Here is a 72,089-nt window from a genome sequence, read left to right as displayed (position 1 = left end):
GGGATTAGATCTCTGGGGAGGACGAGATCTCTGGGGGGGATTATATCTCTGGGGGGATTAGATCTCTCTGGGGGATTAGATCTCTCTAGGGGATTAGAGCAATGGGGGATTAGATCTCGGGGGTGGGGGTTATACCTCAGTGGGAATTAGATCTCTGGGGGATCAGGACTATGGGTGGGTTTAGATCTCTCTGGGGATTAGATCTCTCTGGGGGGGATTGGATCTCTAGGGGGATTAGATCTCTCTGGGGGATTAGATCTCTGGGGGATTAGATCTCTGGAGCAGGATTAGATCTCAGGGGATGGGATTAGATCTCTGGGGATGGGATTAGATCTTTGGGGGATTAGATCTTTGGGGGATTAGATCTCTGGGTGGGTTTAGATCTCTCTGGGAGATTAGATCTCTCTGGGGTGGATTCGATCTCTGGGTATGTTTAGATCTCTCTGGGGGATTCGATCTATCTGGGATGGATTGGAGCTCTGGGGGATTAGATCTCTCTGGGGTGATTAGATCTCTGGGGGATTAGATCTCTTGAGCAGGAATAGATCTCTGGGGATGGGATTAGATCTCTGGGGGTTTATATCTTTGGGGGTTAGATCTCTGTGGGGATTAGATCACTCTGGGTGATTAGCTATCTGGGGATTAGATCGTTGGGGGATTAGATCTCTGGGGTGATTAGATCTATCTAGAGGGGATTAGATCTCTGGGGTGATTAGATCTATCAGGGATTAAATCTATGGGGGATTAGATCTCTCTCGGAGGGATTAGATCTCTGGGCGGTTAGATCTATGGAGGATTAGATCTCTCTGGGTGCGTTTAGATCTCTGGGGAAGAACTAGATCTCTGTGGAAGGACTAGATCTCTGGGGATGGGATTAGATCTTTGGGGGATTCGATCTTTGGGGGATTCGATCTATAGGTGGGATTAGATCTCTCTGGGGTGGATTAGATTTCTGGGGATTGGATCTCCGGGGATTAGATCTCTGGGTGGGTTTAGATCTCTCTGGGGGGATTAGATCTCTCTGGGGTGGATTAGATCTCTGGGGGATTAGATCTCTGGGGGATTAGATCTCTCTGGGTGGTATTAGATATCTGGGGGATTAGATCTCTGGGGATGGGATTAGATCTCTGTGCGATTAGATCTCTGGGGTGTGTTTAGATCTCTGAGGGATTATCTCTCTCTGGGGGATTAGATCTATGGGGATTAGATCTATGGGGATTAGATCTATGGGGATTAGATCATTTGGAGGATTAGATCTATGGGGGGGAATTAGATCTCTGGGGGGATTAGATCTCTGGGGGATTAGATCTCTGGGGATTAGATCTTTTGGGGGATTAGATCTCTCTGGGGGTTAGATCTCTGGGGATTCGATCTCTGGGGGATTAGATCTTAGGGGGTGGGGTTAGATCTCTGGGGGACTAGATCTTTGGGGTGTGATTAGATCTCTGGGGGATTAGATCTTTGGGGGATTAGATCTCTCTGACGTTAGATCTCTGGGGTGGGCTTAGATCTCTGGGGGCTTAGATCTCTGGGGGCTTAGATCTCTGGGGGCTTAGATCTCTGGGGGCTTAGATCTCTGGGGGCTTAGATCTCTGGGGGCTTAGATCTCTGGGGGCTTAGATCTCTGGGGGCTTAGATCTCTGGGGGCTTAGATCTCTGGGGGCTTAGATCTCTGGGGGCTTAGATCTCTGGGGGCTTAGATCTCTGGGGGCTTAGATCTCTGGGGGGTTAGATCTCTGGGGGGTTAGATCTCTGGCGGGTAAGATCTCTCTGGGTGGGATTAGATCTATCTGGATGGGATTATATATCTGGGGGACTAGATCTCTGGGGGATTACATCTCTGGGGTGGGGGTTAGATCTCTCAGGGGATTAGATCTCAGGGGGATTTGATCTCTAGGGGGGATTGGATCTTTGGGGGATTAGATCTCTGGGTGGGTTTAGATCTCTCTGGGGGGATTAGATCTCTCTGGGGTGGATTGGATCTCGGGGGATTAGATCTCTCTGGGGATTAGATCTCTCTGCGTGGGATTAGATATCTCTGGGGATTAGCTCTCTCTGGGGGATTAGATCTATGGGGATTAGATCTATGGGGATTAGATCTTTTGGAGGATTAGATCTATGGGGGGGAATTAGATCTCTGGGGATTAGATCTCTGGGGATTAGATCTCTATGGGGGTTAGATCTCTGGGGATTAGATCCATGGAGAGATTCGATCTCTGGGGGATTAGATCTTAGGGGGTGGGGTTAGATCTCTGGGGGGACTAGATCTTTGGGGTGTGATTAGATCTCTGGGGGATTAAATCTTTGGGGGATTAGATCTCTCTGGGGTTAGATCTCTGAGGTGGGGTTAGATCTCTGGTGGATTAGATGTCTCTGTGGGACTAGATCTCTTAGTTGGGATTATATATCTGGGGATTAGATCTTTGGGGGAGTGGACCTCTCTGGGGGATTAGATCTCTGGGGGATTAGATCTTTCAGAGGGATTAGATCGCTGGGGGGTTAGATCTCTGGGGGATTAGATATTTCGGGGGTTAGATCACTCTGGGGGATTATGTCACTCTGGGGGATTATGTCACTCTGGGGGATTAGATCATTGGGGGAATTAGATCTCAAGGGGGATTAGATCTCTGGGGGGATTAAATCTTTGGGGGATTAGATCTCTCTCGGAGGGATTAGATCTATTGGGGGTTAGATCTATTGGGGGTTAGATTTCTGGGGGGATTAGATCTTTCAGGGGATTAGATCTCAGGGGGATTAGATCTCTCTGGGTGGGATTAGATCTATCTGGATGGGATTAGATATCTGGGGGACTAGATCTCTGGGGGATTACATCTCTGGGGTGGGGGTTAGATCTCTCAGGGGATTAGATCTCAGGGGGACTTGATCTCTAGGGGGGATTGGATCTTTGGGGGATTAGATCTCTGGGTGGGTTTAGATCTCTCTGGGGGGATTAGATCTCTCTGGGGTGGATTGGATCTCTGGGGGGATTAGATCTCTCTGGGGATTAGATCTCTCTGGGTGGGATTAGATATCTCTGGGGATTAGCTCTCTCTGGGGGATTAGATCTATGGGGATTAGATCTATGGGGATTAGATCTTTTGGAGGATTAGATCTATGTGGGGGAATTAGATCTCTGGGGGGATTAGATCTCTGGGGATTAGATCTCTGGGGATTAGATCTCTGGGGATTAGATCTCTGGGGATTAGATCTCTATGGGGGTTAGATCTCTGGGGATTAGATCCATGGAGAGATTCGATCTCTGGGGGATTAGATCTTAGGGGGTGGGGTTAGATCTCTGGGGGGACTAGATCTTTGGGGTGTGATTAGATCTCTGGGGGATTAGATATCTCTGTGGTTAGATCTCTGGGGTGGGGTTAGATCTCTGGTGGATTAGATGTCTCTGTGGGACTAGATCTCTTAGTTGGGATTATATATCTGGGGATTAGATCTTTGGGGGAGTGGATCTCTCTGGGGGATTAGATCTCTGGGGGATTAGATCTTTCAGAGGGATTAGATCGCTGGGGGGTTAGATCTCTGGGGGATTAGATATTTCGGGGGTTAGATCACTCTGGGGGATTATGTCACTCTGGGGGATTATGTCACTCTGGGGGATTAGATCTATGGGGGAATTAGATCTCAAGGGGGATTAGATCTCTGGGGGGATTAAATCTTTGGGGGATTAGATCTCTCTCGGAGGGATTAGATCTATTGGGGGTTAGATCTATTGGGGGTTAGATCTATTGGGGGTTAGATTTCTGGGGGGATTAGATCTTTGGAGGATTAGATCTTTGGGGTATTAGATCTATGGGGGCATTAGATCTATCTGGGGCTCAGATCTCTCGGGGATTAGATATCTCGGGGATTAGATCTCTCGGGGATTAGATCTCTGGAGGATTAGATCTCTCGGACGGATTAGATCTCTGGGGGGTTAGATCTATGGGGGATTATATTTCTCTGGGTGGGATTAGATATCTGAGGGATTAGATCTCTGTGTAGGGATTAGATCTCTGGGGGGATTATATCTCTGTGGGATTAGATCTCTGGGGGGATTATATCTCTGGGGGAATGGATCTCTCTGGGGGATTAGATCTCTGGGGATTAGATCTTTTGGGGGATTAGATCTCAGAGGGATTGGATATATCTGGGTGGGATTAGATCTCTCTGGGGGATTATATCTCTCTGGGGGGATTAGATCTATGGGGGACTAGATCTCTGGGGGTTTAGGTCTCTCTGGGGGACTAGATCTCTGGGGGGGGTTAGATCTCGTGGGTTGGGGTTAGATCTCTCAGGGGATTAGATCTCAGGGGGATTTGATCTCTAGGGGGGTTGGATCTTTGGGGGATTAGATCTCTGGGTGGGTTTAGATATCTCTGGGGGGATTAGATCTCTCTGGGGTGGATTGGATCTCTCTGGGGGGATTAGATCTCTCTGGGTGGGATTAGATCTCTCTGGGGGATTAGATCTCTCTGGGGGATTAGATGCATGGGGGAATAGATCTATCTGGGGGATTAGATCTCTGGGGGATTTGGTCTATGGGGGGTGGTTAGATGTCGCGGGGTAGATATCCCGGGGGATTAGATCTCTCGGGGATTAGATCTCTCGGGGATTAGATCTCAGGGGGGATTAGATCTCTGGGAGGGTTAGATCTCTGGGGAGCAAGATCTCTGGGAGGATTATATCTCTGTGGGATTAGATCTCTGGGGAGGATGAGATCTCTGGGGAGGGAATTAGATCTCTGGGGGGGATTAGATCTCTGGGGGGATTATATCTCTGGGGGGATTAGATCTCTCTGGGGGATTAGATCTCTCTAGGGGATTAGGTCAATGGGGGATTAGATCTCGGGGTGGGGGTTATACCTCAGTGGGGATTAGATCTCTGGGGGATCAGGACTATGGGTGGGTTTAGATCTCTCTGGGGATTAGATCTCTCTGGGGTGGATTGGATCTCTCTGGGGGATTAGATCTCTCTGGGGGATTAGATCTCTGGAGCAGGATTAGATCTCAGGGGATGGGATTAGATCTCTGGGGATGGGATTAGATCTTTGGGGGATTAGATCTTTGGGGGATTAGATCTCTGGGTGGGTTTAGATCTATCTGGGAGATTAGATCTCTCTGGGGTGGATTCGATCTCTGGGTAGGTTTAGATCTCTCTGGGGGATTCGATCTATCTGGGATGGATTGGAGCTCTGGGGGATTAGATCTATCTGGGGTGATTAGATCTCTGTGGGGATTAGATCTCTGGGGGTATTAGATCTCTCTGGGTGGGATTAGATATCTGGGGATTAGATCTCTGAGGGGGGATTAGATATGTGGGGGATTAGATCTCTGGAGCAGGACTAGATCTCTGGGGATGGGATTAGATCTCTGGGGGAATAAATCTCTGGGGGTGGGGTTAATCTCTGGGGGATTCAATCTATCTGGGATGGATTGGAGCTCTGGGGGATTAGATCTCTCTGGGGTGATTAGATCTCTGTGGGGATTAGATCTCTGGGGGATTAGATCTCTGGAGCAGGAATAGATCTCTGGGGATGGGATTAGATCTCTGGGGGGTTATATCTTTGGGGGTTAGATCTCTGTGGGGATTAGATCACTCTGGGTGATTAGCTATCTGGGGATTAGATCGTTGGGGGATTAGATCTCTGGGGTGATTAGATCTATCTAGAGGGGATTAGATCTCTGGGGTGATTAGATCTATCAGGGATTAAATCTATGGGGGATTAGATCTCTCTCGGAGGGATTAGATCTCTGGGCGGTTAGATCTATGGGGGATTAGATCTCTCTGGGTGGGATTAGATATCTGAGGGATTAGATCTCTGTGTGTGGATTAGATCTTTGGGGGGATTAGGTCTCTGGGGAAGAACTAGATCTCTGTGGAAGGACTAGATCTCTGGGGATGGGATTAGATCTCTGGGGGATTCGATCTTTGGGGGATTCGATCTATAGGTGGGATTAGATCTCTCTGGGGTGGATTAGATTTCTGGGAATTAGATCTACGGGGATTAGATCTCTGGGTGGGTTTAGATCTCTCTGGGGGGATTAGATCTCTCTGGGGTGGATTAGATATCTGGAGGATTAGATCTCTCTGGGTGGTATTAGATATCTGGGGGATTATATCTCTGGGGAGGACTAGATCTCTGGGGATGGGATTAGATCTCTGTGCGATTAGATCTCTGGGGTGTGTTTAGATCTCTGAGGGATTATCTCTCTCTGGGGATTAGATCTATGGGGAGTAGATCTATGGGGATTAGATCATTTGGAGGATTAGATCTCTGGGGGAATTAGATCTCTGGGGGGATTATATCTCTGGGGGATTAGATCTCTGGGGATTAGATCTTTTGGGGGATTAGATCTCTCTGGGGGTTAGATCTCTGGGGATTAGATCCATGGAGAGATTCGATCTCTGGGGGATTAGATCTTAGGGGGTGGGGTTAGATCTCTGGGGGACTAGATCTTTGGGGTGTGATTAGATCTCTGGGGGATTAGATCTTTGGGGGATTAGATCTCTCTGACGTTAGATCTCTGGGGGATTAGATCTCTGGGGGATTAGATCTCTGGGGGCTTAGATCTCTGGGGGGGTTAGATCTCTGGCGGGTAAGATCTCAAGGAAGATTAGATCTCTGGGTTATTAGATCTCTGGGGAGGACTAGATCTCTGGGGTGGGATTAGATCTCTGGGGATTAGATCTTTGGGATGGATTGGATCTCTGGTGGTTAGATATCTCTGGGGGGGTTCGATCTCTCCTGAGGTGTATTAGATCTCTGGGGGATTAGATCTCTCTGGGGATTAGATCCATGGGGGGATTAGATCTCTGGGGGATTAGACCTCTCTGAGTGGGGTTAGACCTATCTGGGGGATTAGATCACTGGGGGATTAGATCTATGTGGGATTAGATCTCTGTGGGATTAGATCTCCGGGGGATTCGATCTCCGGTGGGATTAGATCTCGGGGAGGTGGGTTAGAATTCTCAGGGGGCATTAGATCTCAGGGGGATTAGATCTCTCTGGGTGGGATTAGATCTATCTGGGTGGGATTAGATATCTGGGGGACTAGATCTCTGGGGGATTACATCTCTGGGGTGGGGGTTAGATCTCTCAGGGGATTAGATTTCAGGGGGATTTGATCTCTTTGGGGGATTAGATCTCTGGGTGGGTTTAGATCTCTCTGGGGGGATTAGATCTCTCTGGGGTGGATTGGATCTCTGGGGGGATTAGATCTCTCTGGGTGGGATTAGATATCTCTGGGGGATTACCTCTCTCTGGGGGATTAGATCTATGGGGATTAGATCTTTTGGAGGATTAGATCTATGGGGGGGAATTAGATCTCTGGGGTGATTATATCTCTGGGGATTAGATCTCTGGGGATTAGATCTTTTGGGGGATTAGATCTCTATGGGGGTTAGATCTCTGGGGATTAGATCCATGGAGAGATTCGATCTCTGGGGGATTAGATCTTAGGGGGTGGGGTTAGATCTCTGGGGGGACTAGATCTTTGGGGTGTGATTAGATCTCTGGGGGATTAGATCTCTCTGGGGTTAGATCTCTGGGGTGGGGTTAGATCTCTGGGGGATTAGATGTCTCTGTGGGACTAGATCTCTTGGGTGGGATTATATATCTGGGGATTAGATCTTTGGGGGAGTGGATCTCTCTGGGGGTTAGATCTCTGGGGGATTAGATCTCTGGGGGATTAGATCTCTGGGGGGATTAAATCTTTGGGGGATTAGATCTCTCTCGGAGGGATTAGATCTATTGGGGGTTAGATCTATTGGGGGTTAGATTTCTGGGGGGATTAGATCTTTGGGGGATTAGATCTTTGGAGGATTAGATCTTTGGGGTATTAGATCTGTGGGGGCATTAGATCTATCTGGGGGTCAGATCTCTCGGGGATTAGATCTCTCGGGGATTAGATCTCTGGAGGATTAGATCTCTCAGAGGGATTAGATCTCTGGGGGGTTAGATCTATGGGGGATTATATTTCTCTGGGTGGGATTAGATATCTGAGGGATTAGATCTCTGTGTGGGGATTAGATCTCTGGGGGGATTAGGTCTCTGGGGAAGAACTAGATCTCTGTGGAAGGACTAGATCTCTGGGGATGGGATTAGATCTCTGGGGGATTAGATCTTTGGGGATTAGATCTCTGGGTGGGTTTAGATCTCTCTGGGGGGATTATATCTCTCTGGGGTGGATTAGATATCTGGAGGATTAGATCTCTCTGGAGGATTAGATCTCTCTGGGTGGTATTAGATATCTGGGGGATTAGATCTCTGGGGAGGACTAGATCTCTGGGGGTGGGATTAGATATCTGAGTGATTATCTCTCTCTGGGGGATTAGATCTATGGGGATTAGATCTATGGGGATTAGATCTTTTGGAGGATTAGATCTATGGGGGGAATTAGATCTCTGGGGGATTATATCTCTGGAGCAGGATTAGATCTCAGGGGATGGGATTAGATCTCAGGGGATGGGATTTGATCTCTGGGGATGGGATTAGATCTTTGGGGGATTAGATCTTTGGGGGATTAGATCTCTGGGTGGGTTTAGATCTCTCTGGGAGATTAGATCTCTCTGGGGTGGATTCGATCTCTGGGTAGGTTTAGATCTCTCTGGGGGATTCGATCTATCTGGGATGGATTGGAGCTCTGGGGGGTTAGATCTATCTGGGGTGATTAGATCTCTGTGGGGATTAGATCTCTGGGGGTATTAGATCTCTCTGGGTGGGATTAGATATCTGTGGATTAGATCTCTGAGGGGGGATTAGATCTCTGGGGGATTAGATCTCGTGAGCAGGACTAGATCTCTGGGGATGGGATTAGATCTCTGGGGGATTAAATCTCTGGGGGTGGGGTTAGATCTCTGGGGGATTAGATCTCTGGAGCAGGATTAGATCTCTGGAGCAGGATTAGATCTCTGGGGATGGGATTAGATCTCTGGGGATGGGATTAGATCTTTGGGGGATTAGATCTTTGGGGGATTAGATCTCTGGGTGGGTTTAGATCTCTCTGGGAGATTAGATCTCTCTGGGGTGGATTCGATCTCTGGGTAGGTTTAGATCTCTCTGGGGGATTCGATCTATCTGGGATGGATTGGAGCTCTGGGGGATTACATCTATCTGGGGGGATTAGATCTCTGTGGGGATTAGATCGCTGGGGGGGATTAGATCTCTCTGGGTGGGATTAGATATCTGGGGATTAGATCTCTGAGGGGGGATTAGATCTCTGGGGGATTAGATCTCTGGAGCAGGCATAGATCTCTGGGGATGGGATTAGATCTCTGGATAATTAAATCTCTGGGGGTGGGGTTAGATCTCTGGGGGATTAGATCTCTCTGGGGGATTTGATCTATCTGGGATGGATTGGAGCTCTGGGGGATTAGATCTCTCTGGGGTGATTAGATCTCTGTGGAGATTAGATCTCTGGGGGGATTAGATCTCTCTGGGTGGGATTAGATATCGGGGGATTAGATCTCTGGGGGATTAGATCTCTGGAGCAGGACTAGATCTCTGGGGATGGGATTAGATCTCTGGGAGATTAAATCTTTGGGAGGGATTAGATCGCTTGCGGGTTAGATCTTTGGGTGATTAGATCTCTCTGGGGACTAGATCTCTGGGGTGGGATTAGATCGCTGGGGGATTAGATCTTTGGGAGGGATTAGATCACTTGCGCGTTAGATCTCTGGGGATTTATATCTTTGTGGGTTAGATCTATGTGGGGATTAGATCACTCTGGGTGATTAGCTATCTGGGGATTAGATCGTTGGGGGATTAGATCTCTGGGGTGATTAGATCTATCTAGAGGGGATTAGATCTCTGGGGTGATTAGATCTATCAGGGATTAAATCTATGGGGGATTAGATCTCTGGGGTGATTAGATCTATCTAGAGGGGATTAGATCTATCAGGGATTAAATCTATGGGGGATTAGATCTCTCTCGGAGGGATTAGATATCTGAGGGATTAGATCTATGTGTGGGGATTAGATCTCTGGGGGGATTAGATCTCTGGGGGGATTAGGTCTCTGGGGAAGAACTAGATCTCTGTGGAAAGACTAGATCTCTGGGGATGGGATTAGATCTCTGGGGGATTAGATCTCTGGGGGATTAGATCTTTGGGGGATTCGATCTATAGGTGGGATTAGATCTCTCTGAGGTGGATTAGATTTCTGGGGATTAGATCTCCGGGGATTAGATCTCTGGGTGGGTTTAGATCTCTCTGGGGGGATTAGATCTCTCTGGGGTGGATTAGATATCTGGAGGATTAGATTTCTCTGGGGGATTAGATCTCTGGGGGATTAGATCTCTCTGGGTGGTATTAGATATCTGGGGGATTAGATCTCTGGGGAGGACTAGATCTCTGGGGATGGGATTAGATCTATGTGTGATTAGATCTCTGGGGTGTGTTTAGATCTCTGAGGGATTACCTCTCTCTGGGGGATTAGATCTATGGGGATTAGATCTATGGGGATTAGATATTTTGGAGGATTAGATCTATGGGGGGGAATTAGATCTCTGGGGGGATTATATCTCTGGGGGATTAGATCTCTGGGGATTAGTTCTTTTGGGGGATTAGATCTCTATGGGGGTTAGATCTCTGGGGATTAGATCCATGGAGAGATTCGATCTCTCTGGGATTAGATCTTGGGGGGTTGGGTTAGATCTCTGGGGGACTAGATCTTTGGGGTGTGATTAGATATCTGGGGGATTAGATCTTTGGGGGATTAGATCTCTCTGGGGTTAGATCTCTGGGGTGGGGTTAGATCTCTGGGGGATTAGATGTCTCTGTGGGACTAGATCTCTTGGGTGGGATTATATATCTGGGGATTAGATCTTTGGGGGAGTGGATCTCTCTGGGGGATTAGATCTCTGGGGGATTAGATCTTTCAGAGGGATTAGATCGCTGGGGGGTTAGATCTCTGGGGGATTAGATATTTCGGGGGTTAGATCACTCTGGGAGATTATGTCACTCTGGGAGATTATGTCACTCTGGGGGATTAGATCTCAAGGGGGATTAGATCTCTGGGGGGATTAAATCTTTGGGGGATTAGATCTCTCTCGGAGGGATTAGATCTCTGGGGGGGTTAGATCTATTGGGGGTTAGATTTCTGGGGGGATTAGATCTTTGGAGGATTAGATCTTTGGGGTATTAGATCTATGGGGGCATTAGATCTATCTGGGGGGTCAGATCTCTCAGGGATTAGATCTCTCGGGGATTAGATCTCTGGAGGATTAGATCTCTCTCGGAGGGATTAGATCTCTGAGGGGTTAGATCTATGGGGGATTAGATTTCTCTGGGTGGGATTAGATATCTGAGGGATTAGATCTCTGTGTGGGGATTAGATCTCTCTGGGGTGGATTAGATATCTGGATGATTAGATCTCTCTGGGGGATTAGATCTCTGGGGGATTAGATCTCTCTGGGTGGTATTAGATATCTGGGGGATTAGATCTCTGGGGAGGACTAGATCTCTGGGGATGGGATTAGATCTCTGTGGGATTAGATCTCTGGGGTGTGTTTAGATATCTGAGTGATTATCTCTCTCTGGGGGATTAGATCTATGGGGATTAGATCTATGGGGATTAGATCTTTTGGAGGATTAGATCTATGGGGGGAATTATATCTCTGGGGGATTATATCTCTGGGGGATTAGATCTCTGGAGCAGGATTAGATCTCAGGGGATGGGTTTAGATCTCTGGAGATGGGATTAGATCTTTGGGGGATTAGATCTTTGGGGGATTAGATCTTTGGGGGATTAGATCTCTGGGTGGGATTAGATCTCTGGGTGGGATTAGATCTCTCTGGGGGATTAGATCTCTCTGGGGGATTAGATGCATGGGGGAATAGATCTATCTGGGGGATTAGTTCTCTGGGGGATTAGGTCTATAGGGGGGTTAGATGTAGCGGGGTAGATCTCCCGGGGGATTAGATCTCTGGGAGGGTTAGATCTCTGGGGAGTAAGATCTCTGGGAGGATTATATCTCTGTGGGATTAGATCTCTGGGGGGGATTATATCTCTGGGGGGATTATATCTCTGGGGGGATTAGATCTCTCTGGGGGAATTAGATCTCTCTAGGGGATTAGGTCAATGGGGGATTAGATCTCGGGGGTGGGGGTTATACCTCTCAGTGGGGATTAGATCTCTGGGGGATCAGGACTATGGGTGGGTTTAGATCTCTCTGGGGGATTAGATCTCTCTGGGGTGGATTGGATCTCTAGGGGGATTCGATCTCTCTGGGGAGATTAGATCTCTGGAGATTAGATCTCTGGAGCAGGATTAGATCTCAGGCGATGGGATTAGATCTCTGGGGATGGGATTAGATCTTTGGGGATTAGATCTTTGGGGGATTAGATCTATGGGTGGGTTTAGATCTCTCTGGGGTGGATTCGATCTCTGGGTAGGTTTAGATCTCTCTGGGCGATTCGATCTATCTGGGATGGATTGGAGCTCTGGGGGATTAGATCTATCTGGGATGATTAGATCTCTGTGGGGATTAGATCACTGGGGGTATTAGATCTCTCTGGGTGGGATTAGATATCTGGGGATCAGATCTCTGAGGGGGGATTAGATCTATGGGGGATTAGATCTCTGGAGCAGGACTAGATCTCTGGGTATGGGATTAGATCTCTGGGGATGGGATTAGATCTCTGGGAGGATTAGATCTCTGGGGGGATTAGATCTCTCTGGTTGGGATTAGATATCTGGGGATTAGATCTCTGAGGGGGGATTAGATCTCTGGGGGATTAGATCTCTGGAGCAGGACTAGATCTCTGGGGATGGGATTAGATCTCTGGGAGATTAAATCTTTGGGAGGGATTAGATCGCTTGGGGGTTAGATCTTTGGGTGATTAGATCTCTCTGGGGACTAGATCTCTAGGGTGGGATTAGATCTCTGGGGGATTAGATCTCTGGGGGATTAGATCATTGGGGGAATTAGATCTCAAGGGGGATTAGATCTCTGGGGGATTAAATATTTGGGGGATTAGATCTCTCTCGGAGAGATTAGATCTCTGGGGGGTTAGATCTATTGGGGGTTAGCTTTCTGGGGGGATTAGATCTTAGGGGGATTAGATCTATGGGGGTATTAGATCTCTGGGGGTATTAGATCTCTCTGGGTGGGATTAGATATCTGGGGATCAGATCTCTGAGGGGGGATTAGATCTCTGGGGGATTAGATCTCTGGAGCAGGACTAGATCTCTGGGGATGGGATTAGATCTTTGGGGGATTCGATCTTTGGGGGATTCGATCTATAGGTGGGATTAGATCTCTCTGGGGTGGATTAGATTTCTGGGGATTGGATCTCCGGGGATTAGATCTCTGGGTGGGTTTAGATCTCTCTGGGGGGATTAGATCTCTCTGGGGTGGATTAGATCTCTGGGGGATTAGATCTCTGGGGGATTAGATCTCTCTGGGTGGTATTAGATCTCTCTGGGTGGTATTAGATATCTGGGGGATTAGATCTCTGGGGAGGACTAGATCTCTGGGGATGGGATTAGATCTCTGTGCGATTAGATCTCTGGGGTGTGTTTAGATCTCTGAGGGATTATCTCTCTCTGGGGGATTAGATCTATGGGGATTAGATCTATGGGGATTAGATCTATGGGGATTAGATCATTTGGAGGATTAGATCTATGGGGGGGAATTAGATCTCTGGGGGGATTAGATCTCTGGGGGATTAGATCTCTGGGGATTAGATCTTTTGGGGGATTAGATCTCTCTGGGGGTTAGATCTCTGGGGATTCGATCTCTGGGGGATTAGATCTTAGGGGGTGGGGTTAGATCTCTGGGGGACTAGATCTTTGGGGTGTGATTAGATCTCTGGGGGATTAGATCTTTGGGGGATTAGATCTCTCTGACGTTAGATCTCTGGGGTGGGCTTAGATCTCTGGGGGCTTAGATCTCTGGGGGCTTAGATCTCTGGGGGCTTAGATCTCTGGGGGCTTATATCTCTGGGGGCTTAGATCTCTGGGGGCTTAGATCTCTGGGGGCTTAGATCTCTGGGGGCTTAGATCTCTGGGGGCTTAGATCTCTGGGGGGTTAGATCTCTGGCGGGTAAGATCTCTAGGAAGATTAGATCTCTGGGTTATTAGATCTCTGGGGAGGACTAAATCTCTGGGGAGGACTAGATCTCTGGGGTGGGATTAGATCTCTGGGGATTAGATCTTTGGGATGGATTGGATCTCTGGGGGTTAGATATCTCTGGGGGGGTTAGATCTCTCCTGAGGTGTATTAGATCTCTGGGGGATTAGATCTCTCTGGGGATTAGATCTCTGGGGGATTAGAACTCCGGGGGATTCGAACTCCGGTGGGATTAGATCTCTGGGAGGTGGTTTAGAATTCTCAGGGGGCATTAGATCTCTGGGGGATTAGATCTCTGGGGGATTAGATCTTTCAGGGGATTAGATCTCAGGGGGATTAGATCTCTCTGGGTGGGATTAGATCTATCTGGATGGGATTAGATATCTGGGGGACTAGATCTCTGGGGGATTACATCTCTGGGGTGGGGGTTAGATCTCTCAGGGGATTAGATCTCAGGGGGATTTGATCTCTAGGGGGGATTGGATCTTTGGGGGATTAGATCTCTGGGTGGGTTTAGATCTCTCTGGGGGGATTAGATCTCTCTGGGGTGGATTGGATCTCGGGGGATTAGATCTCTCTGGGGATTAGATCTCTCTGCGTGGGATTAGATATCTCTGGGGATTAGCTCTCTCTGGGGGATTAGATCTATGGGGATTAGATCTATGGGGATTAGATCTTTTGGAGGATTAGATCTATGGGGGGGAATTAGATCTCTGGGGGGATTAGATCTCTGGGGATTAGATCTCTGGGGATTAGATCTCTATGGGGGTTAGATCTCTGGGGATTAGATCCATGGAGAGATTCGATCTCTGGGGGATTAGATCTTAGGGGGTGGGGTTAGATCTCTGGGGGGACTAGATCTTTGGGGTGTGATTAGATCTCTGGGGGATTAAATCTTTGGGGGATTAGATCTCTCTGGGGTTAGATCTCTGAGGTGGGGTTAGATCTCTGGTGGATTAGATGTCTCTGTGGGACTAGATCTCTTAGTTGGGATTATATATCTGGGGATTAGATCTTTGGGGGAGTGGACCTCTCTGGGGGATTAGATCTCTGGGGGATTAGATCTTTCAGAGGGATTAGATCGCTGGGGGGTTAGATCTCTGGGGGATTAGATATTTCGGGGGTTAGATCACTCTGGGGGATTATGTCACTCTGGGGGATTATGTCACTCTGGGGGATTAGATCATTGGGGGAATTAGATCTCAAGGGGGATTAGATCTCTGGGGGGATTAAATCTTTGGGGGATTAGATCTCTCTCGGGGGGTTAGATCTATTGGGGGTTAGATTTCTGGGGGGATTAGATCTTTCAGGGGATTAGATCTCAGGGGGATTAGATCTCTCTGGGTGGGATTAGATCTATCTGGATGGGATTAGATATCTGGGGGACTAGATCTCTGGGGGATTACATCTCTGGGGTGGGGGTTAGATCTCTCAGGGGATTAGATCTCAGGGGGATTTGATCTCTAGGGGGGGATTGGATCTTTGGGGGATTAGATCTCTGGGTGGGTTTAGATCTCTCTGGGGGGATTAGATCTCTCTGGGGTGGATTGGATCTCTGGGGGGATTAGATCTCTCTGGGGATTAGATCTCTCTGGGTGGGATTAGATATCTCTGGGGATTAGCTCTCTCTGGGGGATTAGATCTATGGGGATTAGATCTATGGGGATTAGATCTTTTGGAGGATTAGATCTATGTGGGGGAATTAGATCTCTGGGGGGATTAGATCTCTGGGGATTAGATCTCTGGGGATTAGATCTCTGGGGATTAGATCTCTATGGGGGTTAGATCTCTGGGGATTAGATCCATGGAGAGATTCGATCTCTGGGGGATTAGATCTTAGGGGGTGGGGTTAGATCTCTGGGGGGACTAGATCTTTGGGGTGTGATTAGATCTCTGGGGGATTAGATATCTCTGGGGTTAGATCTCTGGGGTGGGGTTAGATCTCTGGTGGATTAGATGTCTCTGTGGGACTAGATCTCTTAGTTGGGATTATATATCTGGGGATTAGATCTTTGGGGGAGTGGATCTCTCTGGGGGATTAGATCTCTGGGGGATTAGATCTTTCAGAGGGATTAAATCGCTGGGGGGTTAGATCTCTGGGGGATTAGATATTTCAGGGGTTAGATCACTCTGGGGGATTATGTCACTCTGGGGGATTATGTCACTCTGGGGGATTAGATCTATGGGGGAATTAGATCTCAAGGGGGATTAGATCTCTGGGGGGATTAAATCTTTGGGGGATTAGATCTCTCTCGGAGGGATTAGATCTATTGGGGGTTAGATCTATTGGGGGTTAGATCTATTGGGGGTTAGATTTCTGGGGGGATTAGATCTTTGGAGGATTAGATCTTTGGGGTATTAGATCTATGGGGGCATTAGATCTATCTGGGGGTCAGATCTCTCGGGGATTAGATATCTCGGGGATTAGATCTCTCGGGGATTAGATCTCTCGGGGATTAGATCTCTGGAGGATTAGATCTCTCGGACGGATTAGATCTCTGGGGGGTTAGATCTATGGGGGATTATATTTCTCTGGGTGGGATTAGATATCTGAGGGATTAGATCTCTGTGTAGGGATTAGATCTCTGGGGGGATTATATCTCTGTGGGATTAGATCTCTGGGGGGATTATATCTCTGGGGGAATGGATCTCTCTGGGGGATGAGATCTCTGGGGATTAGATCTTTTGGGGGATTAGATCTCAGAGGGATTGGATATATCTGGGTGGGATTAGATCTCTCTGGGGGATTATATCTCTCTGGGGGGATTAGATCTATGGGGGACTAGATCTCTGGGGGTTTAGGTCTCTCTGGGGGACTAGATCTCTGGGGGGGGGTTAGATCTCGTGGGTTGGGGTTAGATCTCTCAGGGGATTAGATCTCAGGGGGATTTGATCTCTAGGGGGGTTGGATCTTTGGGGGATTAGATCTCTGGGTGGGTTTAGATATCTCTGGGGGGATTAGATCTCTCTGGGGTGGATTGGATCTCTCTGGGGGGATTAGATCTCTCTGGGTGGGATTAGATATCTCTGGGGGATTAGATCTCTCTGGGGGATTAGATGCATGGGGGAATAGATCTATCTGGGGGATTAGATCTCTGGGGGATTTGGTCTATGGGGGGTGGTTAGATGTCGCGGGGTAGATATCCCGGGGGATTAGATCTCTCGGGGATTAGATCTCTCGGGGATTAGATCTCAGGGGGGATTAGATCTCTGGGAGGGTTAGATCTCTGGGGAGCAAGATCTCTGGGAGGATTATATCTCTGTGGGATTAGATCTCTGGGGAGGACGAGATCTCTGGGGAGGGAATTAGATCTCTGGGGGGGATTAGATCTCTGGGGGGATTATATCTCTGGGGGGATTAGATCTCTCTGGGGGATTAGATCTCTCTAGGGGATTAGGTCAATGGGGGATTAGATCTCGGGGTGGGGGTTATACCTCAGTGGGGATTAGATCTCTGGGGGATCAGGACTAGATCTCAGGGGATGGGATTAGATCTCTGGGGATGGGATTAGATCTTTGGGGGATTAGATCTTTGGGGGATTAGATCTCTGGGGGGATTAGATCTCTCTGGGGTGGATTCGATCTCTGGGTAGGTTTAGATCTCTCTGGGGGATTCGATCTATCTGGGATGGATTGGAGCTCTGGGGGATTAGATCTATCTGGGGTGATTAGATCTCTGTGGGGATTAGATCTCTGGGGGTATTAGATCTCTCTGGGTGGGATTAGATATCTGGGGATTAGATCTCTGAGGGGGGATTAGATATGTGGGGGATTAGATCTCTGGAGCAGGACTAGATCTCTGGGGATGGGATTAGATCTCTGGGGGAATAAATCTCTGGGGGTGGGGTTAATCTCTGGGGGATTCAATCGATCTGGGATGGATTGGAGCTCTGGGGGATTAGATCTCTCTGGGGTGATTAGATCTCTGTGGGGATTAGATCTCTGGGGGATTAGATCTCTGGAGCAGGAATAGATCTCTGGGGATGGGATTAGATCTCTGGGGGGTTATATCTTTGGGGGTTAGATCTCTGTGGGGATTAGATCACTCTGGGTGATTAGCTATCTGGGGATTAGATCGTTGGGGGATTAGATCTCTGGGGTGATTAGATCTATCTAGAGGGGATTAGATCTCTGGGGTGATTAGATCTATCAGGGATTAAATCTATGGGGGATTAGATCTCTCTCGGAGGGATTAGATCTCTGGGCGGTTAGATCTATGGGGGATTAGATCTCTCTGGGTGGGATTAGATATCTGAGGGATTAGATCTCTGTGTGTGGATTAGATCTTTGGGGGGATTAGGTCTCTGGGGAAGAACTAGATCTCTGTGGAAGGACTAGATCTCTGGGGATGGGATTAGATCTCTGGGGGATTCGATCTTTGGGGGATTCGATCTATAGGTGGGATTAGATCTCTCTGGGGTGGATTAGATTTCTGGGAATTAGATCTACGGGGATTAGATCTCTGGGTGGGTTTAGATCTCTCTGGGGGGATTAGATCTCTCTGGGGTGGATTAGATATCTGGAGGATTAGATCTCTCTGGGTGGTATTAGATATCTGGGGGATTATATCTCTGGGGAGGACTAGATCTCTGGGGATGGGATTAGATCTCTGTGCGATTAGATCTCTGGGGTGTGTTTAGATCTCTGAGGGATTATCTCTCTCTGGGGATTAGATCTATGGGGAGTAGATCTATGGGGATTAGATCATTTGGAGGATTAGATCTCTGGGGGAATTAGATCTCTGGGGGGATTATATCTCTGGGGGATTAGATCTCTGGGGATTAGATCTTTTGGGGGATTAGATCTCTCTGGGGGTTAGATCTCTGGGGATTAGATCCATGGAGAGATTCGATCTCTGGGGGATTAGATCTTAGGGGGTGGGGTTAGATCTCTGGGGGACTAGATCTTTGGGGTGTGATTAGATCTCTGGGGGATTAGATCTTTGGGGGATTAGATCTCTCTGACGTTAGATCTCTGGGGGATTAGATCTCTGGGGGATTAGATCTCTGGGGGCTTAGATCTCTGGGGGGGTTAGATCTCTGGCGGGTAAGATCTCAAGGAAGATTAGATCTCTGGGTTATTAGATCTCTGGGGAGGACTAGATCTCTGGGGTGGGATTAGATCTCTGGGGATTAGATCTTTGGGATGGATTGGATCTCTGGTGGTTAGATATCTCTGGGGGGGTTCGATCTCTCCTGAGGTGTATTAGATCTCTGGGGGATTAGATCTCTCTGGGGATTAGATCCATGGGGGGATTAGATCTCTGGGGGATTAGACGTCTCTGAGTGGGGTTAGACCTATCTGGGGGATTAGATCACTGGGGGATTAGATCTATGTGGGATTAGATCTATGTGGGATTAGATCTCTGTGGGATTAGATCTCCGGGGGATTCGATCTCCGGTGGGATTAGATCTCGGGGAGGTGGGTTAGAATTCTCAGGGGGCATTAGATCTCAGGGGGATTAGATCTCTCTGGGTGGGATTAGATCTATCTGGGTGGGATTAGATATCTGGGGGACTAGATCTCTGGGGGATTACATCTCTGGGGTGGGGGTTAGATCTCTCAGGGGATTAGATTTCAGGGGGATTTGATCTCTAGGGGGGATTGGATCTTTGGGGGATTAGATCTCTGGGTGGGTTTAGATCTCTCTGGGGGGATTAGATCTCTCTGGGGTGGATTGGATCTCTGGGGGGATTAGATCTCTCTGGGTGGGATTAGATATCTCTGGGGGATTACCTCTCTCTGGGGGATTAGATCTATGGGGATTAGATCTTTTGGAGGATTAGATCTATGGGGGGGAATTAGATCTCTGGGGTGATTATATCTCTGGGGATTAGATCTCTGGGGATTAGATCTTTTGGGGGATTAGATCTCTATGGGGGTTAGATCTCTGGGGATTAGATCCATGGAGAGATTCGATCTCTGGGGGATTAGATCTTAGGGGGTGGGGTTAGATCTCTGGGGGGACTAGATCTTTGGGGTGTGATTAGATCTCTGGGGGATTAGATCTCTCTGGGGTTAGATCTCTGGGGTGGGGTTAGATCTCTGGGGGATTAGATGTCTCTGTGGGACTAGATCTCTTGGGTGGGATTATATATCTGGGGATTAGATCTTTGGGGGAGTGGATCTCTCTGGGGGTTAGATCTCTGGGGGATTAGATCTCTGGGGGATTAGATCTCTGGGGGGATTAAATCTTTGGGGGATTAGATCTCTCTCGGAGGGATTAGATCTATTGGGGGTTAGATCTATTGGGGGTTAGATTTCTGGGGGGATTAGATCTTTGGGGGATTAGATCTTTGGAGGATTAGATCTTTGGGGTATTAGATCTGTGGGGGCATTAGATCTATCTGGGGGTCAGATCTCTCGGGGATTAGATCTCTCGGGGATTAGATCTCTGGAGGATTAGATCTCTCAGAGGGATTAGATCTCTGGGGGGTTAGATCTATGGGGGATTATATTTCTCTGGGTGGGATTAGATATCTGAGGGATTAGATCTCTGTGTGGGGATTAGATCTCTGGGGGGATTAGGTCTCTGGGGAAGAACTAGATCTCTGTGGAAGGACTAGATCTCTGGGGATGGGATTAGATCTCTGGGGGATTAGATCTTTGGGGATTAGATCTCTGGGTGGGTTTAGATCTCTCTGGGGGGATTATATCTCTCTGGGGTGGATTAGATATCTGGAGGATTAGATCTCTCTGGAGGATTAGATCTCTCTGGGTGGTATTAGATATCTGGGGGATTAGATCTCTGGGGAGGACTAGATCTCTGGGGGTGGGATTAGATATCTGAGTGATTATCTCTCTCTGGGGGATTAGATCTATGGGGATTAGATCTATGGGGATTAGATCTTTTGGAGGATTAGATCTATGGGGGGAATTAGATCTCTGGGGGATTATATCTCTGGAGCAGGATTAGATCTCAGGGGATGGGATTTGATCTCTGGGGATGGGATTAGATCTTTGGGGGATTAGATCTTTGGGGGATTAGATCTCTGGGTGGGTTTAGATCTCTCTGGGAGATTAGATCTCTCTGGGGTGGATTCGATCTCTGGGTAGGTTTAGATCTCTCTGGGGGATTCGATCTATCTGGGATGGATTGGAGCTCTGGGGGGTTAGATCTATCTGGGGTGATTAGATCTCTGTGGGGATTAGATCTCTGGGGGTATTAGATCTCTCTGGGTGGGATTAGATATCTGGGGATTAGATCTCTGAGGGGGGATTAGATCTCTGGGGGATTAGATCTCGTGAGCAGGACTAGATCTCTGGGGATGGGATTAGATCTCTGGGGGATTAAATCTCTGGGGGTGGGGTTAGATCTCTGGGGGATTAGATCTCTGGAGCAGGATTAGATCTCTGGAGCAGGATTAGATCTCTGGGGATGGGATTAGATCTCTGGGGATGGGATTAGATCTCTGGGGATGGGATTAGATCTTTGGGGGATTAGATCTTTGGGGGATTAGATCTCTGGGTGGGTTTAGATCTCTCTGGGAGATTAGATCTCTCTGGGGTGGATTCGATCTCTGGGTAGGTTTAGATCTCTCTGGGGGATTCGATCTATCTGGGATGGATTGGAGCTCTGGGGGATTACATCTATCTGGGGGGATTAGATCTCTGTGGGGATTAGATCGCTGGGGGGGATTAGATCTCTCTGGGTGGGATTAGATATCTGGGGATTAGATCTCTGAGGGGGGATTAGATCTCTGGGGGATTAGATCTCTGGAGCAGGCATAGATCTCTGGGGATGGGATTAGATCTCTGGATAATTAAATCTCTGGGGGTGGGGTTAGATCTCTGGGGGATTAGATCTCTCTGGGGGATTTGATCTATCTGGGATGGATTGGAGCTCTGGGGGATTAGATCTCTCTGGGGTGATTAGATCTCTGTGGAGATTAGATCTCTGGGGGGATTAGATCTCTCTGGGTGGGATTAGATATCGGGGGATTAGATCTCTGGAGGATTAGATCTCTGGAGCAGGACTAGATCTCTGGGGATGGGATTAGATCTCTGGGAGATTAAATCTTTGGGAGGGATTAGATCGCTTGCGGGTTAGATCTTTGGGTGATTAGATCTCTCTGGGGACTAGATCTCTGGGGTGGGATTAGATCGCTGGGGGATTAGATCTTTGGGAGGGATTAGATCACTTGCGCGTTAGATCTCTGGGGATTTATATCTTTGTGGGTTAGATCTATGTGGGGATTAGATCACTCTGGGTGATTAGCTATCTGGGGATTAGATCGTTGGGGGATTAGATCTCTGGGGTGATTAGATCTATCTAGAGGGGATTAGATCTCTGGGGTGATTAGATCTATCAGGGATTAAATCTATGGGGGATTAGATCTCTGGGGTGATTAGATCTATCTAGAGGGGATTAGATCTATCAGGGATTAAATCTATGGGGGATTAGATCTCTCTCGGAGGGATTAGATATCTGAGGGATTAGATCTATGTGTGGGGATTAGATCTCTGGGGGGATTAGATCTCTGGGGGGATTAGGTCTCTGGGGAAGAACTAGATCTCTGTGGAAAGACTAGATCTCTGGGGATGGGATTAGATCTCTGGGGGATTAGATCTCTGGGGGATTAGATCTTTGGGGGATTCGATCTATAGGTGGGATTAGATCTCTCTGAGGTGGATTAGATTTCTGGGGATTAGATCTCCGGGGATTAGATCTCTGGGTGGGTTTAGATCTCTCTGGGGGGATTAGATCTCTCTGGGGTGGATTAGATATCTGGAGGATTAGATTTCTCTGGGGGATTAGATCTCTGGGGGATTAGATCTCTCTGGGTGGTATTAGATATCTGGGGGATTAGATCTCTGGGGAGGACTAGATCTCTGGGGATGGGATTAGATCTATGTGTGATTAGATCTCTGGGGTGTGTTTAGATCTCTGAGGGATTACCTCTCTCTGGGGGATTAGATCTATGGGGATTAGATCTATGGGGATTAGATATTTTGGAGGATTAGATCTATGGGGGGGAATTAGATCTCTGGGGGGATTATATCTCTGGGGGATTAGATCTCTGGGGATTAGTTCTTTTGGGGGATTAGATCTCTATGGGGGTTAGATCTCTGGGGATTAGATCCATGGAGAGATTCGATCTCTCTGGGATTAGATCTTGGGGGGTTGGGTTAGATCTCTGGGGGACTAGATCTTTGGGGTGTGATTAGATATCTGGGGGATTAGATCTTTGGGGGATTAGATCTCTCTGGGGTTAGATCTCTGGGGTGGGGTTAGATCTCTGGGGGATTAGATGTCTCTGTGGGACTAGATCTCTTGGGTGGGATTATATATCTGGGGATTAGATCTTTGGGGGAGTGGATCTCTCTGGGGGATTAGATCTCTGGGGGATTAGATCTTTCAGAGGGATTAGATCGCTGGGGGGTTAGATCTCTGGGGGATTAGATATTTCGGGGGTTAGATCACTCTGGGAGATTATGTCACTCTGGGAGATTATGTCACTCTGGGGGATTAGATCTCAAGGGGGATTAGATCTCTGGGGGGATTAAATCTTTGGGGGATTAGATCTCTCTCGGAGGGATTAGATCTCTGAGGGGGTTAGATCTATTGGGGGTTAGATTTCTGGGGGGATTAGATCTTTGGAGGATTAGATCTTTGGGGTATTAGATCTATGGGGGCATTAGATCTATCTGGGGGGTCAGATCTCTCAGGGATTAGATCTCTCGGGGATTAGATCTCTGGAGGATTAGATCTCTCTCGGAGGGATTAGATCTCTGAGGGGTTAGATCTATGGGGGATTAGATTTCTCTGGGTGGGATTAGATATCTGAGGGATTAGATCTCTGTGTGGGGATTAGATCTCTCTGGGGTGGATTAGATATCTGGATGATTAGATCTCTCTGGGGGATTAGATCTCTGGGGGATTAGATCTCTCTGGGTGGTATTAGATATCTGGGGGATTAGATCTCTGGGGAGGACTAGATCTCTGGGGATGGGATTAGATCTCTGTGGGATTAGATCTCTGGGGTGTGTTTAGATATCTGAGTGATTATCTCTCTCTGGGGGATTAGATCTATGGGGATTAGATCTATGGGGATTAGATCTTTTGGAGGATTAGATCTATGGGGGGAATTATATCTCTGGGGGATTATATCTCTGGGGGATTAGATCTCTGGAGCAGGATTAGATCTCAGGGGATGGGTTTAGATCTCTGGAGATGGGATTAGATCTTTGGGGGATTAGATCTTTGGGGGATTAGATCTCTGGGTGGGATTAGATCTCTGGGTGGGATTAGATCTCTCTGGGGGATTAGATCTCTCTGGGGGATTAGATGCATGGGGGAATAGATCTATCTGGGGGATTAGTTCTCTGGGGGATTAGGTCTATAGGGGGGTTAGATGTCGCGGGGTAGATCTCCCGGGGGATTAGATCTCTGGGAGGGTTAGATCTCTGGGGAGTAAGATCTCTGGGAGGATTATATCTCTGTGGGATTATATCTCTGGGGGGATTATATCTCTGGGGGGATTAGATCTCTCTGGGGGAATTAGATCTCTCTAGGGGATTAGGTCAATGGGGGATTAGATCTCGGGGGTGGGGGTTATACCTCTCAGTGGGGATTAGATCTCTGGGGGATCAGGACTATGGGTGGGTTTAGATCTCTCTGGGGGATTAGATCTCTCTGGGGTGGATTGGATCTCTAGGGGGATTCGATCTCTCTGGGGAGATTAGATCTCTGGAGATTAGATCTCTGGAGCAGGATTAGATCTCAGGCGATGGGATTAGATCTCTGGGGATGGGATTAGATCTTTGGGGGATTAGATCTTTGGGGGATTAGATCTATGGGTGGGTTTAGATCTCTCTGGGGTGGATTAGATCTCTGGGTAGGTTTAGATCTCTCTGGGCGATTCGATCTATCTGGGATGGATTGGAGCTCTGGGGGATTAGATCTATCTGGGATGATTAGATCTCTGTGGGGATTAGATCACTGGGGGTATTAGATCTCTCTGGGTGGGATTAGATATCTGGGGATCAGATCTCTGAGGGGGGATTAGATCTATGGGGGATTAGATCTCTGGAGCAGGACTAGATCTCTGGGTATGGGATTAGATCTCTGGGGATGGGATTAGATCTCTGGGAGGATTAGATCTCTGGGGGGATTAGATCTCTCTGGTTGGGATTAGATATCTGGGGATTAGATCTCTGAGGGGGGATTAGATCTCTGGGGGATTAGATCTCTGGAGCAGGACTAGATCTCTGGGGATGGGATTAGATCTCTGGGAGATTAAATCTTTGGGAGGGATTAGATCGCTTGGGGGTTAGATCTTTGGGTGATTAGATCTCTCTGGGGACTAGATCTCATGGGGGGGATTAGATCTCTGGGGGATTAGATCTCTGGGGGATTAGATCATTGGGGGAATTAGATCTCAAGGGGGATTAGATCTCTGGGGGATTAAATATTTGGGGGATTAGATCTCTCTCGGAGAGATTAGATCTCTGGGGGGTTAGATCTATTGGGGGTTAGCTTTCTGGGGGGATTAGATCTTAGGGGGATTAGATCTATGGGGGTATTAGATCTCTGGGGGTATTAGATCTCTCTGGGTGGGATTAGATATCTGGGGATCAGATCTCTGAGGGGGGATTAGATCTCTGGGGGATTAGATCTCTGGAGCAGGACTAGATCTCTGGGGATGGGATTAGATCTCTGGGGATGGGATTAGATCTCTCTGGGGGATTCAATCTATCTGGGATGGATTGGAGCTCTGGGGGATTAGATCTCTCTGGGGGGATTAGATCTCTGGGGGGATTAGATCTCTGGGGGGATTAGATCTCTGGGGGGATTAGATCTCTCTGGGTGGGATTAGATATCTGGGGATTAGTTCTCTGAGGGGAGATTAGATCTCTGGAGCAGGACTAGATCTCTGGGGATGGGATTAGATCTCTGGGGGATTAAATCTCTGGGGGTGGGGTTAGATCTCTCTGGGGGATTTGATCTATCTGGGATGGATTGGAGCTCTGGGGGATTAGATCTCTCTGGGGTGATTAGATCTATGTGGGGATTAGATCTCTGGGGGTATTAGATCTCTCTGGGTGGGATTAGATATATGGGGATCAGATCTCTGAGGGGGGATTAGATCTCTGGGGGACTAGATCTCTGGAGCAGGACTAGATCTCTGGGGATGGGATTAGATCTCTGGGGATGGGATTAGATCTCTGGGGGGATTAGATCTCTGGGGGGATTAGATCTCTCTCAGAGGGATTAGTCTCTGGGGGGTTAGATCTATTGGGGGTTAGCTTTCTGGGGGGATTAGATCTTGGGGGGATTAGATCTATGGGGGTATTAGATCTCTGGGGGTATTAGATCTCTCTGGGTGGGATTATATATCTGGGGATCAGATCTCTGAGGGGGGATTAGATCTCTGGGGGATTAGATCTCTGGAGCAGGACTAGATCTCTGGGGATGGGATTAGATCTCTGGGGATGGGATTAGATCTCTGGGGGTGGGGTTAGATCTCTCTGGGTGATTCGATCTATCTGGGATGGATTGGAGCTCTGGGGAATTAGATCTCTCTGGGGTGATTAGATCTCTGGGGGGATTAGATCTCTGGGGGGATTAGATCTCTCTGGGAGATTAGATCTCTCAGGGATTAGATCTCTCATGGATTAGATCTCTGGAGGATTAGATCTCTCTCGGAGGGATTAGATCTCTGTGGGATTAGATCTATCTGGAGGGATTAGTTCTCTTCGCGGATTAAATCTCTGGGGGATTAGATCTCACTCGTAGGAATTAGATATCTGGGGGATTAGATCTCTGGGGATTAGATCTATCTGGGGGGTTAGTTCTCTCTGGGGGATTAGATCCATGGGGAGATTCAATCTCTGGGGGATTGGATCTCTGGGGGTGGGGTTAGATCTCTGGGGGATTAGATCTCTCTGTGGGATTAGATCTCTGGGGAATTAGATCTTTGGGGGGTTAGATCTCTCGGGGATTAGATTCCTGGGGGTGGGGTTAGATCTCTGGGGGATTAGATGTCTCTGGGGGACTAGATCTCTGGGTTGGGATTAGATCTCTGGGGATTAGATCTTTGCGGGGATTAGATCTCTTGGGGGTTAGATCTCTGGGAGATTAGATATTTTGGAGGGATTAGATCACTGGAGGGTTAGATCTCTGGGGGATTAAATCTCTCTGGGTGGGATTAGATCTTTCTGGGGGGATTAGATCTCTGGGGGATTAGATCTCTGGGGGATTAGATATCTGGAGGGTTAGATCTCTGGGGAGGACTAGATCTCTGGGGAGGACTAGATCTCTGGGGAGGACTAGATCTCTGGGGAGGACTAGACCCCTGGGCTGGGATTAGTTCTCTGGGGATTAGATCTTTGGGATGGATTAGATCTCTGGGGGTTAGATATCTCTGGGGGGTTAGATCTCTCCTGAGGTGTATTAGATCTCTGGGGGGATTAGATCTCTCTGGGGGGTTAGATCTCTCCTGAGGTGTATTAGATCTCTGGGGGGATTAGATCTCTCTGGGGGGTTAGATATCTCCTGAGGTAGATTAGATCTCTGTGGGGATTAGATCTCTGTGGGGATTAGATCTCTGTGGGGATTAGACCTATCTGGGGGGATTAGATCTCTGGGGGATTAGATCTCTGGGGGATTAGATCTCTGGGGGATTAGATCTCTGGGGGATTAGATCCCTGGGGGATTAGATCTCTGGGGGATTAGAACTCTGTGGGATTAGATCTCCGGGGGATTCGATCTCTGGTGGGATTAGATCTCGGGGAGGTGGGTTAGAATTCTCACGGGGCAGTAGATCTCTGGGGGGATTAGATCTCTGGGGGGATTAGATCTTTCAGGGGATTAGATCTCAGGGCGATTAGATCTCTGGGGGGATTAGATCTATCTGGGGGATTAGATCTCGGGGGGGATTAGATCTATCTGGGGGATTAGATCTCTGGGGGATTACATCTCTGGGGTGGGGGTTAGATCTCTCGCGGGATTAGATCTATGGGGATTAGATCTCAGAGGGATTGGATATCTCTGGGTGGGATTAGATCTCTCTGGGGGATTATATCTCTCTGGGGGGATTAGATCTATGGAGGACTAGATCTCTGGGGGATTAGGTCTCTCTGGGGGACTAGATCTCTGGGGGGATTAGATCTCGTGGGTGGGGGTTAGATCTCTCAGGGGGATTAGATCTCTAGGGGGATTAGATCTCTGGGGGGATTGGATCTTTTGGGGATTAGATCTCTGGTGTGTTTAGATCTCTCTGGGGGGATTAGATCTCTCTGGGGTGGATTGGATCTCTGGGGGGATTAGATCTCTCTGGGGGATTAGATCTCTCTGGGGGATTAGATCTCTCTGGGGGATTAGATGCATAGGGGAATAGATCTATCTGGGGGATTAGATCTCTGGGGGATTTGGTCTATGGGGGGGTTAGATGTCGCGGGGTAGATCTCCCGGGGGGATTAGATCTCTCGGGGGATTCAATCTCTCAGGGGGGATTAGATCTCAGGGGGGATTAGATCTCAGGGGGGATTAGATCTCAGGGGGGATTAGATCTCTGGGAGGGTTAGATCTCTGGGGAGATTATATCTCTGTGGGATTAGATCTCTGTGGAGGACTAGATCTCTGGGGGATTAGGTCTCTCTGGGGGACTAGATCTCTGGGGGGATTAGATCTCGTGGGTGGGGGTTAGATCTCTCAGGGGGATTAGATCTCTGGGGGGATTGGATCTTTTGGGGATTAGATCTCTGGTGTGTTTAGATATCTCTGGGGGGATTAGATCTCTCTGGGGGATTAGATATCTCTGGGGGATTAGATCTCTCTGGGGGATTAGATGCATGGGGGAATAGATCTATCTGGGGGATTAGATCTCTGGGGGATTTGGTCTATGGGGGGGTTAGATGTAGCGGGGTAGATCTCTCAGGGGGGATTAGATCTCTCAGGGGGGATTAGATCTCTGGGAGGGTTAGATCTCTGGGGAGTAAGATCTCTGGGAGGATTATATCTCTGTGGGATTAGATCTCTGGGGAGGACTAGATCTCTGGGGGGATTATATCTCTCTGGGGGGATTATATCTCTCTGGGGGGATTATATCTCTCTGGGGAATTAGATCTCTGGGGATTAGATCTCTGGGGATGGGATTAGATCTTTGTGGAATTAGATCTTTGGGGGATTAGATCTCTGGGTGGGTTTAGATCTCTCTGGGAGATTAGATCTCTCTGGGGTAGATTCGATCTCTGGGTAGGTTTAGATCTCTCTGGGGGATTCGATCTATCTGGGATGGATTGGAGCTCTGGGGGATTAGATCTATCTGGGGTGATTAGATCTCTGGAGCAGGACTAGATCTCTGGGGATGGGATTAGATCTCTGGGGGATTAAATCTCTGGGGGTGGGGTTAGATCTCTCTGGGGGATTAGATCTCTCTGGGGGATTAGATCTCTCTGGGGGATTCGATCTATCTGGGATGGATTGGAGCTCTGGGGGATTAGATCTCTCTGGGGTGATTATATCTCTGTGGGGATTAGATCTCTCTGGGGGGATTAGATCTCTGGGGGGGATTATATCTCTGGGGGATTAGATCTCTCTGGGGGATTAGATCTCTCTGGAGGGTTAGTTCTCTCTGGGGGATTAGATCTATGGGGGATTAGATCCATGGGGAGATTCAATCTCTGGGGGTGGGGTTAGATCTCTGGGGGATTAGATCTCTCTGGGGTATTAGATCTATCTGTGGGATTAGATCTCTGGGGAATTCGATCTTTGGGGGGTTAGATCTCTCGGGGATTAGATCTATGTGGGTGGGATTAGATCTCTGGGGGATTAGATCTCTGGAGCAGGACTAGATATCTGGGGATGGGATTAGATCTCTGGGGGATTAGATCTTTGGGAGGGATTAGATCACTTGGGGGTTAGATCTCTGGGGATTTATATCTTTGGGGGTTAGATCTATGTGGGGATTAGATCACTCTGGGTGATTAGCTATCTGGGGATTAGATCGTTGGGGGATTAGATCTCTGGGGTGATTAGATCTATCTAGAGGGGATTAGATCTCTGGGGTGATTAGATCTATCAGGGATTAAATCTATGGGGGATTAGATCTCTCTCGGAGGGATTAGATCTCTGGGGGGTTAGATCTCCGGGGATTAGATCTCTGGGTGGGTTTAGATCTCTCTGGGGGATTAGATCTCTGGGGGATTAGATCTTTCAGAGGGATTAGATCGCTGGGGGGTTAGATCTCTGGGGGATTAGATATTTCGGGGGTTAGATCACTCTGGGGATTAGATCACTCTGGGGGATTATGTCACTCTGGGGGATTAGATCATTGGGGGAATTAGATCTCAAGGGGGATTAGATCTCTGGGGGATTAAATCTTTGGGGGATTAGATCTCTCTCGGAGGGATTAGATCTCTGGGGGGTTAGATCTATTCGGGTTAGATTTCTTTGGGGATTAGATCTTTGGGGATTAGATCTTTGGAGGATTAGATCTTTGGGGCATTAGATCTATGGGGGCATTAGATCTATCTGGGGGATTAGATATCTCAGGGATTAGATATCTCGGGGATTAGATCTCTGGAGGATTAGATCTCTCTCGGAGGGATTAGATCTGGGGGTTAGATCTCTGGGGGATTAGATCTCTGGGGGATTAGATTTCTCTGGGTGGGATTAGATATCTGAGGGATTAGATCTATGTGTGGGGATTAGATCTCTGGGGGGATTAGGTCTCTGGGGAAGAACTAGATCTCTGTGGAAGGACTAGATCTCTGGGGATGGGATTAGATCTCTGGGGGATTAGATCTTTGGGGGATTCGATCTATAGGTGGGATTAGATCTCTCAGGGGTGGATTAGATTTCTGGGGATTAGATCTCCGGGGATTAGATCTCTGGGTGGGTTTAGATCTCTCTGGGGGGATTAGATCTCTCTGGGGTGGATTAGATATCTGGAGGATTAGATCTCTCTGGGGGATTAGATCTCTGTGGTGGGGTTAGATCTCTGAGGGATTAGATGTCCCTGTGGGACTAGATCTCTTGGGTGGGATTATATATCTGGGGATTAGATCTTTGGGGGAATGGATCTCTCTGGGGGATTAGATCTCTCTGGGGTGGATTAGATATCTGGAGGATTGGATCTCTCTGGGGGATTAGATCTCTGGGGGATTAGATCTGTCTGGGTGGTATTATATATCTGGGGGATTAGATCTCTGGGGAGGACTAGATCTCTGGGGATGGGATTAGATCTCTGTGGGATTAGATCTCTGGGGTGTGTTTAGATCTCTGAGGGATTATCTCTTTCTGGGGATTAGATCTATGGGGATTAGATCTATGGGGATTGGATCTTTTGGAGGATTAGATCTATGGGGGGAATTAGATCTCTGGGGGATTAGATCTCTGGGGATTAGATCTTTTTGGGGGATTAGATCTCTCTGGGGTTAGATCTCTGGGGATTAGATCCATGGAGAGATTCGATCTCTGGGGGATTAGATCTTAGGAAGTGGGATTAGATCTCTGGGGGACTAGATCTCTTGGGTGTGATTATATATCTGGGGATTAGATCTTTGGGGGAGTGGATCTCTCTGGGGGTTAGATCTCTGGGGGATTAGATCTCTGGAGGATTAGATCTCTCTCGGAGGGATTAGATCTCTGGGGGTTAGATCTATGTGGGATTAGATCTCTGGGGGGATTTGATCTATCTGGAGGGATTAGATCTCTGTGGGGATTAGTTCTCTTTGTGGATTAAATCTCTGGGGGATTAGATCTCACTCGTAGGAATTCGATATCTGGGGGATTAGATCTCTGGGGGATTAGATCTCTGGGGGATTAGATCTCTCTGGGGGGTTAGTTCTCTCTGGGGGATTAGATCTATGGGGGATTAGATCCATGGGGAGATTCAATCTCTGGGGGATTAGATCTCTGGGGGTGGGGTTAGATCTCTCTGGGATATTAGATCTATCTGTGGGATTAGATCTCTGGGGAATTAGATCTTTGGGGGGTTAGATCTCTCGGGGATTTGATCCCTGGGGGTGGGGTTAGATCTCTGGGGGACTAGATCTCTGGGTTGGGATTAGATCTCTGGGGATTAGATCTTTGTGGGGATTAGATCTCTTGGGGTTTAGATCTCTGGGGGATTAGATCTTACGGAGGGATTAGATCGCTGGGGGGTTAGATCTCTGGGTGGGATTAAATCTCTCTGGGTGGGATTAGATCTATCTGGGGGGATTCGATCTCTGGGGGATTAGATCTCTGGGGGATTAGATGTCTGGAGGATTAGATCTATGGGGGAATAGATCTCTCTGGGGGCTTAGATCTCTGGGGGCTTAGATCTCTGGTGGGTAAGATCTCTAGGAAGATTAGATCTCTGGGTTATTAGATCTCTGGGGAGGACTAGGTCTCTGAGGAGGACTAGATCTCTGGGGATTAGATCTTTGGGATGGATTAGATCTCTGGGGGGTTAGATATCTCTGGGAGGTTAGATCTCTCCTGAGGTGTATTAGATCTCTCTGGGGATTAGATCTCTCTGGGGATTAGATCTCTGAGTGGGATTAGATCTCTGAGTGGGATTAGACCTATCTGGGGGATTAGATCTCTGGGGGATTAGATCTCTGTGGGATTAGATCTCCGGGGGATTCGATCTCCGGTGGGATTAGATCTCGGGGAGGTGGGTTAGAATTCTCACGGGGCATTAGATCTCTGGGGATTAGATCTTTTGTGGGATTAGATCTCTCTGGGGGATTATATCTCTCTGGGGGGATTAGATCTATGGGGGACTAGATCTCTGGGGGATTCGGTCTTTCTGGGGGACTAGATCTCTGGGGGGTTAGATCTCGTGGGTGGGGGTTAGATCTCTCAGGGGGATTAGATCTCTGGGCGGATTTGATCTTTGGGGGATTTGATCTCTGGGGGGGATTAGATCTCTCTGGGGTGGATTGGATCTCTGGGGGGATTAGATCTCTCTGGGTGGGATTAGATCTCTCTGGGGGATTAGATCTCTCTGGGGGATTAGATGCATGGGGGAATAGATCTATCTGGGGGATTAGATCTCTGGGGGATTTGGTCTATGGGGGGGGGGGTTAGATGTCGCGGGGTAGATCTCCCGGGGGATTAGATCTCTCAGGGGGATTAGATCTCAGGGGAGATTAGATCTCAGGGGGGATTAGATCTCTAGGGGGGATTAGATCTCTGGGGAGTAAGATCTCTGGGAGGATTATATCTCTGTGGGATTAGATCTCTGGGGAGGACTAGATCTCTGGGGGGGATTATATCTCTGGGGGGATTAGATCTCTCTGGGGGATTAGATCTCTCTAGGGGATTGGGTCAATGGGGGATTAGATCTCGGGGGTGGGGGTTATACCTCTCAGTGGGGATTAGATCTCTGGGGATCAGGACTATGGGTGGGTTTAGATCTCTCTGGGGGATTAGATCTCTCAGGGGTGGATTGGATCTCTAGGGGGATTAGATCTCTCTGGGGAGATTAGAACTCTGGAACAGGACTAGATCTCTGGGGATGGGATTCGATCTCTGGGGGATTAAATCTCTGGGGGTGGGGTTAGATCTCTCTGGGGGATTAGATATCTCTGGGGGATTCGATCTATCTGGGATGGATTGGAGCTCTGGGGGATTAGATCTCTCTGGGGTGATTAGATCTCTGTGGGGATTAGATCTCTGGGGGGATTAGATCTCTCTGGGTGGGATTAGATATCTGTGGATTAGATCTCTGGGGGATTAGATCTCTGGAGCGGGACTAGATCTCTGGTGATGGGATTAGATCTCTGGGAGATTAAATCTTTGGGAGGGATTAGATCGCTTGGGGGTTAGATCTTTGGGTGATTAGATCTCTCTGGGGACTAGATCTCTGGGGTGGGATTAGATCTCTGGGGGTTTAGATCTTTGGGAGGGATTAGATCACTTGGACGTTAGATCTCTGTGGATTTATATCTTTGGGGGTTAGATCTATGTGGGGATTAGATCACTCTGGGTGATTAGCTATCTGGGGATTAGATCGTTGGGGGATTAGATCTCTGGGGTGATTAGATCTATCTAGAGGGGATTCGATCTCTGGGGTGATTAGATCTATCGGGGATTAAATCTATGGGGGATTAGATCTCTCTCGGAGGGATTAGATCTCTGGGGGGTTAGATCTACGGGGGATTAGATCTCTGGGGGATTAGATCTCTGTGTGGGGATTAGATCTCTGGGGGGATTAGGTCTCTGTGGAAGAACTAGATCTCTGTGGAAGGACTAGATCTCTGGGGATGGGATTAGATCTCTGGTGGATTAGATCTTTGGGGGATTCGATCTATAGGTGGGATTAGATCTCTCTGGGGTGGATTAGATTTCTGGGGATTAGATCTCTGGGTGGGTTTAGATCTCTCTGGGGGGGATTAGATCTCTCTGGGTGGTATTAGATATCTGGGCGATTAGATCTCTGGGGAGGACTAGATCTCTGGGGATGGGATTAGATCTCTGTGGGATTAGATCTCTGGGGTGTGTTTAGATATCTGTGTGATTCTCTCTGGGGGATTAGATCTATGGGGATTAGATCTATGGGGATTAGATCTTTTGGAGGATTAGATCTATGGGGGGGAATTAGATCTCTGGGGGGATTATATCTCTGGGGGATTAGATCTCTCTGGGTGGGATTAGATATCTGGGGATTAGTTCTCTGAGGGGAGATTAGATCTCTGGAGCAGGACTAGATCTCTGGGGATGGGATTAGATCTCTGGGGGATTAGATCTATTGGGGGTTAGCTTTCTGGGGGGATTAGATCTTAGGGGGATTAGATCTATGGGGGTATTAGATCTCTGGGGGTATTAGATCTCTCTGGGTGGGATTAGATATCTGGGGATCAGATCTCTGAGGGGGGATTAGATCTCTGGGGGATTAGATCTCTGGAGCAGGACTAGATCTCTGGGGATAGGATTAGATCTCTGGGGATGGGATTAGATCTCTGGGGGTGGGGTTAGATCTCTCTGGGGGATTCAATCTATCTGGGATGGATTGGAGCTCTGGGGGATTAGATCTCTCTGGGGGGATTAGATCTCTGGGGGGATTAGATCTCTGGGGGGATTAGATCTCTGGGGGGATTAGATCTCTGGGGGGATTAGATCTCTGGGGGGATTAGATCTCTGGGGGGATTAGATCTCTCTGGGTGGGATTAGATATCTGGGGATTAGTTCTCTGAGGGGAGATTAGATCTCTGGAGCAGGACTAGATCTCTGGGGATGGGATTAGATCTCTGGGGGATTAAATCTCTGGGGGTGGGGTTAGATCTCTCTGGGGGATTTGATCTATCTGGGATGGATTGGAGCTCTGGGGGATTAGATCTCTCTGGGGTGATTAGATCTATGTGGGGATTAGATCTCTGGGGGTATTAGATCTCTCTGGGTGGGATTAGATATATGGGGATCAGATCTCTGAGGGGGGATTAGATCTCTGGGGGACTAGATCTCTGGAGCAGGACTAGATCTCTGGGGATGGGATTAGATCTCTGGGGATGGGATTAGATCTCTGGGGGGATTAGATCTCTGGGGGGATTAGATCTCTCTCAGAGGGATTAGTCTCTGGGGGGTTAGATCTATTGGGGGTTAGCTTTCTGGGGGGATTAGATCTTGGGGGGATTAGATCTATGGGGGTATTAGATCTCTGGGGGTATTAGATCTCTCTGGGTGGGATTATATATCTGGGGATCAGATCTCTGAGGGGGGATTAGATCTCTGGGGGATTAGATCTCTGGAGCAGGACTAGATCTCTGGGGATGGGATTAGATCTCTGGGGATGGGATTAGATCTCTGGGGGTGGGGTTAGATCTCTCTGGGTGATTCGATCTATCTGGGATGGATTGGAGCTCTGGGGAATTAGATCTCTCTGGGGTGATTAGATCTCTGGGGGGATTAGATCTCTGGGGGGATTAGATCTCTCTGGGAGATTAGATCTCTCAGGGATTAGATCTCTCATGGATTAGATCTCTGGAGGATTAGATCTCTCTCGGAGGGATTAGATCTCTGTGGGATTAGATCTATCTGGAGGGATTAGATCTCTAGGGGGATTAGTTCTCTTCGCGGATTAAATCTCTGGGGGATTAGATCTCACTCGTAGGAATTAGATATCTGGGGGATTAGATCTCTGGGGATTAGATCTATCTGGGGGGTTAGTTCTCTCTGGGGGATTAGATCCATGGGGAGATTCAATCTCTGGGGGATTGGATCTCTGGGGGTGGGGTTAGATCTCTGGGGGATTAGATCTCTCTGTGGGATTAGATCTCTGGGGAATTAGATCTTTGGGGGGTTAGATCTCTCGGGGATTAGATTCCTGGGGGTGGGGTTAGATCTCTGGGGGATTAGATGTCTCTGGGGGACTAGATCTCTGGGTTGGGATTAGATCTCTGGGGATTAGATCTTTGCGGGGATTAGATCTCTTGGGGGTTAGATCTCTGGGAGATTAGATATTTTGGAGGGATTAGATCACTGGAGGGTTAGATCTCTGGGGGATTAAATCTCTCTGGGTGGGATTAGATCTTTCTGGGGGGATTAGATCTCTGGGGGATTAGATCTCTGGGGGATTAGATATCTGGAGGGTTAGATCTCTGGGGAGGACTAGATCTCTGGGGAGGACTAGATCTCTGGGGAGGACTAGACCCCTGGGCTGGGATTAGATCTCTGGGGATTAGATCTTTGGGATGGATTAGATCTCTGGGGGTTAGATATCTCTGGGGGGTTAGATCTCTCCTGAGGTGTATTAGATCTCTGGGGGGATTAGATCTCTCTGGGGGGTTAGATCTCTCCTGAGGTGTATTAGATCTCTGGGGGGATTAGATCTCTCTGGGGGGTTAGATATCTCCTGAGGTGGATTAGATCTCTGTGGGGATTAGATCTCTGTGGGGATTAGATCTCTGTGGGGATTAGACCTATCTGGGGGGATTAGATCTCTGGGGGATTAGATCTCTGGGGGATTAGATCTCTGGGGGATTAGATCTCTGGGGGATTAGATCTCTGGGGGATTAGAACTCTGTGGGATTAGATCTCCGGGGGATTCGATCTCTGGTGGGATTAGATCTCGGGGAGGTGGGTTAGAATTCTCACGGGGCAGTAGATCTCTGGGGGGATTAGATCTCTGGGGGGATTAGATCTTTCAGGGGATTAGATCTCAGGGCGATTAGATCTCTGGGGGGATTAGATCTATCTGGGGGATTAGATCTCTGGGGGGATTAGATCTATCTGGGGGATTAGATCTCTGGGGGATTACATCTCTGGGGTGGGGGTTAGATCTCTCGGGGGATTAGATCTATGGGGATTAGATCTCAGAGGGATTGGATATCTCTGGGTGGGATTAGATCTCTCTGGGGGATTATATCTCTCTGGGGGGATTAGATCTATGGAGGACTAGATCTCTGGGGGATTAGGTCTCTCTGGGGGACTAGATCTCTGGGGGGATTAGATCTCGTGGGTGGGGGTTAGATCTCTCAGGGGGATTAGATCTCTAGGGGGATTAGATCTCTGGGGGGATTGGATCTTTTGGGGATTAGATCTCTGGTGTGTTTAGATCTCTCTGGGGGGATTAGATCTCTCTGGGGTGGATTGGATCTCTGGGGGGATTAGATCTCTCTGGGGGATTAGATCTCTCTGGGGGATTAGATCTCTCTGGGGGATTAGATGCATAGGGGAATAGATCTATCTGGGGGATTAGATCTCTGGGGGATTTGGTCTATGGGGGGGTTAGATGTCGCGGGGTAGATCTCCCGGGGGGATTAGATCTCTCAGGGGGGATTCAATCTCTCAGGGGGGATTAGATCTCAGGGGGGATTAGATCTCAGGGGGGATTAGATCTCAGGGGGGATTAGATCTCAGGGGGGATTAGATCTCTGGGAGGGTTAGATCTCTGGGGAGATTATATCTCTGTGGGATTAGATCTCTGTGGAGGACTAGATCTCTGGGGGATTAGGTCTCTCTGGGGGACTAGATCTCTGGGGGGATTAGATCTCGTGGGTGGGGGTTAGATCTCTCAGGGGGATTAGATCTCTGGGGGGATTGGATCTTTTGGGGATTAGATCTCTGGTGTGTTTAGATATCTCTGGGGGGATTAGATCTCTCTGGGGGATTAGATATCTCTGGGGGATTAGATCTCTCTGGGGGATTAGATGCATGGGGGAATAGATCTATCTGGGGGATTAGATCTCTGGGGGATTTGGTCTATGGGGGGGTTAGATGTAGCGGGGTAGATCTCTCAGGGGGGATTAGATCTCTCAGGGGGGATTAGATCTCTGGGAGGGTTAGATCTCTGGGGAGTAAGATCTCTGGGAGGATTATATCTCTGTGGGATTAGATCTCTGGGGAGGACTAGATCTCTGGGGGGATTATATCTCTCTGGGGGGATTATATCTCTCTGGGGGGATTATATCTCTCTGGGGAATTAGATCTCTGGGGATTAGATCTCTGGGGATGGGATTAGATCTTTGTGGAATTAGATCTTTGGTGGATTAGATCTCTGGGTGGGTTTAGATCTCTCTGGGAGATTAGATCTCTCTGGGGTAGATTCGATCTCTGGGTAGGTTTAGATCTCTCTGGGGGATTCGATCTATCTGGGATGGATTGGAGCTCTGGGGGATTAGATCTATCTGGGGTGATTAGATCTCTGGAGCAGGACTAGATCTCTGGGGATGGGATTAGATCTCTGGGGGATTAAATCTCTGGGGGTGGGGTTAGATCTCTCTGGGGGATTAGATCTCTCTGGGGGATTAGATCTCTCTGGGGGATTCGATCTATCTGGGATGGATTGGAGCTCTGGGGGATTAGATCTCTCTGGGGTGATTATATCTCTGTGGGGATTAGATCTCTTGGGGGGATTAGATCTCTGGGGGGGATTATATCTCTGGGGGATTAGATCTCTCTGGGGGATTAGATCTCTCTGGAGGGTTAGTTCTCTCTGGGGGATTAGATCTATGGGGGATTAGATCCATGGGGAGATTCAATCTCTGGGGGTGGGGTTAGATCTCTGGGGGATTAGATCTCTCTGGGGTATTAGATCTATCTGTGGGATTAGATCTCTGGGGAATTCGATCTTTGGGGGGTTAGATCTCTCGGGGATTAGATCTATGTGGGTGGGATTAGATCTCTGGGGGATTAGATCTCTGGAGCAGGACTAGATATCTGGGGATGGGATTAGATCTCTGGGGGATTAGATCTTTGGGAGGGATTAGATCACTTGGGGGTTAGATCTCTGGGGATTTATATCTTTGGGGGTTAGATCTATGTGGGGATTAGATCACTCTGGGTGATTAGCTATCTGGGGATTAGATCGTTGGGGGATTAGATCTCTGGGGTGATTAGATCTATCTAGAGGGGATTAGATCTCTGGGGTGATTAGATCTATCAGGGATTAAATCTATGGGGGATTAGATCTCTCTCGGAGGGATTAGATCTCTGGGGGGTTAGATCTCCGGGGATTAGATCTCTGGGTGGGTTTAGATCTCTCTGGGGGATTAGATCTCTGGGGGATTAGATCTTTCAGAGGGATTAGATCGCTGGGGGGTTAGATCTCTGGGGGATTAGATATTTCGGGGGTTAGATCACTCTGGGGATTAGATCACTCTGGGGGATTATGTCACTCTGGGGGATTAGATCATTGGGGGAATTAGATCTCAAGGGGGATTAGATCTCTGGGGGATTAAATCTTTGGGGGATTAGATCTCTCTCGGAGGGATTAGATCTCTGGGGGGTTAGATCTATTCGGGTTAGATTTCTTTGGGGATTAGATCTTTGGGGATTAGATCTTTGGAGGATTAGATCTTTGGGGCATTAGATCTATGGGGGCATTAGATCTATCTGGGGGATTAGATATCTCAGGGATTAGATATCTCGGGGATTAGATCTCTGGAGGATTAGATCTCTCTCGGAGGGATTAGATCTGGGGGTTAGATCTCTGGGGGATTAGATCTCTGGGGGATTAGATTTCTCTGGGTGGGATTAGATATCTGAGGGATTAGATCTATGTGTGGGGATTAGATCTCTGGGGGGATTAGGTCTCTGGGGAAGAACTAGATCTCTGTGGAAGGACTAGATCTCTGGGGATGGGATTAGATCTCTGGGGGATTAGATCTTTGGGGGATTCGATCTATAGGTGGGATTAGATCTCTCAGGGGTGGATTAGATTTCTGGGGATTAGATCTCCGGGGATTAGATCTCTGGGTGGGTTTAGATCTCTCTGGGGGGATTAGATCTCTCTGGGGTGGATTAGATATCTGGAGGATTAGATCTCTCTGGGGGATTAGATCTCTGTGGTGGGGTTAGATCTCTGAGGGATTAGATGTCCCTGTGGGACTAGATCTCTTGGGTGGGATTATATATCTGGGGATTAGATCTTTGGGGGAATGGATCTCTCTGGGGGATTAGATCTCTCTGGGGTGGATTAGATATCTGGAGGATTGGATCTCTCTGGGGGATTAGATCTCTGGGGGATTAGATCTGTCTGGGTGGTATTATATATCTGGGGGATTAGATCTCTGGGGAGGACTAGATCTCTGGGGATGGGATTAGATCTCTGTGGGATTAGATCTCTGGGGTGTGTTTAGATCTCTGAGGGATTATCTCTTTCTGGGGATTAGATCTATGGGGATTAGATCTATGGGGATTGGATCTTTTGGAGGATTAGATCTATGGGGGGAATTAGATCTCTGGGGGATTAGATCTCTGGGGATTAGATCTTTTTGGGGGATTAGATCTCTCTGGGGTTAGATCTCTGGGGATTAGATCCATGGAGAGATTCGATCTCTGGGGGATTAGATCTTAGGAAGTGGGATTAGATCTCTGGGGGACTAGATCTCTTGGGTGTGATTATATATCTGGGGATTAGATCTTTGGGGGAGTGGATCTCTCTGGGGGTTAGATCTCTGGGGGATTAGATCTCTGGAGGATTAGATCTCTCTCGGAGGGATTAGATCTCTGGGGGTTAGATCTATGTGGGATTAGATCTCTGGGGGGATTTGATCTATCTGGAGGGATTAGATCTCTGTGGGGATTAGTTCTCTTTGTGGATTAAATCTCTGGGGGATTAGATCTCACTCGTAGGAATTCGATATCTGGGGGATTAGATCTCTGGGGGATTAGATCTCTGGGGGATTAGATCTCTCTGGGGGGTTAGTTCTCTCTGGGGGATTAGATCTATGGGGGATTAGATCCATGGGGAGATTCAATCTCTGGGGGATTAGATCTCTGGGGGTGGGGTTAGATCTCTCTGGGATATTAGATCTATCTGTGGGATTAGATCTCTGGGGAATTAGATCTTTGGGGGGTTAGATCTCTCGGGGATTTGATCCCTGGGGGTGGGGTTAGATCTCTGGGGGACTAGATCTCTGGGTTGGGATTAGATCTCTGGGGATTAGATCTTTGTGGGGATTAGATCTCTTGGGGTTTAGATCTCTGGGGGATTAGATCTTTCGGAGGGATTAGATCGCTGGGGGGTTAGATCTCTGGGTGGGATTAAATCTCTCTGGGTGGGATTAGATCTATCTGGGGGGATTAGATCTCTGGGGGATTAGATCTCTGGGGGATTAGATCTCTGGAGGATTAGATCTATGGGGGAATAGATCTCTCTGGGGGCTTAGATCTCTGGGGGCTTAGATCTCTGGTGGGTAAGATCTCTAGGAAGATTAGATCTCTGGGTTATTAGATCTCTGGGGAGGACTAGGTCTCTGAGGAGGACTAGATCTCTGGGGATTAGATCTTTGGGATGGATTAGATCTCTGGGGGGTTAGATATCTCTGGGAGGTTAGATCTCTCCTGAGGTGTATTAGATCTCTCTGGGGATTAGATCTCTCTGGGGATTAGATCTCTCTGAGTGGGATTAGATCTCTCTGAGTGGGATTAGACCTATCTGGGGGATTAGATCTCTGGGGGATTAGATCTCTGTGGGATTAGATCTCCGGGGGATTCGATCTCCGGTGGGATTAGATCTCGGGGAGGTGGGTTAGAATTCTCACGGGGCATTAGATCTCTGGGGATTAGATCTTTTGTGGGATTAGATCTCTCTGGGGGATTATATCTCTCTGGGGGGATTAGATCTATGGGGGACTAGATCTCTGGGGGATTCGGTCTTTCTGGGGGACTAGATCTCTGGGGGGTTAGATCTCGTGGGTGGGGGTTAGATCTCTCAGGGGGATTAGATCTCTGGGCGGATTTGATCTTTGGGGGATTTGATCTCTGGGGGGGATTAGATCTCTCTGGGGTGGATTGGATCTCTGGGGGGATTAGATCTCTCTGGGTGGGATTAGATCTCTCTGGGGGATTAGATCTCTCTGGGGGATTAGATGCATGGGGGAATAGATCTATCTGGGGGATTAGATCTCTGGGGGATTTGGTCTATGGGGGGGGGGGGGTTAGATGTCGCGGGGTAGATCTCCCGGGGGATTAGATCTCTCAGGGGGATTAGATCTCAGGGGAGATTAGATCTCAGGGGGATTAGATCTCTGGGAGGGTTAGATCTCTGGGGAGTAAGATCTCTGGGAGGATTATATCTCTGTGGGATTAGATCTCTGGGGAGGACTAGATCTCTGGGGGGGATTATATCTCTGGGGGGATTAGATCTCTCTGGGGGATTAGATCTCTCTAGGGGATTGGGTCAATGGGGGATTAGATCTCGGGGGTGGGGGTTATACCTCTCAGTGGGGATTAGATCTCTGGGGATCAGGACTATGGGTGGGTTTAGATCTCTCTGGGGGATTAGATCTCTCAGGGGTGGATTGGATCTCTAGGGGGATTAGATCTCTCTGGGGAGATTAGAACTCTGGAACAGGACTAGATCTCTGGGGATGGGATTAGATATCTAGGGATTAGATCTCTGAGGGGGGATTAGATCTCTGGAGCAGGACTAGATCTCTGGGGATGGGATTCGATCTCTGGGGGATTAAATCTCTGGGGGTGGGGTTAGATCTCTCTGGGGGATTCGATCTATCTGGGATGGATTGGAGCTCTGGGGGATTAGATCTCTCTGGGGTGATTAGATCTCTGGGGGGATTAGATCTCTCTGGGTGGGATTAGATATCTGTGGATTAGATCTCTGGGGGATTAGATCTCTGGAGCGGGACTAGATCTCTGGGGATGGGATTAGATCTCTGGGAGATTAAATCTTTGGGAGGGATTAGATCGCTTGGGGGTTAGATCTTTGGGTGATTAGATCTCTCTGGGGACTAGATCTCTGGGGTGGGATTAGATCTCTGGGGGTTTAGATCTTTGGGAGGGATTAGATCACTTGGACGTTAGATCTCTGTGGATTTATATCTTTGGGGGTTAGATCTATGTGGGGATTAGATCACTCTGGGTGATTAGCTATCTGGGGATTAGATCGTTGGGGGATTAGATCTCTGGGGTGATTAGATCTATCTAGAGGGGATTCGATCTCTGGGGTGATTAGATCTATCGGGGATTAAATCTATGGGGGATTAGATCTCTCTCGGAGGGATTAGATCTCTGGGGGGTTAGATCTATGGGGGATTAGATCTCTGGGGGATTAGATCTCTGTGTGGGGATTAGATCTCTGGGGGGATTAGGTCTCTGGGGAAGAACTAGATCTCTGTGGAAGGACTAGATCTCTGGGGATGGGATTAGATCTCTGGGGGATTAGATCTTTGGGGGATTCGATCTATAGGTGGGATTAGATCTCTCTGGGGTGGATTAGATTTCTGGGGATTAGATCTCTGGGTGGGTTTAGATCTCTCTGGGGGGGATTAGATCTCTCTGGGTGGTATTAGATATCTGGGCGATTAGATCTCTGGGGAGGACTAGATCTCTGGGGATGGGATTAGATCTCTGTGGGATTAGATCTCTGGGGTGTGTTTAGATATCTGTGTGATTATCTCTCTCTGGGGGATTAGATCTATGGGGATTAGATCTATGGGGATTAGATCTTTTGGAGGATTAGATCTATGGGGGGGAATTAGATCTCTGGGGGGATTATATCTCTGGGGGATTAGATCTCTGGGGGATTAGATCTCTGGGGATGAGATCTTTTGGGAGATTAGATCTCTCTGGGGGTTAGATCTCTGGCGATTAGATCCATGGAGAGATTCGATCTCTGGGGGATTAGATCTTAGGGGGTTGGGCTAGATCTCTGGGGGACTAGATCTTTGGGGTGTGATTAGATCTCTGGGGGATTAGATCTCTCTGGGGTTAGATCTCTGGGGTGGGGTTAGATCTCTGGGGGATTAGATGTCTCTGTGGGACTAGATCTCTTGGGTGGGATTATATATCTGGGGATTAGATCTTTGGGGGAGTGGATCTCTCTGGGGGTTAGATCTCTGGGGGATTAGATCTTTGGGGGATTAGATCTTTCAGAGGGATTAGATCGCTGGGGGGTTAGATCTCTGGGAATTTAGATATTTCGGGGGTTAGATCACTCTGGGGGATTAGATCATTGGGGGAATTAGATTTCAAGGGGGATTAGATCTCTGGGGTGATTAAATCTTTGGGGGATTAGATCTCTCTCGGAGGGATTAGATCTCTGGGGATTAGATCCATGGAGAGATTCGATCTCTGGGGGTTTAGATCTCAGGGGGTGGGGTTAGATCTCTGGGGGTATAGATATTTGGGGTGTGATTAGATCTCTGGGGGATTAGATCTTTGGGGGATTAGATCTCTCTGGGGTTAGATCTCTGGGGTGGGGTTAGATCTCTGGGGGATTAGATGTCTCTGGGGGACTAGATCTCTTGGGTGGGATTAGATCTCTGGGGATTAGATCTCTGGGGATTAGATCCATGGAGAGATTCGATCTCTGGGGGTTTAGATCTCAGGGGGTGGAGTTAGATCTCTGGGGGTATAGATATTTGGGGTGTGATTAGATCTCTGGGGGATTAGATCTTTGGGGGACTAGATCTCTTGGGTGGGATTAGATCTCTGGGGATTAGATCTCTAGGGATTAGATCCATGGAGCGATTCGATTTCTGGGGGATTAGTTCTCTCTGGGTGGGATTAGATATCTGGGGGGATCTCTCTGGGGGGATTAGATCTCTGGGGGATTAGATCTCTGAGGGAGTAGGTCTCTGGGGAGGACTAGATCTCTGGGGGATATATCTCTGGGGAGGACTAGATCTCTGGGGGGTATGATCTATGGGAGGATTAGATCTCTGGGGGATTAGATCTCTGGGTAGGACTAGATCTCTGGGGTGGGAATAGATCTCTGGGGATTAGATCTTTGGGTGGATTAGATCTCTGGGTGATTAGATCTCTCTGGGGTGTTGGATATCTCTGGGGGTGTATTAGATCTCTGGGGGATTAGATCTCTGGTGGGATTAGATCTCTGGGGGGGGTTATATCTCTGGTGGGATTAGATATCTGGGGGATTAGATCTCTGGGTGGTATTAGATCTATCTGGGGGATTAGATCTCTCTGTGGGGATTAGATATCTGGGGGATTAGATCTCTCTGGGTGGGCTTAGATATCTGGGGGATTAGATCTCTGAGGGAATTAGATCTCTCTGGGGCAATTAAATCTCTGGGGGTTAGATCACTGGGGGTTAGATCTCTGGGGGATTAGATCTTTGGGGATTAGATCTCTGGAGGATTAAACCTATCTGGGGAATTAGATCTCTGGGGGGTTAGTTCTATGGGGAGAATGGATCTCTCTGGACTAGATCTCTGTGGGATTAGATCTATGGTGGGATTAGATCTCGGGGGAATTGGATTTCTGAGGGAGTAGATCTCTGGGGAGGACTAGATCTCTGGGGGATTAGATCTCTGGGGAGGACTAGATCTCTGGGGGTTAGATCTTTGGGGTGGATTAGATCTTGGGGGTTAGATCTCTCCTGGGGTGGATTACATCTCTGGGGGATTAGATCTATCTGGGGGATTAGACTTCTGGGGAGATAGATTATATCTCTGATGCGATTAGATCTCTGGGGGGTGGTTAGATATCTCTGGGGGATTATATGTCTCAGGGGGATTATATCCCTGGGGGATTAGATTTTTGGGGGATTAGATCTTGGGGGCGGGTTAGATCTCTGGGGGGTTAGATATCTCTGGGGGTGGATTAGATCTCTGGGGGATTATATCTCTGGTGGGATTATATCTCTGGTGGGATTAGATCTCGGGGGGATTAGATCTCTGGGAGTGGGGTTAGCTCTCTGGGGATTAGATCTCTGGAGTGGGATTAGATCTCTAGGCGATTAGATCTTTTGGGGGATTAGATATCTGGGGAATTAGATCTTTGGGGGTATTAGATCTTTGGGGGGATTAGATCTGAGGGATTAGATCTCTGGGGATTAGATCTCTGGGGATTAGATCTTGAGGGAATTAGATCTCTAGGGGATCCGATCTCTGGGGGATTAGATCTCTGGGAGTGGGGTTAGATCTCTGGGGGTTTAGATCTCTCTGGGGGACTAGATCTCTGGGGGGATTAGATATTTGGCGGGATTACATCTCTGGGGGATTCGATCTCTGGGGAATAGATCTTGCGAGGGGGCGGTTAGATCTCTGGGGGATTAGATCTCTGGGGGATTAGATCTCTGGGGGATTAGATCTCCGGGGATTAGATCTATCTGGGGGGATTCGATCTCTGGGGTGATAAAATCTCTGGGGTGATAAAATCTCTAGGATGATTAGATCTCTCAGGGGATTCAATCTCTGGTGTATTAGATCTCTCTGTGAGGGATTAGATCTCTGGAGGGGATTAGATCTCTGGGGGATTAGATCTCCAGGGGATTAGATCTCTCTGGGGGGATTAGATCTATGGGATTAGATCTCTGGGGGATTAGATCTATTGGGGATTAGATCTATCTGGGGGATTAGATCTCCAGGGGATTAGATCTCTCTGGGGGGATTAGATCTATGGGGAGTAGATCTCTGGGGGGTTAGATCTCTCTGGGATTAGATCTATGGGGGATTAGATCTATGGGGGTAGATATCTCTGGGCGATTCGATCTTTGGGGATTGGAACTCGGGGGGGGGGGGTTGGATCTGAGGGGGGATTAGATCTCTGGGGGAGGATTAGATCTCTGGGGTGGGATTAGATCTCTGGGTGGGATTAGATCTCTGGGGGATTAGATCTTTGGGGTGGATTTGATCTCTGGGGGGTTAGATCACTCTGGGGCAGATTAGATCTCTCTGGGGTGGATTGAATCTCTGGGGGATTAGATCTCTCTGGGGGTTAGATCTCTGGGGAGGATTATATCTGGTGGGATTAGATTTCTCTGAAGGTTTAGATCTCTGGGGGTATTTGGTCTCTGGGGTATTAGATCTATCTGGGGGGATTAGGTGTCTGGGGTATTAGATCTCTCTGGGGATTAGATCTATCTGGGGGGATTAGATATCTGGGGAACTAGATATCTCATGGGGAATTAGATCACTCTGGGGATTAGATCTCTCTGGGGGGATTACATCTCTGGGGGATTACATCTCTGGGGGGATTAGATCTCTCTGGGGGGATTAGATCTCTGGTGGGGTATTAGATCTCTCTATGGGGAAATTAGATCTCTGGGGGGGTTAGGTCTCGCTGGGGTATTAGATCTCTGGGCGATTAGATCTCTGGGGGATTAGAACTATGGGGTGACTAGATCTCTGGGGGTGTGATTAGATCTCTGGGGATTAGATCTTTGGGGATTAGATCTCTGGGTGGATTAGATCTCTGGGGGATTAGATCTCTCAGGGGGGTTAGATCTCCGGGGAGAATTATATCTGGTGGGATTAGATCTCTCTGGAGGGTTAGATCTCTGGGGGATTAGATCTCTCTTGGGGTATTAGGTCTCTGGGATATTAGATCTCTCTGGGGGGGGTTAGATCTCTCTGGGGGATTCGATCTCTGGGGAATTAGATCTCTTGGGGATTAGATCTCTTTGGGGGGATTGGATCTCTGGGGTGATTAGATCTCTCTGGGGGGTTAGATCTCTGGGGGGGATTCAATCTCTGGGGGGGATTCAATCTCTGGGGGGGGGGATTCGATCGCTCTGGGGAATTAGATCTCTGGGTGGGTTTAGATCTCTCTGGGGGGTTAGATCTCTCTGGGGTGATTCGATCTCTGGGGGATTAGATCTCTCTGGGGGTTAGATCTCTGGGGGATTAGTTCTCTTGGTTGGATTAAATCTCCCTGGGGGGGATTTGATCTCTGGGGGGATTAGATCTCTGGGGGAAGGCTAGACCTCTGGGGGTGGGATTAGATCTTTGGGGGGATTAGATCTTTGGGGGGATTAGATCTCTCTGGGGGGGATTCGATCTCTCTGGGGTGGATTAGATCTCTGGGGGATTAGATCTTGGGGGGTATTAGATCTCTCTGGGGGGATTCGATCTCGGGGGGATTAGATCTCTGGGTGGGATTAGATATCTCTGGGGGATTATATCTCTGGGGATTAGATCTCTGGGGATGACTAGATCTCTGGAGGTGGGATTAGATCTCTGGGGGGGGTTATATCTCTGGTGGGATTAGATATCTGGGGGATTAGATCTCTGGGTGGTATTAGATCTATCTGGGGGATTAGATCTCTCTGGGGGATTAGATCTCTCTGGGTGGGCTTAGATATCTGGGGGATTAGATCTCTGAGGGAATTAGATCTCTCTGGGGCAATTAAATCTCTGGGGGTTAGATCACTGGGGGTTAGATCTCTGGGGGATTAGATCTTTGGGGATTAGATCTCTGGAGGATTAGACCTATCTGGGGAATTAGATCTCTGGGGGGTTAGTTCTATGGGGAGAATGGATCTCTCTGGACTAGATCTCTGTGGGATTAGATCTATGGTGGGATTAGATCTCCGGGGAATTGGATTTCTGAGGGAGTAGATCTCTGGGGAGGACTAGATCTCTGGGGGATTAGATCTCTGGGGAGGACTAGATCTCTGGGGGTTAGATCTTTGGGGTGGATTAGATCTCGGGGGGTAGATCTCTCCTGGGTGGATTACATCTCTGGGGGATTAGATCTATCTGGGGGGATTAGACTTCTGGGGAGATAGATTATATCTCTGATGCGATTAGATCTCTGGGGGGTGGTTAGATATCTCTGGGGGATTATATGTCTCAGGGGGATTATATCCCTGGGGGATTAGATTTTTGGGGGATTAGATCTTGGGGGCGGGTTAGATCTCTGGGGGGTTAGATATCTCTGGGGGTGGATTAGATCTCTGGGGGATTATATCTCCGGGGGGATTAGATCTCTGTGCGATTAGATCTCTGGGGTGTGTTTAGATCTCTGAGGGATTATCTCTCTCTGGGGGATTAGATCTATGGGGATTAGATCTATGGGGATTGGATCTTTTGGAGGATTAGATCTATGGGGGGGAATTAGATCTCTGGGGGGACTATATCTCTGGGGGATTAGATCTATCTGGAGGGATTAGATCTATCTGGAGGGATTAGATCTCTAGGGGGATTAGTTCTCTTCGCGGATTAATTCTCTCGGGGATTAGATCTCACTCGTAGGAATTAGATCTCTGGGGGATTAGATCTCTGGGGGATTAGATCTCTCTGGGGGGTTAGTTCTCTCTGGGGGATTAGATCCATGGGGAGATTCAATCTCTGGGGGGTTAGATCTCTGGGGGTGGGGTTAGATCTCTGGGGGATTAGATCTCTCTGGGGTATTAGATCTATCTGAGGGATTAGATCTCTGGGGAATTAGATCTTTGGGGGATTAGATCTCTCGGGGGTTAGATCCCTGGGGGTGGGGTTAGATCTCTGGGGGATTAGATGTCTCTGGGGGACTAGATCTCTGGGTTGGGATTAGATCTCTGGGGATTAGATCTTTGCGGGGATTAGATCTCTGGGGGATTAGATGTTTCGGGGGGATTAGATTGCTGGGTGTTAGATCTCTGGGGGATTAAATCTCTCTCGGTGGGATTAGATCTATCTGGGGGGATTATATATCTGGGGGATTATATCTCTGGAGGATTAGATCTATGGGGGAATAGATCTCTCTGGGATTAGATCTCTGGGGGCTTAGATCTCTGGGGGGATAGATCTCTGGTGGGTAAGATCTCTAGGAAGATTAGATCTCTGGGTTATTAGATCTCTGGGGAGGACTAGATCTCTGGGGCTTAGATCTTTGGGATGGATTGGATCTCTGGGGGTTAGATATCTCTGGGGGGTTAGATCTCTCCTGAGGTGTATTAGATCTCTGGGGGGATTAGATCTCTGTGGGATTAGATCTCTGTGGGATTAGATCTCTGTGGGATTAGATCTCTGTGGGATTAGATCTCTGTGGGATTAGATCTCTGTGGGATTAGATCTCTGTGGGATTAGATCTCCGGGGGATTCGATCTCCGGTGGGATTAGATCTCGGGAGGTGGGTTAGAATTCTCAGGGGGCATTAGATCTCTGGGGGATTAGATCTTTCAGGGGATTAGATCTCTCTGGGTGGGATTAGATATCTGGGGGACTAGATCTCTGGGGGATTACATCTCTGGGGTGGGGGTTAGATCTCTCAGGGGGGATTAGATCTCGGGGGATTCGATCTCTGGGAGATTAGGTCTCTCTGGGGGACTGGATCTCTGGAGGGTTAGATCTCGTGGGTGGGGGTTAGATCTCTCAGGGGGATTAGATCTCATGGGGATTAGATCTCTGGGGGGGATTGGATCTTTGGGGGATTAGATCTCTGGGTGGGTTTAGATCTCTCTGTGGGGATTAGATCTCTCTGGGGTGGATTGGATCTCTGGGGGGATTAGATCTCTCTGGGGATTAGATCTCTCTGGGTGGGATTAGATATCTCTGGGGGATTAGATCTCTCTGGGGGATTAGATGCATGGGGGAATAGATCTATCTGGGGGATTAGATCTCTGGGGGATTTGGTCTATGTGGGGGTTAGATGTCGCGGGGTAGATCTCCCGGGGGATTAGATCTCTCAGGGGGGATTAGATCTCTCAGAGGATTAGATCTCATGGGGGATTAGAACTCTGGGAGGGTTAGATCTCTGGGGAGTAAGATCTCTGGGAGGATTATATCTCTGTGGGATTAGATCTCTGGGGGGGATTATATCTCTGGGGGGATTATATCTCTGGGGGGATTATATCTCTCTGGGGGATTAGATCTCTCTGGGGGATTAGATCTCTCTAGGGGATTAGGTCAATGGGGGATCAGATCTCGGGGGTGGGGGTTATACCTCTCAGTGGGGATTAGATCTCTGGGGGATCAGGACTATGGGTGGGTTTAGATCTCTCTGGGGGATTAGATCTCTCTGGGGGATTAGATCTCTCTGGGGTGGATTGGATCTCTCTGGGGGATTAGATCTCTCTGGGGGATTAGATCTCTCTGGGGGATTAGATCTCTGGAGCAGGATTAGATCTCAGGGGATGGGATTAGATCTCTGGGGAGGGGATTAGATCTTTGGGGATTAGATCTTTGGGGGATTAGATCTCTGGGTGGGTTTAGATCTCTCTGGGAGATTAGATCTCTCTGGGGTGGATTCGATCTCTGGGTAGGTTTAGATCTCTCTGGGGGATTCGATCTATCTGGGATGGATTGGAGCTCTGGGGGATTAAGATCTATCTGGGGTGATTAGATCTCTGTGGGGATTAGATCTCTGGGGGTATTAGATCTCTCTGGGTGGGATTAGATATCTGGGGATTAGATCTCTGAGGGGGGATTAGATCTCTGGGGGATTAGATCTCTGGAGCAGGACTAGATCTCTGGGGATGGGATTAGATCTCTGGGGTTTAAATCTCTGGGGGTGGGGTTAGATCTCTGGGGGATTAGATCTCTCTGGGGTATTAGATCTCTGTGGGGATTAGATCTCTGGTGGGATTAGATCTCTCTGGTGGGATTAGATATCTCTGGGTGGGATTAGATCTCTGGGGGGATTAGATCTCTCTGGTTGGGATTAGATATCGGGGGATTAGATCTCTGAGGGGGGATTAGATCTCTGGGGGATTAGATCTCTCTGGGGGATTCGATCTATCTGGGATGGATTGGAGCTCTGGGGGATTAGATCTCTCTGGGGTGATTAGATCTCTGGGGGATTAGATCTCTGGAGCAGGACTAGATCTCTGGGGATGGGATTAGATCTCTGGGAGATTAAATCTTTGGGAGGGATTAGATCACTTCGGGGTTAGATCTTTGGGTGATTAGATCTCTCTGGGGACTAGATCTCTGGGGGATTAGATCTTTGGGAGGGATTAGATCACTTGCGCGTTAGATCTCTGGGGATTTATATCTTTGGGGGTTAGATCTATGTGGGGATTAGATCACTCTGGGTGATTAGCTATCTGGGGATTAGATCGTTGGGGGATTAGATCTCTGGGGTGATTAGATCTATCTAGAGGGGATTAGATCTCTGGGGTGATTAGATCTATCAGGGATTAAATCTATGGGGGGTTAGATCTCTCTCGGAGGGATTAGATCTCTGGGGGGTTAGATCTCCGGGGATTAGATCTCTCTGGGGGATTAGATCACTGGTGGATTAGATCTTTCAGAGGGATTAGATCGCTGGGGGGTTAGATCTCTGGGGGATTAGATATTTCGGGGGTTAGATCACTCTGGGGATTAGATCACTCTGGCGGATTATGTCACTCTGGGGGATTATGTCACTCTGGGGGATTAGATCATTGGGGGAATTAGATCTCAAGGGGGATTAGATCTCTGGGGGGATTAAATATTTGGGGGATTAGATCTCTCTGAGGGATTACATCTCTGGGGGGTTAGATCTATTGAGGGTTAGATTTCTGGGGGGATTAGATCTTTGAGGATTAGATCTTTGGAGGATTAGATCTTTGGGGTATTAGATCTATGGGGGCATTAGATCTATCTGGGGGATTAGATCTCTCAGGGATTAGATCTCTGGAGGATTAGATCTCTGGAGGATTAGATCTCTCTCGGAGGGATTAGATCTCTGGGGGTTAGATCTATGGGGGATTAGATCTCTGGGGGATTAGATTTCTCTGGGTGGGATTAGATATCTGAGGGATTAGATCTCTGGGGGGATTAGGTCTCTGGGGAAGAACTAGATCTCCTGTGGAAGGACTAGATCTCTGGGGATGGGATTAGATCTCTGGGGGATTAGATCTTTGGGGGATTCGATCTATAGGTGGGATTAGATCTCTCTGGGGTGGATTAGATTTCTGGGGATTAGATCTCCGGGGATTAGATCTCTGGGTGGGTTTAGATCTCTCTGGGGGGATTAGATCTCTCTGGGGTGGATTATATATCTGGAGGATTAGATCTCTCTGGGGGATTAGATCTCTGGGGGATTAGATCTCTCTGGGGTTAGATCTCTGGGGTGGGGTTAGATCTCTGAGGGATTAGATGTCCCTGTGGGACTAGATCTCTTGGGTGGGATTATATATCTGGGGATTAGATCTTTGGGGGAGTGGATCTCTCTGGGGGGTTAGATCTCTCTGGGGTGGATTAGATATCTGGAGGATTAGATCTCTCTGGGGGATTAGATCTATCTGGGGGATTAGATCTATCTGGGGGATTAGATCTCTGGGGAGGACTAGATCTCTGGGGATGGGATTAGATCTCTGGGGTGTGTTTAGATCTCTGAGGGATTATCTCTCTCTGGGGATTAGATCTATGGGGATTAGATCTTTTGGAGGATTAGATCTATGGGGGGAATTAGATATCTGGGGGATTATATCTCTGGGGGATTAGATCTCTGGGGATTAGATCTTTTGGGGGATTAGATCTCTCTGGGGTTAGATCTCTGGGGATTAGATCCATGGAGAGATTCGATCTCTGGGGGATTAGATCTTAGGGGGTGGGATTAGATCTCTGGGGGACTAGATCTCTGGGGGATTAGATCTCTGGGGGATTAGATCTTTGGGGGATTAGATCTCTCTGGGGTTAGATCTCTGGGGGATTAGATGTCTCTGTGGGACTAGATCTCTTGGGTGGGATTATATATCTGGGGATTAGATCTTTGGGGGAGTGGATCTCTCTGGGGGTTAGATCTCTGGGGGATTTGATCCCTGGGGGGATTAGATCGCTGGGGGTTAGATCTCTGGGGGGGATTAGATCTCTGGGGGGGATTTGATCTCAAGGGGGATTAGATCTCTGGGGGGATTAAATCTTTGGGGGATTAGATCTCTCTCGGAGGGATTAGATCTCTGGGGGTTAGATCTATTGGGGGTTAGATTTCTGGGGGGATTAGATCTTTGGGGGATTAGATCTTTGGGGGATTAGATCTTTGGAGGATTAGATCTTTGGAGGATTAGATCTTTGGGGTATTAGATCTATGGGGGCGTTAGATCTATCTGGGGGATTAGATCTCTCAGGGATTATATTTCTCGGGGATTAGATCTCTGGAGGATTAGATCTCTCTCGGAGGGATTAGATCTCTGGGGGTTAGATCTCTGTGGGATTAGATCTCTGGGGGGATTTGATCTATCTGGAGGGATTAGATCTCTGTGTGGGGATTAGTTCTCTTCGTGGATTAAATCTCTGGGGGATTAGATCTCACTCGTAGGAATTCGATAACTGGGGGATTAGATCTCTGGGGGATTAGATCTCTCTGGGGGGTTAGTTCTCTCTGGGGGGGTTAGATCTATGGGGGATTAGATCCATGGGGAGATTCAATCTCTGGGGGATTAGATCTCTGGGGGTGGGGTTAGATCTCTGGGGGATTAGATCTCTCTGGGATATTAGATCTATCTGTGGGATTAGATTTCTGGGGAATTAGATCTTTGGGGGGTTAGATTTCTCGGGGATTAGATCCCTGGGGGTGGGGTTAGATCTCTGGGGGATTAGATGTCTCTGGGGGACTAGATCTCTGGGTTGGGATTAGATCTCTGGGGATTAGATCTTTGCGGGGATTAGATCTCTTGGGGGTTAGATCTCTGGGGGATTAGATCTTTCGGAGGGATTAGATCGCTGGGGGGTTAGATCTCTGGGGGATTACATCTCTCTGGGTGGGATTAGATCTATCTGGGGGGATTAGATCTCTGGGGGGATTAGATCTCTGGGGGATTAGATCTCTGGGGGATTAGATCTCTGGTGGATTAGATCTCTGGTGGATTAGATCTCTGGGGGCTTAGATCTCTGGGGGCTTAGATCTCTGGGGGCTTAGATCTCTGGGGGCTTAGATCTCTGGGGGGTTAGATCTCTGGGGAGGACTAGATATCTGGGGAGGACTAGATATCTGGGGAGGACTAGATATCTGGGGAGGACTAGATATCTGGGGAGGACTAGATATCTGGGGAGGACTAGATCTCTGGGGAGGACTAGATCTCTGGGGATTAGATCTTTGGGATGGATTAGATCTCTGGGGGTTAGATATCTCTGGGGGGTTAGATCTCTCCTGAGGTGTATTAGATCTCTGGGGGGGATTAGATCTCTGGGGGGGATTAGATCTCTGGGGGGATTAGATCTCTGGGGGGATTAGATCTCTGGGGGGATTAGATCTCTGGTTGGGATTAGACCTATCTGAGTGGGATTAGACCTATCTGAGTGGGATTAGACCTATCTGAGTGGGATTAGACCGATCTGAGTGGGATTAGATCTCTGGGATTAGATCTCTGTGGGATTAGATCTCTGTGGGATTAGATCTCTGTGGGATTAGATCTCTGTGGGATTAGATCTCTGTGGGATTAGATCTCCGGGGGATTCGATCTCTGGTGGGATTAGATCTCGGGGAGGTGGGTTAGAATTCTCACGGGGCATTAGGTCTCTGGGGGATTAGATATTTCAGGGGATTAGATCTCAGGGGGATTAGATCTCTCTGGATGGGATTAGATCTATCTGGATGGGATTAGATGCATGGGGGAATAGATCTATCTGGGGGATTAGATCTCTCAGGGGGGATTAGATCTGTGGGAGGGTTAGATCTCTGGGAGGATTATATCTCTGTGGGATTAGATCTCTGGAGGGATTAGATCTCTCTGGGGGAATTAGATCTCTCTAGGGGATTAGGTCAATGGGGGATTAGATCTCGGGGCTGGGGGTTATACCTCAGTGGGGATTAGATCTCTGGGGGATCAGGACTATGGGTGGGTTTAGATCTCTCTGGGGGATTAGATCTCTCTGGGGTGGATTGGATCTCTAGGGGGATTAGATCTCTCTGGGGAGATTAGATCTCTGGGGGGATTAGATCTCTGGAGCAGGATTAGATCTCTGGGGATGGGATTAGATCTCTGGGGGATTAAATCTCTGGGTGGGTTTAGATCTCTCTGGGAGATTAGATCTCTCTGGGGTGGATTCGATCTCTGGGTTGGTTTAGATCTCTCTGGGGGATTCAATCTATCTGGAATGGATTGGAGCTCTGGGGGATTAGATCTATCTGGGGTGATTAGATCTCTCTGGGTGGGATTAGATATCTGGGGATTAGATCTCTGAGGGGGGATTAGATCTCTGGGGGATTAGATCTCTGGAGCAGGACTAGATCTCTGGGGGATTAAATATCTTGGGGTGGGGTTAGATCTCTCTGGGGGATTAGATCTCTCTGGGGGATTCAATCTATCTGGGATGGATTGGAGCTCTGGGGGATTAGATCTCTCTGGGGTGATTAGATCTCTGTGGGGATTAGATCTCTGTGGGGATTAGATCTCTCTGGTTGGGATTAGATATCTGGGGATTAGATCTCTGAGGGGGGATTAGATCTCTGGAGCAGGACTAGAGCTCTGGGGATGGGATTAGATCTCTGGGAGATTAAATCTTTGGGAGGGATTAGATCGCTTGGGGGTTAGATCTTTGGGTGATTAGATCTCTCTGGGGACTAGACCTCTGGGGTGGGATTAGATCTCTGGGGGATTAGATCTTTGGGAGGGATTAGATCACTTGGGCGTTAGATCTCTGGGGATTTATATCTTTGGGGGTTAGATCTATGTGGGGATTAGATCACTCTGGGTGATTAGCTATCTGGGGATTAGATCATTGGGGGATTAGATCTCTGGGGTGATTAGATCTATCTAGAGGGGATTAGATCTCTGGGGTGATTAGATCTATCAGGGATTAAATCTATGGGGGATTAGATCTCTCTCGGAGGGATTAGATCTCTGGGGGGTTAGATCTCTGGGGGATTAGATCTCTGGGGGATTAGATCTCTCTGGGTGAGATTAGATATCTGAGGGATTAGATCTCTGTGTGGGGATTAGGTCTCTGGGGGGATTAGGTCTCTGGGGAAGAACTAGATCTCTGTGGAAGGACTAGATCTCTGGGGATGGGATTAGATCTCTGGGGGATTAGATCTATAGGTGGGATTAGATCTCTCTGGGGTGCATTAGATTTCTGGGGATCAGATCTCCGGGGATTAGATCTCTGGGTGGTTTTCGATCTCTCTGGGGGGATTAGATCTCTCTGGGGTGGATTAGATATCTGGAGGATTAGATCTCTCTGGGGGATTAGATCTCTCTGGGTGGCATTAGATATCTGGGGGATTAGATCTCTGGGGAGGACTAGATCTCTGGGGATGGGATTAGATATCTGAGGGATTAGATCTCTGAGGGGGGATTAGATCTCTGGGGGATTAGATCTCTGGAGCAGGACTAGATCTCTGGGGATGGGATTAGATCTCTGGGGGATTAGATCTTTGGGAGGGATTAGATCACTTGGGCGTTAGATCTCTGGGGATTTATATCTTTGGGGGTTAGATCTATGTGGGGATTAGATCACTCTGGGTGATTAGCTATCTGGGGATTAGATCATTGGGGGATTAGATCTCTCGGGTGATTAGATCTATCTAGAGGGGATTAGATCTCTGGGGTGATTAGATCTATCAGGGATTAAATCTATGGGGATTAGATCTCTCTCGGAGGGATTAGATCTCTGGGGGGTTAGATCTCCGGGGATTAGATCTCTGGGTGGGTTTAGATCTCTCTGGGGGATTAGATCTCTGGGGGATTAGATCTTTCAGAGGGATTAGATCGCTGGGGGGTTAGATCTCTGGGGGATTAGATATTTCGGGGGTTAGATCACTCTGGGGATTAGATCACTCTGGGGGATTATGTCACTCTGGGGGATTAGATCATTGGGGAATTAGATCTCAAGGGGGATTAGATCTCTGGGGGGATTAAATCTTTGGGGGATTAGATCTCTCTCGGAGGGATTAGATCTATGGGGGGTTAGATCTATTGGGGATTAGATTTCTGGGGGGGATTAGATCTTTGGAGGATTAGATCTTTGGAGGATTAGATCTATGGGGGCATTAGATCTATGGGGGCATTAGATCTATGGGGGCATTAGATCTATCTGGGGGATTAGATCTCTCAGGGATTAGATATCTCGGGGATTAGATCTCTGGAGGATTAGATCTCTCTCGGAGGGATTAGATCTGAGGGTTAGATCTCTGGGGGATTAGATTTCTCTGGGTGGGATTAGATATCTGAGGGATTAGATCTATGTGTGGGGATTAGATCTCTGGGGGGATTAGGCCTCTGGGGAAGAACTAGATCTCTGTGGAAGCACTAGATCTCTGGGGATGGGATTAGATCTCTGGGGGATTAGATCTTTGGGGGATTCGATCTATAGGTGGGATTAGATCTCTCTGGGGTGGATTAGATTTCTGGGGATTAGATCTCCGGGGATTAGATCTCTGGGTGGGTTTAGATCTCTCTGGGGGGATTAGATCTCTCTGGGGTGGATTGGATATCTGGAGGATTAGATCTCTTTGGGGGATTAGATCTCTGGGGGATTAGATCTCTCTGGGGTTAGATCTCTGGGGTGGGGTTAGATCTCTGAGGGATTAGATGTCCCTGTGGGACTAGATCTCTTGGGTGGGATTATATATCTGGGGATTAGATCTCTCTGGGGGATTAGATCTCTCTGGGGTGGATTAGATATCTGGAGGATTAGATCTCTCTGGGGGATTAGATCTCTGGGGTGTGTTTAGATATCTGAGTGATTATCTCTCTCTGGGGGATTAGATCTATGGGGATTAGATCTTTTGGAGGATTAGATCTATGGGGGGGAATTAGATCTCTGGGGGGGATTATATCTCTGGGGGGTTAGATCTCTGGGGATGAGATCTTTTGGGAGATTAGATCTCTCTGGGGGTTAGATCTCTGGGGATTAGATCCATGGAGAGATTCGATCTCTGGGGGATTAGATCTTAGGGGGTTGGGTTAGATCTCTGGGGGACTAGATCTTTGGGGTGTGATTAGATCTCTGGGGGTTAGATCTTTGGCGGATTAGATCTCTCTGGGGGGTTAGTTCTCTGGGGGGTTAGATCTCTGGGGGATTAGATCTTTCAGAGGGATTAGATCGCTGGGGGGTTAGATCTCTGGGAATTTAGATATTTCGGGGGTTAGATCACTCTGGGGGATTAGATCACTCTGGTGGATTATGTCACTCTGGGGGATTAGATCATTGGGGGAGTTAGATTTCAAGGGGGATTAGATCTCTGGGGGGATTAAATCTTTGGGGGATTAGATCTCTCTCGGAGGGATTAGATCTCTGGGGGGTTAGATCTATTGGGGGTTAGCTTTCTGGGGGGATTAGATCTTTGGGGGATTAGATCTTTGGAGGATTAGATCTATGGGGGCATTAGATCTATCTGGGGGATTAGATCTCTCGGGGATTAGATCTCTCGGGGATTAGATCTCTGGAGGATTAGATCTCTCTTGGAGGGATTAGATCTATGGGGGTCAGATCTCTGGGGGGATTAGATCTCTGGGGGGATTAGATCTATCTGGAGTGATTAGATCTCTAGGGGGATTAGTTCTCTTCGCGGATTAAATCTCTGGGGGATTAGATCTCACTCGTAGGAATTATATATCTGGGGGATTAGATCTCTCTGGAGGGTTAGTTCTCTCTGGGGGATTAGATCTATGGGGGATTAGATCCATGGGGAGATTCAATCTCTGGGGGATTAGATCTCTGGGGGATTATATCTCTCTGGGGTATTAGATCTATCTGTGGGATTAGATCTCTGGGGAATTCGATCTTTGGGGGGTTAGATCTCTCGGGGATTAGATCTCTGTGGGTGGGATTAGATCTCTGGGGGATTAGATCTCTGGAGCAGGACTAGATCTCTGGGGATGGGATTAGATCTCTGGGGGATTAGATCTTTGGGAGGGATTAGATCACTTGGGGGTTAGATCTCTGGGGATTTATATCTTTGGGGGTTAGATCTATGTTGGGATTAGATCACTCTGGGTGATTAGCTATCTGGGGATTAGATCATTGGGGGATTAGATCTCTGGGGTGATTAGATCTATCTAGAGGGGATTAGATCTCTGGGGTGATTAGATCTATCAGGGATTAAATCTATGGGGATTAGATCTCTCTCGGAGGGATTAGATCTCTGGGGGGTTAGATCTCCGGGGATTAGATCTCTGGGTGGGTTTAGATCTCTCTGGGGGATTAGATCGCTGGGGGGTTAGATCTCTGGGGGATTAGATATTTCGGGGGTTAGATCACTCTGGGGATTAGATCACTCTGGGGGATTATGTCACTCTGGGGGATTAGATCATTGGGGGAATTAGATCTCAAGGGGGATTAGATCTCTGGGGGGATTAAATCTTTGGGGGATTAGATCTCTCTCGGAGGGATTAGATCTCTGGGGGGTTAGATCTATTGGGGGTTAGATTTCTGGGGGGATTAGATCTTTGGGGATTAGATCTTTGGAGGATTAGATCTATGGGGGCATTAGATCTATGGGGGCATTAGATCTATGGGGGCATTAGATCTATCTGGGGGATTAGATCTCTCAGGGATTAGATATCTCGGGGATTAGATCTCTGGAGGATTAGATCTCTCTCGGAGGGATTAGATCTGAGGGTTAGATCTCTGGGGGATTAGATCTCTGGGGGATTAGATTTCTCTGGGTGGGATTAGATATCTGAGGGATTAGATCTATGTGTGGGGATTAGATCTCTGGGGGGATTAGGTCTCTGGGGAAGAACTAGATCTCTGTGGAAGCACTAGATCTCTGGGGATAGGATTAGATCTCTGGGGGATTAGATCTTTGGGGGATTCGATCTATAGGTGGGATTAGATCTCTCTGGGGTGGATTAGATTTCTGGGGATTAGATCTCCGGGGATTAGATCTCTGGGTGGGTTTAGATCTCTCTGGGGGGATTAGATCTCTCTGGGGTGGATTAGATATCTGGAGGATTAGATCTCTCTGGGGGATTAGATCTCTCTGGGGTTAGATCTCTGTGGTGGGGTTAGATCTCTGAGGGATTAGATGTCCCTGTGGGACTAGATCTCTTGGGTGGGATTATATATCTGGGGATTAGATCTTTGGGGGAGTGGATCTCTCTGGGGGATTAGATCTCTCTGGGGTGGATTAGATATCTGGAGGATTGGATCTCTCTGGGGGATTAGATCTCTGGGGGATTAGATCTGTCTGGGTGGTATTATATATCTGGGGGATTAGATCTCTGGGGAGGACTAGATCTCTGGGGATGGGATTAGATCTCTGTGGGATTAGATCTCTGGGGTGTGTTTAGATCTCTGAGGGATTATCTCTCTCTGGGGATTAGATCTATGGGGATTAGATCTATGGGGATTGGATCTTTTGGAGGATTAGATCTATGGGGGGGAATTAGATCTCTGGGGGATTAGATCTCTGGGGATTAGATCTTTTGGGGGATTAGATCTCTCTGGGGTTAGATCTCTGGGGATTAGATCCATGGAGAGATTCGAACTCTCGGGGATTAGATCTTAGGAAGTGGGATTAGATCTCTGGGGGACTAGATCTCTTGGGTGTGATTATATATCTGGGGATTAGATCTTTGGGGGAGTGGATCTCTCTGGGGGTTAGATCTCTGGGGGATTAGATCTCTGGAGGATTAGATCTCTCTTGGAGGGATTAGATCTCTGGGGGTTAGATCTCTGTGGGATTAGATCTCTGGGGGGATTTGATCTATCTGGAGGGATTAGATCTCTGTGGGGATTAGTTCTCTTCGTGGATTAAATCTCTGGGGGATTAGATCTCACTCGTAGGAATTCGATATCTGGGGGATTAGATCTCTGGGGGATTAGATCTCTCTGGGGGGTTAGTTCTCTCTGGGGGATTAGATCTATGGGGGATTAGATCCATGGGGAGATTCAATCTCTGGGGGATTAGATCTCTGGGGGTGGGGTTAGATCTCTTGGGGATTAGATCTCTCTGGGATATTAGATCTATTTTTGTGGAATTAGATCTCTGGGGAATTAGATCTTTGGGGGGTTAGATCTCTCGGGGATTCGATCCCTGGGGGTGGGGTTAGATCTCTGGGGGACTAGATCTCTGGGTTGGGATTAGATCTCTGGGGATTAGATCTTTGCGGGGATTAGATCTCTTGGGGGTTAGATCTTTCGGAGGGATTAGATCGCTGGGGGGTTAGATCTCTGGGGGATTAAATCTCTCTGGGTGGGATTAGATCTATCTGGGGGGATTAGATCTCTGGGGGATTAGATCTCTGGAGGATTAGATCTATGGGGGAATAGATCTCTCTGGGGGCTTAGATCTCTGGTGGGTAAGATCTCTGGTGGGTAAGATCTCTAGGAAGATTAGATCTCTGGGTTATTAGATCTCTGGGGAGGACTAGGTCTCTGGGGAGGACTAGATCTCTGGGGATTAGATCTTTGGGGTGGATTAGATCTCTGGGGGGTTAGATATCTCTGGGGGGTTAGATCTCTCCTGAGGTGTATTAGATCTCTCTGGGGATTAGATCTCTCTGGGGATTAGATCTATCTGAGTGGGATTAGATCTATCTGAGTGGGATTAGACCTATCTGGGGGATTAGATCTCTGGGGGATTAGATCTCTGGGGGATTAGATCTCTGGGGGATTGGATCTCTGGGGGATTGGATCTCTGGGGGATTGGATCTCTGGGGGATTAGATCTCTGGTGGGATTAGATCTCGGGGAGGTGGGTTAGAATTCTCACGGGGCATTAGATCTCTGGGGATTAGATCTTTTGGGGGATTAGATCTCAGAGGGATTGGATATCTCTGGGGGGATTAGATCTCTCTGGGGGATTATATCTCTCTGGGGGGATTAGATCTATGGGGGACTAGATCTCTGGGGGATTCGGTCTTTCTGGGGGACTAGATCTCTGGGGGGTTAGATCTCGTGGGTGGGGGTTAGATCTTTCAGGGGGATTAGATCTCAGGGGGATTAGATCTCTGGGGGGGATTTGATCTTTGGGGGATTAGATCTCTGGGTGGGTTTAGATCTCTCTGGGGGGATTAGATCTCTCTGGGGTGGATTGGATCTCTGGGGGGATTAGATCTCTCTGGGGATTAGATCTCTCTGGGGGATTAGATCTCTCTGGGGGATTAGATGCATGGGGGAATAGATCTATCTGGGGGATTAGATCTCTGGGGTATTTGGTCTATGGGGGGGGTTAGATGTCACGGGGTAGATCTCCCGGGGGATTAGATCTCTCAGGGGGGATTAGATCTCAGGGGGGATTAGATCTCTGGGAGGGTTAGATCTCTGGGGAGTAAGATCTCTGGGAGGATTATATCTCTGTGGGATTAGATCTCTGGGGAGGACTAGATCTCTGGGGGGGATTATATCTCTGGGGGGATTAGATCTCTCTGGGGGATTAGATCTCTCTAGGGGATTAGGTCAATGGGGGATTAGATCTCGGAGGTGGGGGTTATACCTCTCAGTGGGGATTAGATCTCTGGGGGATCAGGACTATGGGTGGGTTTAGATCTCTCTGGGGGATTAGATCTCTCAGGGGTGGATTGGATCTCTAGGGGGATTAGATCTCTCTGGGGAGATTAGATCTCTGGGTGGATTAGATCTCTGTGGGGATTAGATCTCTCTGGGTGGGATTAGATATCTGGGGATTAGATCTCTGAGGGGGGATTAGATCTCTGGAGGATTAGATCTATGGGGGAATAGATCTCTCTGGGGGCTTAGATCTCTGGTGGGTAAGATCTCTGGTGGGTAAGATCTCTAGGAAGATTAGATCTCTGGGTTATTAGATCTCTGGGGAGGACTAGGTCTCTGGGGAGGACTAGATCTCTGGGGATTAGATCTTTGGGATGGATTAGATCTCTGGGGGGTTAGATATCTCTGGGGGGTTAGATCTCTCCTGAGGTGTATTAGATCTCTCTGGGGATTAGATCTCTCTGGGGATTAGATCTATCTGAGTGGGATTAGATCTATCTGAGTGGGATTAGATCTATCTGAGTGGGATTAGACCTATCTGGGGGATTAGATCTCTGGGGGATTAGATCTCTGGGGGATTAGATCTCTGGGGGATTAGATCTCCGGGGGATTCGATCTCCGGTGGGATTAGATCTCGGGGAGGTGGGTTAGAATTCTCATGGGGCATTAGATCTCTGGGGATTAGATCTTTTGGGGGATTAGATCTCAGAGGGATTGGATATCTCTGGGGGGATTAGATCTCTCTGGGGGATTATATCTCTCTGGGGGGATTAGATCTATGGGGGACTAGATCTCTGGGGGATTCGGTCTTTCTGGGGGACTAGATCTCTGGGGGGTTAGATCTCGTGGGTGGGGGTTAGATCTCTCAGGGGGATTAGATCTCTGGGGGATTAGATCTCTGGGGGGATTTGATCTTTGGGGGATTAGATCTCTGGGTGGGTTTAGATCTCTCTGGGGGGATTAGATCTCTCTGGGGTGGATTGGATCTCTCTGGGGATTAGATCTCTCTGGGGATTAGATCTCTCTGGGGGATTAGATCTCTCTGGGGGATTAGATGCATGGGGAATAGATCTATCTGGGGGATTAGATCTCTGGGGTATTTGGTCTATGGGGGGGTTAGATGTCACGGGGTAGATCTCCCGGGGGATTAGATCTCTCGGGGGATTAGATCTCATGGGAGATTAGATCTCAGGGGGGATTAGATCTCTGGGAGGGTTAGATCTCTGGGGAGTAAGATCTCTGGGAGGATTATATCTCTGTGGGATTAGATCTCTGGGGAGGACTAGATCTCTGGGGGGGATTATATCTCTGGGGGGATTAGATCTCTCTGGGGGATTAGATCTCTCTAGGGATTAGGTCAATGGGGGATTAGATCTCGGGGGTGGGGGTTATACCTCTCAGTGGGGATTAGATCTCTGGGGGATCAGGACTATGGGTGGGTTTAGATCTCTCTGGGGGATTAGATCTCTCAGGGGTGGATTGGATCTCTAGGGGGATTAGATCTCTCTGGGGAGATTAGATCTCTGGGTGGATTAAATCTCTGTGGGGATTAGATCTCTGGGGGTATTAGATCTCTCTGGGTGGGATTAGATATCTGGGGATTAGATCTCTGAGGGGGGGTTAGATCTCTGGGGGATTAGATCTCTGGAGCAGGACTAGATCTCTGGGGATGGGATTCGATCTCTGGGGGATTAAATCTCTGGGGGTGGGGTTAGATCTCTCTGGGGGATTAGATCTCTCTGGGGGATTCGATCTATCTGGGATGGATTGGAGCTCTGGGGGATTAGATCTCTCTGGGTGATTAGATCTCTGTGGGGATTAGATCTCTGGGGGGATTAGATATCTGGGGATTAGTTCTCTGAGGGATTAGATCTCTGGAGCAGGACTAGATCTCTGGGGATGGGATTAGATCTCTGGGAGATTAAATCTTTGGGAGGGATTAGATCGCTTGGGGGTTAGATCTTTGGGTGATTAGATCTCTCTGGGGACTAGATCTCTGGGGTGGGATTAGATCTCTGGGGGATTAGATCTTTGGGAGGGATTAGATCACTTGGGCGTTAGATCTCTGGGGATTTATATCTTTGGGGGTTAGATCTATGTGGGGATTAGATCACTCTGGGTGATTAGCTATCTGGGGATTAGATCGTTGGGGGATTAGATCTCTGGGGTGATTAGATCTATCTAGAGGGGATTAGATCTCTGGGGTGATTAGATCTATCGGGGATTAAATCTATGGGGGATTAGATCTCTCTCGGATGGATTAGATCTCTGGGGGGTTAGATCTCTGGGGGATTAGATCTCTGGGGGATTAGATTTCTCTGGGTGGGATTAGATATCTGAGGGATTAGATCTCTGTGTGGGGATTAGATCTCTGGGGGGATTAGGTCTCTGTGGAAGAACTAGATCTCTGTGGAAGGACTAGATCTCTGGGGATGGGATTAGATCTCTGGGGGATTAGATCTTTGGGGGATTCGATCTATAGGTGGGATTAGATCTCTCTGGGGTGGATTAGATTTCTGGATATCAGATCTCCGGGGATTAGATCTCTGGGTGGGTTTAGATCTCTCTGGGGGGATTAGATCTCTCTGGGTGGTATTAGATATCTGGGCGATTAGATCTCTGGGGAGGACTAGATCTCTGGGGATGGGATTAGATCTCTGTGGGATTAGATCTCTGGGGTGTGTTTAGATATCTGTGTGATTATCTCTCTCTGGGGGATTAGATCTATGGGGATTAGATCTATGGGGATTAGATCTATGGGGATTAGATCTTTTGGAGGATTAGATCTATGGGGGGGAATTAGATCTCTGGGGGGATTATATCTCTGGGGGATTAGATCTCTGGGGATGAGATCTTTTGGGAGATTAGATCTCTCTGGGGGTTAGATCTCTGAGGATTAGATCCATGGAGAGATTCGATCTCTGGGGGATTAGATCTTAGGGAGTTGGGTTAGATCTCTGGGGGACTAGATCTTCGGGGTGTGATTAGATCTCTGGGGGATTAGATCTCTCTGGGGATAGATCTCTGGGGTGGGGTTAGATCTCTGGGGGATTAGATGTCTCTGTGGGACTAGATCTCTTGGGTGGGATTATATATCTGGGGATTATATATCTGGGGGAGTGGATCTCTCTGGGGGTTAGATCTCTGGGGGATTAGATCTCTGGGGGATTAGATCTTTCAGAGGGATTAGATCGCTGGGGTGTTAGATCTCTGGGAATTTAGATATTTCGGGGGTTAGATCACTCTGGGGGATTATGTCACTCTGGGGGATTATGTCACTCTGGGGGATTAGATCATTGGGGGAGTTAGATTTCAAGGGGGATTAGATCTCTGGGGTGATTAAATCTTTGGGGGATTAGATCTCTCTCGGAGGGATTAGATCTCTGGGGATTAGATCCATGGAGAGATTCGATCTCTGGGGGTTTAGATCTCAGGGGGTGGGGTTAGATCTCTGGGGGTATAGATATTTGGGGTGTGATTAGATCTTTGGGGGATTAGATCTTTGGGGGATTAGATCTCTCTGGGGTTAGATCTCTGGGGTGGGGTTAGATCTCTGGGGGATTAGATGTCTCTGGGGGACTAGATCTCTTGGGTGGGATTAGATCTCTGGGGATTAGATCTCTAGGGATTAGATCCATGGAGAGATTCGATTTCTGGGGGATTAATTCTCTCTGGGTGGGATTAGATATCTGGGGGGGATCTCTCTGGGGGGTTTAGATCTCTGGGGGGATTAGATCTCTGGGGGATTAGATCTCTGAGGGAGTAGGTCTCTGGGGAGGACTAGATCTCTGGGGGATATATCTCTGGGGAGGACTAGATCTCTGGGGGGTATGATCTATGGGAGGATTAGATCTCTGGGGGATTAGATCTCTGGGTAGGACTAGATCTCTGGGGTGGGAATAGATCTCTGGGGATTAGATCTTTGGGTGGATTAGATCTCTGGGTGATTAGATCTCTCTGGGGTGTTGGATATCTCTGGGGGTGTATTAGATCTCTGGGGGATTAGATCTCTGGTGGGATTAGATCTCTGGGGGGTTATATCTCTGGTGGGATTAGATATCTGGGGGATTAGATCTCTGGGTGGTATTAGATCTATCTGGGGGATAAGATCTCTCTGTGGGGATTAGATATCTGGGGGATTAGATCTCTCTGGGTGGGCTTAGATATCTGGGGGATTAGATCTATGGTGGGATTAGATCTCGGGGGAATTGGATTTCTGAGGGAGTAGATCTCTGGGGAGGACTAGATCTCTGGGGGATTAGATCTCTGGGGAGGACTAGATCTCTGGGGGTTAGATCTTTGGGGTGGATTAGATCTCGGGGGTAGATCTCTCCTGGGGTGGATTACATCTCTGGGGGATTAGATCTATCTGGGGGGATTAGACTTCTGGGGAGATAGATTATATCTCTGATGTGATTAGATCTCTGGGAGGTGGTTAGATATCTCTGGGGGATTATATGTCTCAGGGGGATTATATCCCTGGGGGATTAGATTTTTGGGGGATTAGATCTTGGGGGCGGGTTAGATCTCTGGGGGGTTAGATATCTCTGGGGGTGGATTAGATCTCTGGGGGATTATATCTCCGGGGGGATTAGATCTCTGAGGGGATTGGATCTCTGGAGGATTAGATCTCTGGGAGTGGGGTTAGCTCTCTGGGGGACTAGATCTCTGGGGTGGGATTAGATCTCTAGGCGATTAGATCTTTTGGGGGATTAGATATCTGGGGAATTAGATCTTTGGGGGTATTAGATCTTTGGGGGGATTAGATCTGAGGGATTAGATCTCTGGGGATTAGATCTCTGGGGATTAGATCTTGAGGGAATTAGATCTCTGTGGGATCCGATCTCTGGGGGATTAGATCTCTGGGAGTGGGGTTAGATCTCTGGGGGTTTAGATCTCTCTGGGGGACTAGATCTCTGGGGGGATTAGATATTTGACGGGATTACATCTCTGGGGGATTCGATCTCTGGGGAATAGATCTTGCGGGGGGGGTTAGATCTCTGGGGGATTAGATCTCCGGGGATTAGATCTATCTGGGGGGATTCGATCTCTGGGGTGATAAAATCTCTGGGGTGATAAAATCTCTAGGATGATTAGATCTCTCGGGGGATTCAATCTCTGGTGTATTAGATCTCTCTGTGAGGGATTAGATCTCTGGAGGGTGTTAGATCTCTGGGGGATTAGATCTCTGGGGGATTAGATCTCCAGGGGATTAGATCTCTCTGGGGGGATTAGATCTCTGGGGGACTAGATCTCTTGGGGATTAGATCTCTTGGGGATTAGATCTATCTGGGGGATTAGATCTCCAGGGGATTAGTTCTCTCTGGGGGGATTAGATCTATGGGGATTAGATCTCTGGGGGGGTTAGATCTCTCTGGGATTAGATCTATGGGGGTAGATATCTCTGGGCGATTAGATCTTTGGGGATTGGAACTCGGGGGTGGGTGGATCTGAGGGGGGATTAGATCTCTGGGGGTTAGATCTCTGGGGGAGGATTAGATCTCTGGGATGGGATTAGATCTCTGGGTGGGATTAGATCTTTGGGGTGGATTTGATCTCTGGGGGGTTAGATCACTCTGGGGCAGATTAGATCTCTTGGGGTGGATTAAATCTCTGGGGGATTAGATCTCTCTGGGGGTTAGATCTCTGGGGAGGATTATATCTGGTGGGATTAGATTTCTCTGAAGGTTTAGATCTCTGGGGGTATTTGGTCTCTGGGGTATTAGATCTCTCTGGGGGGATTAGATATCTCTGGGGGATTAGGTATCTGGGGTATTAGATCTCTCTGGGGATTAGATCTATCTGGGGGGATTAGATATCTGGGGAACTAGATATCTCATGGGGAATTAGATCTCTGGGGGATTAGGTCACTCTGGGGATTAGATCTCTCTGGGGGGATTAGATCTCTGGGGGATTACATCTCTGGGGGATTAGATCTCTCTGGGGGGATTAGATCTCTCTGGGGGGATTATATCTCTGGTGGGGTATTAGATCTCTCTATGGGGAAATTAGATCTCTGGGGGGGTTAGGTCTCGCTGGGGGATTAGATCTCTGGGGGATTAGATCTCTGGGGGATTAGATCTCTCAGGGGGGTTAGATCTCTGGGGGATTAGATCTCTCAGGGGGGTTAGATCTCCGGGGAGAATTATATCTGGTGGGATTAGATCTCTCTGGAGGGTTAGATCTCTGGGGGATTAGATCTCTCTTTGGGTATTAGGTCTCTGGGATATTAGATCTCTCTGGGGGGGGTTAGATCTCTCTGGGGGGGTTAGATCTCTCTGGGGGATTCGATCTCTGGGGAATTAGATCTCTGGGGGATTAGATCTCTTTGGGGGGATTGGATCTCTGGGGTGATTAGATCTCTCTGGGGGGTTAGATCTATGGGGGATTCGATCTCTGGGGGGATTCAATCTCTGGGGGGGATTCGATCGCTCTGGGGAATTAGATCTCTGGGTGGGTTTAGATCTCTCTGGGGGGGGGTTAGATCTCTCTGGGGTGGATTCGATCTCTGGGGGATTAGATCTCTCTGGGGGTTAGATCTCTGGGGGGATTAGTTCTCTTGGTTAGATTAAATCTCCCTGGGGGGGATTTGATCTCTGGGGGGATTAGATCTCTGGGGGAAGGCTAGACCTCTGGGGGTGGGATTAGATCTTTGGGGGGATTAGATCTTTGGGGGGTTAGATCTCTCTGGGGGGATTCGATCTCTCTGGGGTGGATTAGATCTCTGGGGGATTAGATCTTGGGGGGTATTAGATCTCTCTGGGGGGATTCGATCTCGGGGGGATTAGATCTCTGGGTGGGATTAGATATCTCTGGGGGATTAGATCTCTGGGGATGACTAGATCTCTGGAAGTGGGATTAGATCTCTGGGGGGTTATATCTTTTGGGGGATTAGATCTCTGGGTGGGTTTAGATCTATCTGGGGGGATTAGATCTCTCTGGGGTGGATTCGATCTCTGGGGGATTAGATCTCTCTGGGGGTTAGATCTCTGGGGGGATTAGTTCTCTTGGTGGGATTAAATATCTCTGGGGGGATTTGATCTCTGGGGGAAGGCTAGACCTCTGGGGGTGGGATTAGATCTTTTGGGGGATTAGATCTTTTGGGGGATTAGATCTCTCTGTGGGGATTAGATCGCTGGGGTGGGATTTGATCTTTCTGGGAGAGATTTGATCTCATGGGAGGGATTAGATCTCTCTGGGGGGATTAGATCTCTCTGGGGGGATTAGATCTCTCTGGGGGGATTAGATCTATGGAGGATTAGATCTCTGGGGGATTAGATCTCTTGGGGATTAGATCTCCAGGGGGACTTGATCATTGGTGGAATAGATCTCTCTGGGGAGGGATTAGATCTCTCTGGGGAGGGATTAGATCTCTGGGGGTGGACTAGATTGCTGGGGGGGAGGATTATATCTCTGGGGGTAGAGAATAGATCACTGGGGGGGGGGGCGGGGAGGAAAATTGTAGTTACAAACTGCCAACATATTTGGCATAAAACCACGTTTTTTCAGACGGTGTGCAGCTCCGACGGTATGCTACCAATGTTGGAGTTTTGGGTGGTTTGTAGGGTGTTCCGTGTGGGCGGACGGTATGCATTCTGCCCGGCGGTATGTCGCTGATGAATTTCCCGCCGAGCGGTATGTGGGCGATATGTTAGTATTTTTTGATCAATTTCGCGATTTTGGGTAGTATGTCAGCGGTCCACGGGTGGTATGCGATGGTATATCCACCAATTTTGGCCTCATTTAGCTTTATGCAGCTTGCAAGGATTTGGTGCAAACACTCCATCCAGTGTCACCTCATTGGAACAACCTCTCTCACCATTGACAGATTGCTTCTGTCATCTGAACCTCACCTGCCATCTATTCCATTATCATGGGTGCCCTTGAAAAAAATCCCACCTTGGTCCTCAGAATCCCATCATGATCATCCCCAACACCAGCATCACCAGGCTCACCAGCAGCACCAACAACAACACCAACCTTCTCCACAATCAACTGAGGCTGCACAGACATCAGCACCCGAATACATTGCTGCCTGGAAGGCCAGCGATGGCCTCACCATGGCTAGATTTACTTCACTTGACGCTGTACACCTTGACTGCCACGTGATGCACCAACACAATAAAGCATCCCTACAATGCCCAAATAAATCCTTTCACACTCATCACCATTGCGGGGTGTACTTAATGACTCACCATTCACTGAAACTCACTAAGCCACTTCCAAAGGTGCACACAAATCTGTCCAAGAATGCAAAGTGTTTAAAATAAAGATTTAAATGTTTGACAGCAATATTAACAGCAACTTTAAATGAACATTAGCAAAAACACCCAAATACCTCCCACTTGCCGAACGGCTTCCTTCTGTGCTATAACAATTCTATGATTCTATGATTAAGTTTATTGCGGATATGGCAGTGCTCAATTTCAGCTCCATAGTGAAGGAAACACAAAGGGCTAAAAATTGCGTTGTGCCCCATTTGGGATGATAACTTTTGCAGGAGTGCAAAAGCATCGCCGAGCGCTGCCAATTTCTGGTGATGTCATTCATGACGCGTCATCAGCCGGTTTCGTTAAAGGGACCATGGCCAATTTTGTTTTGACATTTGTGCTGTCTGCATTCTGAAGTGCTGCAAACA

This window comes from Pristiophorus japonicus, chromosome 4, assembly GCF_044704955.1.
Source record: "Pristiophorus japonicus isolate sPriJap1 chromosome 4, sPriJap1.hap1, whole genome shotgun sequence".
NCBI lineage: Eukaryota > Metazoa > Chordata > Chondrichthyes > Pristiophoridae > Pristiophorus > Pristiophorus japonicus.
This window is presented reverse-complemented; position numbering follows the sequence as displayed.